This window comes from Netta rufina (genome assembly GCF_964035555.1).
Source record: "Netta rufina genome assembly, chromosome: 2".
NCBI lineage: Eukaryota > Metazoa > Chordata > Aves > Anseriformes > Anatidae > Netta > Netta rufina.
This window is the reverse complement of record NC_140124.1, coordinates 127,805,209-127,877,297: the sequence shown is the minus strand read 5'-3', so window position 1 is coordinate 127,877,297 and position 72,089 is coordinate 127,805,209. Positions and strand designations below refer to the sequence as shown.

At 36.8% G+C, this 72,089-nt stretch overlaps 1 protein-coding gene across 3 annotated transcripts; it reads left to right on the top strand.

Annotated features, from left to right (window-relative positions):
- Positions 1–21,129: 21,129 nt before the first annotated feature.
- PEX2 (peroxisomal biogenesis factor 2) lies at positions 21,130–46,302 on the top strand. 3 transcript variants are annotated; one of them, XM_084282888.1, is made up of 3 exons: positions 21,130–21,217; positions 21,493–21,607; positions 40,410–46,302. In XM_084282888.1, the coding sequence occupies exon 3, from the start codon at positions 40,412–40,414 to the stop codon at positions 41,324–41,326; it is 915 nt and encodes a 304-aa protein (XP_084139014.1). In that variant the 5' UTR covers positions 21,130–21,217; positions 21,493–21,607; positions 40,410–40,411; the 3' UTR covers positions 41,327–46,302. The 3 variants fall into 3 exon arrangements, with proteins under 3 accessions (XP_084139014.1, XP_084139012.1, XP_084139013.1); XM_084282886.1 differs by having other exon boundaries at positions 40,377–46,302; XM_084282887.1 differs by lacking the exon at positions 21,130–21,217 and having other exon boundaries at positions 21,420–21,607; positions 40,377–46,302.
- The last annotated feature ends 25,787 nt before the right edge of the window (positions 46,303–72,089 follow it).

Below are 72,089 nucleotides of genomic sequence, written 5' to 3'. Positions count from 1 at the left end.
AGAACAACAAGAACAGCTGGTCCAGAACTCTTTGCAAATTTACAAACAACTGGATGTTCTTGCAGGAGGAGGTCATACGTTCAACAAGACAAACCAGAACCATGATTTTTGGGAGACAAAGTAGATAAGAAAGCATCACTAAGGCAGCTGCTATTTGCATTCAAATGCGCATGGTGCATGCACTGTGATAGAAGAGTAATGGCCAATTACTGTCAATTGCTAGTGAATTAAAAATTACAGGGTAACAGGAGGAGGACATAGACATAGAAAATTCTTTCCTGGGTCGGTACACTGTTTTCTGTGTCAGCATACAAGAGAAATTCCGGTTACAGCTAAATGTATCCAGAATATTGAATTGCACTATGTATTTGGAAAATAAATTATATACTTAATATTGACCAAATCACTGAAAACTAGGATATCACCAGTAATCATTTTAATAACAATCTCCAGTGGCACATCCAGAACAGCAAGAATTTCCAAGTATATGTCTTTTGTTAACATCAGATAAGAAGTACTGTTCTTATCAACATCAAACAGAAAATTAAGCCCTTTAAACTTAGCAAGAACCTTCAAGCTTGCTTTCTGTCCTGTAACATCTGTTTTTCAAGCAGTATGTGTGTTAGAATGGAACTATGGCCTGCAAGAGACAAGATAACATCCAAGAAAATATCTCCTTGGTTCACACAGGAATCCCAAATACTGCCTGTTCAGATTTGGAACCATAGATGCATTCAGCTGAGGGAAGGGATAGAGAAGACCCTTTCTGCAGGAACTTGCAGTGTACTTCATCTCTGTTTCTGCAGTTTCAGGGCATAGAAAAAAATGGAACACGTGTACATTTTGTTGCAACAGATACGATACTCATCTTGAAAATGTGACAGAAGTATAATAACAGCTGCCATTTTCAAGGATATGCTTGGCATCATAACAGGAACATTCCAGGATATTCACTGATCAGGAAAGGTTTTACTTGTTTTTGCAGCATTGTCTTACTTTTTTTTTTCCCCCCTCCATTTAGGTTGAATGAGCTGGTAGCCTTCATCAGATATGCACCACAGAAACACTGAGATAGCATATGCATGAGCTATCTTGGAAACAGTGGAAATCTCCCTGAAGAAGTCCAAAATGGACAACATAAAAAATAATATTCTCAGTTGACGTTGCAGATACACAACAAGTGCTGCGTACTGTCAGGATTTTGTAGCTCTGCTAGGCACTTAACATGAACAAAATTTTTCAAAGTGATTAGTTTCCAGAGGTTATACACAGAGTTGTTTAGCAAAAAGTCATTTAAGCATTAAGGACTTACTTCCACATTGCTAACATATCATAACAGAGGAATATCAATAATGTATACACGGGAACATTTAATAGTTAAACTGTGACCGTTCCTTCTTTCCATTGTTGAACTATCACCATGCATTTTAGAATTAGTATGGAAACACTAATCTCAGTGATCCATATCAACACACACAAAGTATTTCCTAACATTTTATTTGTCCATAAGGAAATGGTAGAAGGTTCACTATGAAGAGGAGTTCAGGTGCAAAGTAACAGGTTAAGTGTACTGAGAAGGCCAATGAAAATGATTAGAGCTGGCAATATTGCTTGTAAAGGAAAACACTGCAAAATTAAAAACACAATTTCCCTGCAGAGGATTGATAGGCAATACATACAGTCACTTTGATATTAATAATAACACATAATATTTATATGGTTAATATTTTGAATTATTAAAGAATTGCTTAGAAAAGAAAAATAAAATACAAGCAGTAATAAATAAGTACAGAAAAAAAAATATGCAGCTGAATATCATGAAAAACTACTTGGCAATGAGATTTGCAAAGCAGTACAAAAGCATCCCAAGGGAAGCAGTGGAATCTCCATCATTTGGGATATTTAAAACCAAACTAGACAAAATGTTGGAAAATGTTCTATAGGGAATAGTCCTGAATTGGTAAGGAGACAGACTGGATGACCTAACAGGTCTTTTTCCATCTGTAATGTCTATTACTCTGCAATTGTCTCATGTCCTCAATCCACACATTAAGCAATCCTCACATAGCTCCAGTGCCAAATGGTTTGGTTCCAAAGCTCCCACTCTTTCTTTACTCATCATTTAAGACTAGCAGAGCAAGTCCTACTTAGCAATGAAAATGTTCGTAGAAAGATGAACAGAGAAAATAAATGATTCGGAGGCCCATGTAATGTTTCTTACACCACAGGTTCTCAGACTGCTAACGCACACCACTCATAACAGAGTACCATTAGAGTACGAACAGCTTCAAAATGGTATGCAGCTCACCTCAGTGCTTCTGCTTCTTAGTTCTACTTGCATTTGTTATGTCAGCATTTGGTAAATCCTGCTGCAACTATCCATGACTTTCAAACATTTCTATTAGGTACAAAAAAGTTTTTCAACTTTGAGAAAATGAGTAGAGTAGTCAGATCACAACCACACCTTGCTGAACACCTGTAGGATTCTTGGGTTTGGCTTTTCATTTAACTGGAGCTTAAACAAATGTGGTACTTTAAATGTTCATGCTTTATGGCTCTGTTATTCTCATGATTGTTTTATATTGTTGTTCATCAAAAGGAGCATATATTAAGAACATCTAAAGGTAAGAAATTTACTTGTATTGAATACATTTCATTTAATAACATTTAAAGCTATGAATTTTGAAGGGTTTTATTTCAATTTCCTAAATATAAATGTTTTGCATTGTATTACATATATATGTATACTTTATATAATCCAAAATACTGGATTAAGTACTATAAAATCAAATCGTAATTTTATTGTCTCTGTAGAGTAGGATAATTCAACTAAAACGTTGGGGGTGGTTTTTTTTTATTATATTTTATAGCAATGTTAACATGTTTTTTACATTGATTTCTACTTTGCTTCCTTTTACATTCACAGAGGGAAAATTAACCTGTTATAGGCAGTCAAGCTTAGGTCCTTTCCTGGCACAGCACGCAGAAGTTATCACATGGCACACATACGTCCAACTTATTACTCACATATTAGGAAGAACATCCAATTTTGAAGATAGAAATTATAACTAATATGCTAGTTATTTAAATTTTAACACTAAAGAATAAAAATATCATGCTGTATAACACTGAATTTTCCATTCTTGATTTTGCTTCACAGAAAGAAACCCAATATTTGACAGTACCTCATTGATACATCATTATAATTGCCTGTTTCATTCTAGGTAACCAGGTATAAACAGCAGAAATAATGTAGTCATATAAGATGACAGATTCATGTATATTTCTTATATATGTACGAATTAGCAGGCAAATTCAAAATATATTTCAAGTTAAAATTTAAATTCAACCTTGTTTATTCAAGCTATTTGTTCTTTATATGAAGGACATATTTTATTTTTAATGGTTTGAGATATCGTTAATGTTTAAAATGTCCTTGTTTTAATTGTGATGTCTGGAAAAGTTTTTGTGGATGTAGTGCATTGTCTTCAAAAATGCACCATCAAAAACTACCACACTACACAAAACTTTAATGGCAAAAGCCGTATTAGTGGCAAAAAAGTTGAAACAGTTAAAAGCAGAAGTGCATCTTCTCACTGAGTGGAGAAAGGTATTAAACAGTACTGAAAGCAAGCATTGGATATCATTAAGTAAACAGTAAATTAATAAGAAAAAAAAGTACTGTTTGACATCAAAACAGGGTTCACCTCACAGATCTAACTTTTTAAATTAATGAGAGTAATCCATTTAGACAACAGCATTAGCTTTAGAATAGCATTAGCTGTCCCCATCAACTGGCAAAGTTATCTTCTATAACTCTAGAAATTGGTCCCAGGGTAGTAGAAACATCAGCCGTGCCCAAAAGTGACAGGCTACTTGTTAGCTCAGCTAGACTTTACATGACACAGAGATAGAGCTGAAGAAAATACTATTATATGGAACTTAGAAAGGATATCTAGTAATTCATAAGCATCGTCAAATTTGTTTCAGATAAAGAACAATTAAGTCAAAATATTTGAGTTACATTTTAGAATCCTTTTTATAGCTCTTCATCTTGAATCATATTACAGTTAAATGTAGATGTAAGCATTAATACCTTCATGCAAATACAAGTCAAGATTTTTATTTTATTTTTTTAGAAGACATAAAACATCCAGTATCTCATATTTACATTTTGCTTTATGCATAGGTATACATGGCAGAGAACCTGCAAGACATGGCTATCAACATGGCTGACTCCAAAAAAGTGGTTCTCTGGAAACTTGCTGCCTCCTGCAGCTGACAGCTGCTTCCTGTTCAAAGGTTTGGATGGCTACCTCTAATCTCTACTGCCACTGACTTCCATTTCTTGAGAATCAAGCACCTATTCTGAAGAGCAGGAGCATTTCTCTCTCTCTAAGCACAGAAGAATGGCATAGGATTAAGGTCCTGTTCAACAGTACCAGCATTTGGTGCAAACCTCTCTTCCCTTACACATGTATCATACTCCTGACCTTCACATCTGTTGTTGCACTGTGAACTGACAGATCGTTTTGTTTGTTTTTTGTATGTGGTCATCTTTGTATCCCTATAAACAGGAAACAATGCAAAGGTTTAATTACACCATGTGAATGCCCTAATAAAATTAGACATATTTCGTCTGTAAGTGAAGGATGAAACGAGTGCTTTCTTTCCATTTGTAGCCCAGTCACTTTGCTTTCTTGTTGGAAAACAACATAATAAAGGGGCTGAAGAGATGCTGGAGTGGTCACTTCACATTTGTCAAACCTTTTCCCCACAAAAAGAGAAAATAAGTATGGCTAACAATACTAGTAGCCTACTGATCTACCAACTCCATACAAGTCAAAATATGAGATAAAGAGTCATTGAAACTGACACTAGCATCATTTTTAGCTGGTTACTCTTTTTTTTTTTTTTTTGCTGACCTGTCATACCATAGTGTTAAATCACCCCCAATTCCAATTCCAATTCCGACTCTAAAGAGTCTATCATATTCCTACAGCATTTGTTCAACAGGCATAGTGAGTACCCTCACTATAAAAATTAAATCTCACCTAAATCTGCCAAATTTCACTTAATGTCCATTGACGTGCTTAGTTTTCTACTATAAGCACGAGCCTACTATCAGCTACCTCCTTTAGGTTTTTGCAAGTTTTAATTAAAGCTTTTCTTAAGCTTCTTTTTTCTCAATCACGGTGTTGTGAGGGAGAAGATATAATCTATTTTAGCAAATATTTTGGAGAATCAGTAAACTCAAATCATATGGAGAAGGATATGGGAAAAAACATACACAGGAATAAAAAGAGAGAATAACAAGCAACCACAAAGCTGGGAAAAAAAAATACAAAGAGAATTCTGTTTACAGCAATATAAGATCATCACAACTGAGTTAACTATTTAGTCTACTATCAAAATGACAGCATCCACAGGAGCTTTGTCACTGAACTCTCTTTCAAAATCTTCAGCTGTTTGAAGCAAAACTCTATTGTGGTCACCTAGATGATTTATGCAGAACTGAAATTCTTATTTTTAGTTCATATGCAAATAAAAGACAAATTAAGCCCATACCATTAAAAAAGGATCACCTTGTTCAAAATTTTCACTTGAGTTAAAAAGTAAAAAAAAAAAAAAAAAAAAAAAAAAAAGAGTTAAAAAAAATGTTCCTCACCGTTCTACATTATTTCATCATTCTTCCTTTTTCTCTTCCCCTAATTGTCATAACAAGTGTGCGCATGTCACTTTATATGTATTGAAATAAAAACAATTATGGGGAATCCAAATGTTTGAAAAAGTAGCCCCAAGGAACTGCTGAGGAAAAAGGCAAGCTTTCTTACTTTTATTAGAAGTTTAGACTGAACTAGAGGTTAAAGGTTCTATAACATACTAACAACATGGTTTCCTTTAGGATATAGCTTTTGGAAGCTGACCAAGACAAATTTTAACTCCTTGTACAATTCTAACCCTGTTTGTTAAACAAACTTCTTTGCCTCATTCAATTCCTTCTATAAACTCAAGACTCTCAGAAAGACTGGAAGAAGTGAAATTATTTTTGTTAATTATTCTCTCAGTTAAAACATAATACTTTTCTACAGCTCCGTCCTTTTCCCCATGTGAACTGGACTTTCTCTCCTTTACAAAGCACCAACACATTTTAAAGTAATGGATAATTATTATATGAATGTTTTAGAAATTGACATTCTATACAAAACTGAATTCCATATATGTCCTATGTCCTTATGAGAGACCTAAAATAGTATCATACTTGACCAAAACAGATTTCATATGAAAGCAATAACTATACATAGGACTCCCTGAGGACTACCTTGCTGGGAAAATGCTGACATACTATGATGTTACGACGAACAAAAAGAAATATTTTCACCAAAGTATGGAACCAGGAAATTATTTTCCAGAACAAAAATAATGCTATTAAGATTTAAGAAACATGGCCTAACCAATTGTAACATAAGTAAAATGAGATAGTCTGTTCAGAGAGAAGGATGGCATTTTCTGAAGTGTTAACATTAGTCAGAATAAAGTAAGCCATTTGAGAAAAGTCTGAACAAACAGAAAGCTGGAATTCTAAACAGAAAATTCACATCTTCACCAAATTTTCATATTCCTAAGAACCAAATGCAAGTCTGAACAATATGTATTTATTTTTATCTAATGAGTACAGTTAACTGCTTATTTATGAATTAAAACAACTGTAAGATGGAACCACCAATTTAAAAATGTATAACAGATGGGATGTCAAATGCAATTTCTCCTCTGGTCTTTGCTGTTTAACAGCATTCTTTGAGGAAGATTCCTGTTAAATACTTGTATGAGACTGAAATTCACTGAAAAATCTCTCCCTTCACAGTAAGCATCTTATTCATCCCATGAGCGTTAATGTAAATATCTTACCTTTTAGGAGAAAACAGCAGAGGAAAATTTAATGTTTTGGATAACTCATGCACCACACACTGCGCAGAATGCCATAGAATCATTAAGGTCAGAAAAGACCTTCAAGATCAACTGTCACCCTACTACAAATGTCACCCCACTAAACCATGTCCTTAAGTGCCAGGTCCAACCTTTCCTTAAACACCCCCAGGGACAGTGACACCACCACTTCCCTGGGGAACCCGTTCCAATGCATGACTACTCTTTCTGAAAAATGTCTCCTAATCTCCAAACTAAAACTCCACTGGCGCAACTTGAGGCCATTCCCTCTACTCCTATCACTACTTACCTGTGAGAAAAGGCTGACCCCCAGCTGCCCACAACTTCCTTTCAGGTAGTTGCAAAGAGCAATAATGTGTCCCTGGAGCCCCCTCTTCCCCAAACTAAACAACCCCAGTTCCCTCAGCTGTTCCTCAGAGGACTTGTGTTCCAGGCCCTTCTCCAGCTTCGCCCTTCATTTTTTTCTTTCCCCCCCCCCCAATATTTCTGTAAGGAAACAAATGGTACACATCTATGTCATGTATCTATCATTCGATCTGTTTTATCTAGTAGTACTGTGCATATGTTACAGGCTTTAAATATCATGGGCTGTAACGGGGACCTGTATGGCAGGAAGTCATGAACTGCTATGTGCTGGTCCAGCCTGTCCCACAGAAGATAAAATTGATGGGGAAACAAACAAAAAAACAGAATCAGAAAAGTGCACAGCATCTCTGCTTAGCCATATCTAAGACAGAGGCAGCTGTGAGGGGCTAGAGATGCACTTGGTGGTGGTGTGACACTGTAAGCCAAAAGCAGTACGGACACAACTGAGGGACAGTGACTAAGGGCCACTCACAGTAAGGCAGGGACACCGCCAAGGTTCCTAATGTTCTCTAGCCACTAGACAGGGCATGAACACCCCTTTGGGACAGTGGCTTGCAGGATTACAGGAACCATTAACACAAAGTAGCAGACAGAATCCATTACACAAACCACCTGAATCAAAGGAGGCTTTGATGCCCATTGCCATACCAGAGGTATTCACATGGACTGAGTACAACTCACAGCAAAATGTACTTGTACTGGGAAGCAGGTGAGAATATGCTTATGGAAGTGTTTGTCTAATTGCTCATCATTTTCTTTTTCTCATCACAATCAGAGATTCATGCTGGTTCATAATCAGTTATCTCAAGTAAAATTCTGCAACTCTGGATTGTTTCATATACTATACTAGCTTAAATTTTAATCCAGTGACCTACTTCCATGAAAACTTAAAGCAACTGAATTGCCAAAAACATTAAAACTTGTGTGGTACAGAGGAGGGTGAAGAAAAAAAAACAGTGGAAATAATCTCTATCAATTTCTTGACTGATGGTAGAATAGGGAGACAGGCAGCAGGCCATTCAGCACTTGTATTCCTGTATTAAACACAAGTATCGTTTGTAATAAGACACAGCACATGATGCCTTTTGCTCAGCTGATAGAAGCAAAAGGAATCTGAGGGTACTACAAGTTTTTAAAGGGACATAAGAAAGAAATGAAAAAAAACTGCATGGTGATTTAAGGGATATCAGAGGACTGAATGTATAAGGACATAAGTGGCATTGCTTTAGATAGCCCTGAAGAGGGTTATCTGAAGGTACTACTAAACAATGCCACAGAAAGAGAGAAGTAAACCTAGATTTTACAATGTCAGAACGTAGGGGACCTAGGATACAAAAATCAATTATGAAGACATATGCTTTAATTCCATGGCACCCTAGCCACCAAGGATGGGCTGACAATGGGATACTACCCATCCCTCCTGCAGCAGCAGGTAGTCAGGTGTCCAAGACACCTGGGACCAAGTGTGCCATCGCAAGAATTTTGCCTTCTCATCCTTGTTCCAAAGAACGCTTACTTTCTGTGCAAGATCCACTTGTACACTATATCAGATTTTGCTGTAAAATGACAGAAAGTGATCTTTGATGCAAATTATGGCAGCTTCCTTTATCACTCACTTGCTAATTATTTCTTTTTAAACAATTTTGTTACTACTTCTCATTCTGCCCTTACTATTCACAAGATGGTCCCTATAAGACCTACATTTTTAAGTTTTACCAGAGAAAAAAAGAAGTATTTTACCAATAGAATATTTTAACAAACTAATTAGTAAGAATTTGAAAGCTATTAACTTACTGAAAAAGCTATTAACATATTTTCATTACACTATCTTGCAAATTAAATATTATCTATGAGACTAGAATCGTGTCTCTATTCCGAGAGGAAACCTCTCTGCTAAGGAGATTAATTTAAAATTAAAAAAAAAAAAAAAAGAAAATAATATAACTTGTGGTGGTTTCGCCCTGATGGGCAGCTAAACTCCACCACAACATCTCTCTCACTGCCCCTCCTCAAAGACAGGCAGAGAGAAAATATGATGAAAAATGATTCAAGGGTTGAGATAAGGACAAGGAGACCACTCACCACAGGCAAAATAGATTCAGCATAGAGAGATTAATGTAATTTATTGCCTATTACTAGACTAGAGCAGTGAGAAAACTGAAAGCAAGCTAAAAACACTTGCCCTTCCATCCACCCTCTTCTACCTCCTATCCCTGAGCAGCTCAGAGGAATGGGGACTGCAGTCAGTCTGTAATGCTTTGTTTCTGTAGTGGGTTTATGTGGCAAGGTTGTGGGAGCAGTGGGCAGCAGGGGTGGCTTCTGTGAGAAGAATCCTGAAGCTGCCCCATAAGAACCAGTTTCAGTAGGTTCCAAAAGGACCTGCCACTGCCCAGAGCTGAGCCAATAACTGATGTTTGCGCATCTGTGAGAACAGATTTTAGAAAGGAGAGAAAAAGAAAAAACAAAAACCAAAAAACTGCTGCACAACACAACAGCAGCTGGGAGAGTGAGGAGTGAGAAACAGCCTTGCAGACATCATTGTCAGTTCAGAAAGAGGGGGAGAAGGCACTCCAGGTGCTGGAGACAAAGTTCCTCTGTGGCTTGTGGAGAGGGCCGTGGTGGAGCAGGCTGTCTATAGAGCACCTCATTTACTTGGTCCTCCTGATCAGATGGCCTGTAGCGGACCCCACTATGTCACCTATCTCTGCCCTCCTTTTAATCCTGACCCATTAGCTCTCAGCTCCTCATTCATCCCCAGGCAGAGCTCCATGCCCTCCAGCTGCTGACTGACATAGACAGTGATGCATCCCCCTCATCCCCCCTGCCTGTCATAGAATCATAGAATGGCTTGGGTTGGAAGGGACCTCAAAGATCATTGTAGTGGGTTTACGTGGCAAGGTTTTGGTAGCAGGGGGGCCATAGGGGTGGTTTCTGTGAGAAGGATCTAGAAGCTGCCCCATGTTTGGGAAGGGCCCCATTGTTTTCCAGAGCTGAGCCAATAAGCGATGTTGTTTTGCGCCTCTGTGAGAGCATATTTAAGACAGGGAAAAAAACGCTGCGCCACACAGCAGCTGAGAGAGTGAAAGGAGTGAGGAACAGCCTTGCAGGCACCAAGGTCAGTACAGGAGGGGGAGAGGTGCTCCAGGCGCCGGAGCAGAAGTCCCCTGTGGCCTGTGGTGAGGACCATGGTGAAGCAGGATGTCCCCCTGCAGCCCATGGAGTACCACGGTGGAGCAGGGTTCCATTCTGCAGCCCGTGGAGGAGACCACAGTGGAGCAGGTGGCCCTGCACCGACGGAGGCTGCCGCCTGTGGAAGACCCCTGCCAGAGCAGATTCCAGGCCGGACCTGTAGCCCGTGGAGAGGAGACCACACAGGAGCAGGTGACCTGGCAGGAGCTGCTGCCTGTGGGGGAGCCAGGTTGGAGCAGTTTTCTCCTGAGGGATGGACCCCGTGGTACGGACCCATATCTGGAGCAGTTCTGGAAGAGCTGCTGCCTGTGGGAAGCCCACGCCGGATCAGTTCATCAAGGACTGTATCCCGTGGGTGGGACCCCACAGCACAGGGGATGAGAGTGACCGAGAAGGAGCGGCAGAGAAGAAGTGCTGTAGACGGACCGTAACCCTCATTCCCCCGTTCCCCTGCGCCGCTCAGGGGGGAGGAGGTGGAAGAGGGTGGACGGGGGGGAAGGTGCTTTTGGTTTCTTTCCTTTGTTTCTCACTTCTCTAGCTTGTTAGTAAAAGGCAATAAAACTTACTATCTCCCTATGCCAAGTCTGTTTTGCCCGTTACAATAATTACTGTGTGATTTTCTCGTCCTTATCTCAACCTTTGAGCCCTTTTTACATATTTTCTCCCCATTCCTCTTTGAGGAGGGGGAGTGAGAGAGCGGCTGTGGTGGAGCTCGGCTGCCCACTCGAGCGGAACCACAACAATCATCTAGTTCCAACGCCCCTGCAGGGATGCCACCCACTAGATCAGTTTGCCCAGGGCCCCATCCAACCTGGCGTTGAACACCTCTAGGGCATCCACAGCTTCTCTGGGCAACCTGTTCCAGTGCCTCACCACCCTCCGAGTGAAGAATTTCCTCCTAACATCTCATCTAAATCTCCCCTCTTTTAGTTTAAAACCATTCCCCCTTGTCCTGTCATTATCTGATTGAGCAAAGCGTTGCTCCCTATCCTTTTTAAGTCCCCTCTAAGTACTGAAAGGTTGCAATGAGGTCACCCTAGAGTCTTCTCTTCTGTAGGTTGAACAGCCCCAGCTCGCTCAGCCCTTCTTTGTAGGAGAGGCACTCCAACCCCTTGATCATCTTTGTAGCCCTCCTCTGGACCACTCTAACAGATCAATGTGTCCTTCTGCAGCCCATGAGGTACCACGGTGGTGCAGATCTCCATGAAGGAGACCACAGTTGTGCAGGTGAACCTGCACTGGAGGAGGCTGCAGCCTGTGGAGAACCCCCAGTGGAGCAGATTCCAGGCCAGGCCTGTAGTCCATGAAGATGGGACCACACAGGAACAGGTGACCTGGCACAAGCTGCTGCCTGTGGGGGAACCATGTTGGAGCAGTTTGGTTCTGGTGGATGAACTGGGGTACAGACCCACATTTGGAGAAGTTCTTCAAGAACTCTCTTCAAGAGCTGCTGCCTGTGAGAAGCCCATGCAGGATCAGTTTGGGAAGGATAAGTTTGGGAACCCCACATGGAGCAGGGGCAGAGAGTGACCATGACGGAACAGCAGAGATGAAGTGTTACAGACTGACCACGGAGCTCATTCCCCCATTACCCAGCACCACTCAGGAGGAGGAGGTGCAAGAGGGTGGATAGTAGGAAGGTGTTTTTGGTTTCTTTCCTTTGTTTCTGACTTCTCTAGCTTGTTAGTAAAAGGCAATAAAACTTACTAGTCTCCCTACTCTGAGTCTGTTTTGCCCATGATAATTGTTGAGCGATCTCCCTGTCTTTATCTCAACCCTTGAGCCCTTTACATCGTATTTTCTCCCCCTTTCCCTTTGAGAAGGGGGAGTGAAAGAGTGATTGTGGTGGAGCTTGGCTGCCACCTGAGTAAAACCGCCAGAGTCTCTGCCATTCCTTCACAGTCACTCTCTTCCCCTTCTCCAGTGTGGGGTCCCTCCCATGCAGCTGCTCTTTCAGAACTGCTCCAATACAGGTCAGGAACAGACAGTTATGCACAGGCAGCAGCTCCCCCCACATTCCCTGCTCCTGCGTGGGCTCCTCTCCACAGGCTGCAGCTCCAGCCTGGGGCCTGCTCCTGCGGGCGCTCTCCATGGGCCGCAGCCTCCTCCAGGCCACATCCACCTGCTCCACCGGGGGCTCCTCCATGTACTGCAGTGTGGAGATCTGCACCGTATGGGACCCATGGGCTGCAGCCTGCTTCACCATGGGCCTCCTCCACAGGCCACAGGACAACTTCAGCTCTGGTGTCTGGAGTGCCTTCTGCCTTCCTTCTGCACTGACCTTAGTGTCTGCAGGGCTGTCTCACATTCTAGACTTCTCACAGAGGCTGCCCCTGCAGACCCTCACTATGAAAACTTTGCTACATAAAGACAATACACAACTTTACAAATGTGTGTGTATTTCCCTTACAGTTATTTATAAGTGCTGTTCTTTGTACAACAAATGCTTCCAAGATGTCAGACTTTGCCCAACTAAAAAGAAACTAATATTTCAGCTCCCCAGGTGAAAAAACGTAACTAAGCTGGCAGTTAAAAAACAAAGTACATAGGAAATGTTTTGTCTTTATCAAAAGTCAGGAAATGTTTTTAAAGGAAAATCATACTCATTATTTAATGCAAGAGATTGAAATAAGGCATATGTGATGAACTATCTCAAAATAATATTTTCCCAAACCTTGCACCGTTTCTCACCTTTGGGCAAGTTGTGAATCTCTGCAAATTATATTTTGCGTATGTTCAGCAGAAAATTCATTCCAAAAGAAAAAGTCTCTAAAAAAAAAAAAAACAAAAAAAAAAAAACTATCCCTACTAAGTGTTCTACAACTTGGAGATGAAGGAGCTAATCCATTCCCTTGTTGTCTGTGTTCCAGGCTGTAACAAAGCCAAAGACAAGAAAAGACAGCAAGGGAACATCTTTTGTGCATTTTGTTCTTTCACTAATTGAGCACTGAGAGTTCACATATGACGGAAGCATAACAGAAGGAAGAAAGACCAAAGACAATTTAGGTAGATTAGATAGACAACTTCTACTGAAACAGTGATGTAAAAGGTCAGAGAAAAAAAGAAAAAAAGAAAAAAAAAAGCACAAGAAACTAGGGAGGAACTAAGATGAGACAGTTTTAGACACATATTCACATATTTACTTATGAAGGACAATGAGCAAAGTCAGAACAGACAGTAAAGCAATGATAGCAAGAAGAAAAAAGATGCCAGGAAAAGATGTTAAACAAGAGGGACATGGACAGATGTGGTCAGCTGAGAGGAAGTAACAGACAATTCTGTACCTAAATAATGTAGAAGCAGGATGTATCCTGCTCAGAAACTTGAACACAATCTGAGTCTATAATTCTCAGTTTTCAGTGGTCAGCAAAGCACATGCTTTAACAACCTGTAGAAGTCAGTGCAAATATAGATGACTGTCATTAGTTCTCTCTCAAACTAAGTAGCAGATCACAATGAACTATGTGAAAATCAATATAACTCCACATGATGAAAACTGTTTTTTGTTGTTGTTGTTGTTTTTGTTTTAGTTGGCTTCACTTAAAAACTTTGCAATTCATATTGATAAAACTACAATTTTTATTAAAATTATTAAATCAAACTATTTAATTCCATTACCAAATTCAAAGTCATTTAAGAAAAATATCCTTCACAGTAGGCCAATTTATAAAATCAATACAGCAAAAGCAATCTTTGTATTTACCAAGTTTTCCCTGTCTAGATAATCAGACAGATAAAAGTGAGACTTGTCTTGATAAACATGCATGGCCCCATTTTTTATTCATTTAAATCTTTTTTGGCATATTTCATTGTGAGGGTGATAAAATAGCATGCTTTCTTCATTAGCTGCATGCAATGCTGAAGTGAAGTTTACAAAGAAGTTTGGATTTTAATGTTTACCTTTGTATAATCATCAAATATAATGTAAACACTGTAGTATACTTGCTTTCATTAAAATCTGTACAAAGTCAGAGACACCTATGGTTTGAGAATCAAGTTAGTGTACATAATTCTGCAAAGATCTAAAGGACAAAAACTGCCAAGAACCTGAAGTGTCAATCTTAAAATGAGAAAGATACTACAAAAAGGTGCTTCCCCAAAAGAAAATGAGACACATACCTACAAACGAGACAAAGCATACCTTCCTTATCTCTAGCCACTGTTCTGAAGAATCATCTTCAGCCTCATATCAGAGCAATGTTGACTGAAAAGCACAGAAAGCAAATTTGTTGCATTAATAAGTACCATTTCAAACAGTAACTTTTCAGATTAAAACTGCATTTTACAGATATGCAAAGAACTACAAAGCTGAAAAGAAGGATTATAAGACAGAAAGGGTGCTCTTCATTTTAAGAAATATTTCTATTGCTCTCCAAGGAGATTTATTTCATCCACCATATAGCATGTGTCAAGAGTTATGCTGATCCTTCACTGGGAGCTAAGTACCCAATAGTTTTTACATTACCATGCACCACAATAGCAATCCTTGACATTGGTTATAAGTGTCAGACAGAACCTTCATTAATTGTCATCATCTCTAAGACATAAAAGAAACCCTCTCTTCTTGAATGTTATTACACAAGAAGTGTACGTTATCTATATACAGCAAGTGCAAAAATGTTTTGTACTGTAATAATAATCATTTAGAATATATGGGATAGAAAGTGTACTATTGTTAAACTGTCAGTCAAAACCCTTGTTATACAAGGATAGAACATCACATCCATCTATAACAGCCTTTTCTGTCAGTCAAACATGTTGTTCTATACAAATCTAACATCCATTTGATTTTTAAATTGGCAGAGGCTGTAAAACATTATTCTGATGTGATACCAACGTGATCTAAGTTGCTGTTGATATCAGAACACAGAGGTTTCCTCTAAAATCCAGTTCTCCTCCTCCTTTTAGGTATCTGCATAACTTAGTTGATTTTGCATGTATAATTGCATGAATATTCATATTTTTTTCTTCCATTACATCACAAAGAACATACTTGCTGATAATCTCCTCTAACTTGAAATAATCCATAACGTGAAAATTCTATCAGTTTGATGAAAACATAGTACCCTAGTTTTTTACTAACACCCTAGAAAAAACAACAAATACTACTGTTTACCATTACATAAGTTCATTCAGAACTTAGCCCATTTAATCCAGTTATGATCAACAGTGGCTTATGAAAATTGAGTTACACAGCACTGAATTCCTATAGGATTTTTCTGTGACATTAGTTGCACAATGAACTGAATGGAACGAACTATTCTCTTATAAAAGAATACAAAGTTGGACTCTGTCATCTTACTGAAAAAAAAAAACAAACAAAAATAAAAGGGACAGAAATAATTCAAATTTGATTATAAAAGAAGAAAAGAAAAGAATAAATCAAGAAAGGCTCTTGTCTTTCTTTAGCCTATTTCCATGCATAATGTCTACAACTTTTGTACTAATGTACTAATTTTTGTACCTGGGATCAACACAAGTAGAGAAAGCACATCAAATCAATCTCTCCAACAACCACTAACAAATGAAGCCATATATTTTGTTCTATCTATGAAGTGTGCAAGTAGATGTAATAAATGTACAGGTTACCAAAAGCATTATTAGGCTTTCATGTCTTTTTTTTCTTTTTTTTTAATTATTATTATTATTATTTAAGTTCGTATAGGAATCATTAGTCTAAAGTTATTTATTACCCTCACAATTATTTGAGCACATGCAGCACAGCACAATTATTTGAGCACGTGCAGCACAGCACACCTTTTTCCTTTGGTGTCTTTTAATGCAGTTGGCATACACAACAACTTTATGGAATACTTCCTAATGATCGATAGGATTCTAAAATCCTTAAGAGCTCTTGGGGCAAGTTCAAATGAATTGTTACTGAAATGGTATCACAGATCCGTTTTCCACTTGTATTGTTTTAGTAGCACCTACAGTCAAAAGTGAAGAGTACCTATGCCAGCTTTCAGACCCCTAAAGCTTGAAACTGTTAACAAAGGCACAGGACTATAAAACAGAAAGGCTAAACTGACTTTAGTTTACCTATTCGGCTAGCTTTCTACAGAACTGGGGTAAGCGACTGGATACAGTAACATCACAACATTAATGAACCAGGATTAGAAGTTATATAATCGATTCAAAATCGGACTATAACTCAAACGAATCCCAGTATCCTGCTTTTGTTCTCAACTTCAACATTTTAACTTCCCATTAAACCACCTCATATTTCTGACTTAGTTAAAATTTAACTATTATATCAAAAAAAAAAAAAATAAAAATGTCTACCTCATTCCTTCTTGTTAAAACCTTAAGATAAAATCATTATACTTAATATAAAATAATTTTAAGGCAATTGGGAGTTCATGCATGAAAATTAAACACAGGTAATTAATGCAAATAGCATTTATTGCAATATTTGTTTAGTAGCATGTCAACTGAGGCTAAAATATAAAGCAGCTTGCATTAAAAGCTTGCATATCAATTCCTTGTACAGTCTTTCCATTCTGAGAAAACTAATTTATTCAGTACAGTGCATTGTATATATTCTATTATTTAGCCTTATAACATTCCACATGGCCAATCACGTTATGCTAACTACTTCTGCTTACATGCTTTTAAATTAAAGATAGGGATAAAATAGGGCTACTCAGCCTCAATTACCATTTTAAATATTTGAATTGATATACAATGAAAGTCTTCACAAAATACACAAATTACACAATCACAGAATGGTTGAGATTGGAAGGGACCTCTTGTCCAAAGCCTGCTCAAAGCAGGGTGAACTACAGGAGGTTGCTCAGGTATGTGTCCAGTCAAGTTCTGAGCATCTCTGGGGATGAACACCCTAAATCCTGCCTGAGCAACTTGCTCCAGCGTTTAATCACACTTAAATGACAGGGAATATAATAAAACACTCACTTTGTGACAACCATTATACTGGTAAAAATAATATAAGCATTGTTATACTAGACAAAGAGAAAAAATAGCTAAATTGTTTTTGAAGATGTTGATTATTCTCCTTAGAAAACTGGTCTATTATTAGTATCCAAAATAAATATGTATTTTTCCCCCATAGAAGCTTCCTTCATGAGAGGTCTGGTGCTTGACAATAAAAAGACATAGGACACAATCCCTATCTCAGTATGTCATCAAAAAAAAAAAGTTAGGAGAAAGAACCTCAAGTACACAGAAGCACAACTAAAATCTCCGAGGGTGGGGTGGTAGGTATGCAGTTGGCAAGGGTTATAAAACAAACCTGTTCCTTCTCTTTTTCTGGATAAGCATATGTACTAAAAATGAAGTGAGCTAGATTCAACTTTCATTTTCAACTTCAACAACGTTCTATGTATACTTAATATAACACTGAGAGGAATAACTAGTTCTTCATTAAAAGAAAAGAGTAATGGAGAAATAAACTCAGGTTACTTGATATAGATATACATTGAAATTAATCTTTGAAATTCACATGATGAAGAAAAATGATATAAATGTATCACACGTTGTATACATTGGAGTCAAAATCTGAAAGTATACTTACAATACCATTCACAAGATTTTTCCATGTATTTCAAGATACTGAGACAATACCATCAATACCACTGGAAATTTGTTGTTTTCTAATAAAGACTATGAACCACGTAAAGGCAAAATAAAATTAATCAGAATAGATGCAAGATCTTTATGTTACTTCATAAACAGCAGAACTGAATCACAAAATTGAGCATATATGAAGTACCTTCACCTGACACAAGAAAAGAAAAACTTAAACTGTGGAGGTTACCACATAATCTTTTCCTCCAGAAAGTAAATATTAAGATTCATTCTTTCACCAGATTTATACCTGCAAAGACGACTACATCATAGTTAATTTTCAAACTTATGTAAACAGTGACAGAAGACAGCACACAAACATTAATAGTAACAGTCAAATCCTAATCATGATTTTGATCAATAAAAACATCTAATGTGTATAAAATATAAAATGATTTGCCTACGGTACAACCTCTTCCACCAAAAAAAGAAAAGTATAATTCCCCTGCCTTATGCATCATAAAGTAATGGAACAGAATTAGTTTTGTCAGCAGATCTACATCTCCACCAGGGCTTTTGCTAGGTTTTTTGGTTAGGCTTTTTTTTTTTTTTTTTCCTCCCCACCTCCTGAGCTGTCATTATTATGCCAGTAGAACACAGTTGGATGGACTAGTCTTATGTTTTCAAAGCAGAGAACAGACATTAATTTATGTCTACATCACTATGAAGCAAGCAGGTATTTTACATATGGGGAAATCAAAGAAAGGTGAAGTGCTTTGTCTAAAGGCACTTAGAAGAAATGAGCAACAGAGCTATAATTAAAATTCAACATCAAGATTCATATTAATCCTCTAGACCTAACTGCCTTTTTCAAAGCGCATGATTTGGAACATCAAAAATAAGAATCAATTCAGTTCTTCGCAGTGTACATGTTAATGATAAAATAAAACATTGCATTCATCTTCCTCTGCATTAGCATAAACAGTCATCCTTAGAAATCAAATTCACAAAACCATTTAGATTTTAAAAAGATATTTAAAAACAAAGTCATGTCACAGTTAAAATTTAAATTCCACATTTGATTTGGCCTCCACACCTATGTACTGAGAGACTCATAGGAAAAAAACACATACATACCAGGTATGTTAGTATACCAACTTATACTAGACTGATTTAATTAGTTTGCTTTCAACGCAAAGGTGCAGCACCTCAGCAATTATGAGATCGTTAATACAACAGAGCATAACAGCACCTTTAGAGGTCTTGTCTAACCTCTAGGCACACATATAACTCCCATTAAGGCTAATGGGAGTCACATGTGTGCATCCAAGGGAGAAGAGGCCCATTAAAACTGATACAACATATCCATTAATCTTCAGGTCACTCTTAAGGTCAAACATTATAAAAATGTTTATGAACAGTACTTACTAGGTATGCACAGTGGCTACTTTGGTTTTAGGACAGACCTGTGAGCAGTTAAGGCCATGGAAAATGTCTGCTTTAAAAGCATCACCATGTTTCAAGTAGTAGCATGGAAATTTGAGTGCTTTTCTATAGTGACAGAGGATGTTTTTCTATCTCCTGAAAGAATTAGAAGGATAGAAGTGACAGAGAGGTTAGATACAATGAAAACCCTGGACAAAGGTATGCTCTAGCTTTTCATTTCTCTTCCATCCCCCATGCTTTCCTTGTGTTTCAGTCCCTTAGTTGTGGTTTTCTGCTTCAGGAAGAACATTTAACTCCAGTGACTAAATTCCTAATCTGTGCAGTCTGCTATAAAGACACTACAAATAAGATTTTGATTACTGCATCAGCCACAAACCACTACAATTCAAGCACCACTTGCAGGGTAGAAGGAGCATTGGAAGTTTTTCGAAGAGAAAGGTAATCTTAATTTGCTACCCCTTTCATTCTGCGTATCTGATTTATTTTTTTTTTCCACCACTATGGTATAGTTTAAGTAAGCACATTCTCACATTCTTTTCCAGCTTAGAAAAAGCTAATAGTGCCTGTTTTCAGCCATTCAGTCTATAAAACTGATATAATTGGAAATGAATTTGCTATCTTCATCCACATAGAGTCCTGGAGGAGAGAGAAATTTCTCAACAGCATGGAAGCCAGATGATATCCATATGAACAGAGCAGAAGAAACAGCACGAGGAAATGTGATTGTCAGATGAGTACAGAAACAAGGATAAAATTCAGACGTGAACTATCCATTTGTTTAGTGTTTCTTTCAAGAACTCGAGGGGGGGGGGGGAAAGGTGGCTTCATTACAGGTTCTGTACTCACGAACTGTTCTGAAACTTGTCTTCCAGAACCGATGTCAAAACTTTTATTCTGCATGCAAAATTCAGTGTCCTATTACAGGGTCTCTCTTTCAACCATTGACAACAGCACTACAAGCTTGCATTCTGAAACCTTGTGTGACAATCGGAGATTGTCAGCTGTATCTGCAGTAGTGGGTCAAAACACAGGCAAGAGGCTGGAGAAGACTCTCACCTAGAAAGAATGGCTCCCAGAGAAAAACAGTAAATAAAATCAGCCCCAAAAGGATGCAGCACAGCGATCAGTCTTGAGCTACAGGTCCTCTATTGTTTTACTGCGGTATGCTATTTCACGCCACATTTCACTTTGTGATGTTTTTTAAAGAGCTGTATCAGTGCTTGTACCCTGCACATGGAAGCGTTCTTTGTTTTTAACTCAAACTTGCTGCCTAGAACCGCAACACCCAGCTTTCCAATGGGGTTTTCCTCAACCGAAAACGCATTAAGCCCAAGCTTTTTGTACAGAAATGACATCAGAAGCTCATTTCCACGCTCCTTCCGCGTTTTTCAGGTCAGCCCCTGTCTGAAAAGCAAGTCAGGCCAAAGCCCGTGACCTGCTTTTAGCACACGAGCTGAAGTGATTTATCTGCACACGCCATGCAACAGCTCCTTTCTCCCTCTTCCCCACCGCCCCCGCCCTGCCGCTCCCAGCTCCTCCTGCAGCAGCTGCCCTTCCCTTCCCGCCCCGCCCCCTCCCCTCTCCCATTGGCTCCCCGGGCTCCCGCTGAGCCTCTTGATTTGCTTTTCCGCCTGTCGATCAATGCCCCGCCGCGGACACCATCCCGGGAGACGTTCCAGTGCGTCATCTCCACGGCCGCGGGCACTTCCTGTGCAGCCGCTCTAGGCGCTCACCTGGGGTATCTATCGCCGCCGCTCTGGGCTGCGGACGTTGCCTCGGTGACCTCGGGCTGGTGCTGGTGCTGGTGGCGGTGGGGGGGAGGAGGCCGGGCCGGGGAGGCTCCGGCCGCACGGGCCTTCACGGGGAGCCTGGAGACAGAGCCCCCGTGGAAGCCCTGCGGGTTGGGCCCGGCCACGGGGGCGAGCGGGCGGGCGTTGGGCCTGATGGCATCGGGCCCTGCTTGTGGGGAAAAAACAAAACAAAAACAAAACAAAACTTGTGGTTCTCCTCTAGCGGCCTACCTGGGCTGCGCAGTGTCGTGATACCCGTCGGTGTGCTTCCTCCCGGTGCCTGCCTACCTGAGCACGCAAGGAGGCTGCAAGGCTTCCAGCTAGGCCCAAAGCGTAAGGTAAGAAAGGAGGGAGCCTTAGCACGTCGTCTGGAGAGAGGACAGGGTGATGGATTCGTTTGAATTCTTAGGCTGATGTCAGTTGAGAGAGTCAAACAATTATAGAGCTCCAGAAGTCTCTCCTATAACTGTGGTCACAATCGCAGGTAACTAGCAATAGGACCAGAGGGAATGGCCTCAAGTTGCACCAGGGGAGGTTCAGGTCGGGAATGAGGAGACATTTCTTCTCAGAAAGAGTAGTCGAGTATTGGAATGGGTTGCCCAGGGAGGTGGTGGAGTCACTGTCCCTGGGGATGTTTAAGGAAGGGTTGGACCTGGCATTTAGGGACATGGTTTACTGGGTCGTATAGGTGGTAGGGGATGGTTGGATCAGATGATTTTGGAGGTGTTTTCCAACCTTTGTGATTCTATGATATACCTTAACTCATAGATACTTGCTGTTGAGGGGATGGGTCTTTGCTACTTTCTGTTAACTCAGTTTTGTGCAGCCTGCAACTGTTTTGCAAACTAATGGTTTGTCACAAAGCAAATGGAGATTGAGTCTGATGGCCAAGTAATTTAAGCAGAGAGATGAATTCCATTTCATGACATAGTCAGTACTGAGAATGAGAGGACTGCACATGTCTTTAAATCCAGAGTTGTTGTATTATCATTTAACTGCCAATGGGAAGGAAATGTTCATCAAGGTCAAAGATAGAGTATGGTCGCTTTGTAGTAAAACCCCATTCCAGTACAATCAAACAAATGGCTAAATATTTTGCAAGTTAGTGAATTCTTGTCTCACTTGTTTAGAGCCATTATCAATATGCAGTTCAGCAGCAGTAGCTGACGAAGCATTCAATTTAAGACTATTTTTATTTATTCTATGTGAAAAGGTATTTATTGATGCTTTCTGGTACAAACATTTTTTTCTCTTTAAGAATCTGTTTAATCTCAGTAGCAGTTTTTCATTTTCTGCATGGTGTCATTATCACAAGTTTATCTAATGAAGAATTTGGTAAGAAAACAGAAGTATCATTGATGGAATGTAACATACAGTAGAAATAAACTGTTAACGAGGAGTAACCGTTCACACCTCTGAATTCTTTAAGTCTGTTGACAGGGCATGAAGTCATCCATTGCAGTTACTTGATCTTGACTTATGGGGATAACTTCACACCTACAGGATAGTTTTTATTTATATATATATATATATATATATATATAATATATATATGTGTGTGTGTATATATATATATATATGAACTCTTTAACTCTTTAAAGAGCTTTCTCTCTCTTTTTTTTTTTTTTTTTTTTTTTTTGTGGAAGTGCAATAGGCCAGTAGGGTACATAAAGTCAAGTGTTGAAGGGATTCAACACTTAGGCTTTACTACTATGGAAATAGATGATTGGAACATCTGCTGTGGTGGCTACTGCTCTTATTGGAATACTTCTTTAGAATTAAAAAATTATGTTATCCACATACTCTGTCTTTGGAGATAATATTTCAGCACTTGGTCCATATATGTCAGCATAGATACATGTTGTATATGAAATATTACACCACAAATAGGCTAGTCCAAACTAATATCCATTTCTGTAAAGGAAAAGAAAATCCTTTCAACATCTTACCATCTTATACATTAATATAATGTTTTGAAAATAACTCAGTGTATATATACATATTAAATATAGTACATTCTAAAATTACATTAATCTGGGGACAAAACAGAAGAGGCAAAACTTTAAACTAAAACTTACTTCAGTTAAGTCCTTTTAACTTCTAGTCCTGCATGGGTTTAAACTTGTGTTTTTATTTGTTGAGATCATCCTTTCCAGACCTCAGATGAAGAAAATTAAGAGTTTCACTGGAGTTTTAATGGGAATTAATGTTGATATAATTGGGTAAACAGTTAAAATTAGACACCACATTGAATTGTTAAAATTTACTTCTGTTGAAAATGTTGCAAAACTGTAAAGTAATAGAGGTCAACTTACACGTTTCTAAATACACTCCTACTAGGGCCTCTCAAAAGCAGTCATTAGAACTCTTAGGACATAAGTACAAGCACATAAAGTATCATCCTCTGAACTTAGTTTAAGAAAAGTTTAACCTCTTAGGTAATGGACCTTCAGATGCATTATAAATTCATTCTCTGATTAATAAGCTGTAAGGTAGCTTGAATGGTATGCCCCATTTCATGATGGTGGATTAGTAAGGATAAAGCAAGATACATCAAACATGAATTTAAGGATACAAACCCTTATTAAAAAGCAAAAGTAAAATTGATTCAACTTAATTTCATTATCTAAGGAGAAAAATGCATTTGCAGATAATTCTTTAAAAATGCAAACATTGCTGCCTTTAACTGATACACTATACCAGAAATCGCAATCACAGAATATACCATGTTGGAAGGTACCCACAAGGATCATCAAATCCAACTACTGGCTCTGCACAGAACTTCTCAAAAACTACGTCATATGTTTGAGAGCATTATCCAAACACTGCTTGAACTCCAGCAGGCTCAGTGCTGTGACCACTTCTTCCCTGGGCAGCCTGTCCCAGTGCCTGACTACCTCTGAGGGAAGAACCTTTTCCCAATATTCAGCCTGACCCTCCCTCCCCTGTCCCAGCTCCGTGCCGTTCCCTTGGGTCCTGTTGCTGTCCCCAGAGAGCAGAGCTCAGCACCCTTTGTGAGGGAGTTGCAGGCTGCTGTGAGGCCTCCCCTCAGTCTGCTCTTCTCTGGGCTCAACAAACCAAGGGACCTCAGCTGCTCCTTATACGTCTTGCCCTCTAGACCCTTCACCATCTTCATAGCTCTCCTTCAGGGACACTTATAGTGTCCTTCTTATACTGTAGTGCCCAAAACTCCACACTGCTCAAGGTGAGGCCATGCTAGTGCAGAACAGAAAGGAACAATCACTTTCTTCAGGATAAATACGTGTAGGTAAAATGATTTGGCTTGATAAAGTGCTCAATAACTGAAAGTGAATCTAAAAACTCTAGATAGAGCAAAATCAACTCGTTTGGTAAGATAACTTTGCTTCTGAGTGTTGCACCTTTTCTCATTCCAGATTGAATGTCTTTCAGGCAAGGAGGGTGTTATTTAAGTTTGTGAGGAAATTTTTTTGTTTGCTTGAGAGCTTTGTGTGCTTGTCTCCTTTTAGATTTTTTTTTCTTTTTTCCCCTTTTTTTCCCCTGAGACTGTAGATAACACTTCTTTTCTTTTGTTAGTGAAGGCAGTGACTCACAGAAAGCTTTTGATACTTACTGTGATTCAGGACATGTATGAAGCAAATGTTCCTGTGACCGACTAGATAAAACTCAATTAAAACTTGCAAACAGGTATTGATAGTGTATAAAGACTTCCTTAGACAACTTATAGAATAGGAAAGGTAATTTCTGTACTCTGACACTGTTAGTAATCTGAGGACCTCCATTTGTGCTTTTGACATCAAATGCTGTGGTGCAAGTCAAGAAAGACATTTGATCTTCTCTAGTGTTTAATCTTTTATAGTTTATAGTCTTTTATAGTGACAGTTCTGACAACTGCTCAAGGCTGCTACTCAGAGAATATTTGGGAAGGAAGGAGTGAAACGAATTTATGACTATTGAGTATCAATATCATATGACTACACAGTAATCAATATCAAAAAATATATTGTAGAATGAATAAAAATGTAGGTAATCAAAGGGAGGGAGTGATGTCTGAATCCAGTATGAGCATATATCTTGTTATAGTAATTCATCACATAGTATATCAGAAATAAAACACTTTTTCTCCCATTTAGAATATGTGATAATAAGAATGTATTTTACTATTCTTTTAGAAAATATTGAAGTCATTTTATAGCTTTGAGGTTCAGAGAGAGTATGAGGAAGGAGAAGAGGGAGGAGAAGAACAAATGTCTAAAGGAAAACCTGGTCAGTTAAACATAGACAAATCAAACAGCAATATCAGCTTATGAAATATATAGTGTGTTGCCTGAGCTTTTTTTTCCATGTTGGTTATAATGACCTACTTTTCTTTTTGAATCCCGTAACACTATTGCATTTGCAATCTCTGTTTATTCATTTTCACTGGGATTAGAAATCAAGATTTATTAAAAAAAAAAAAAAAAAAAAAAGAAATTGCATTAGGAGAAATGTTGCTAGCAAGCCAAGGGAGTTGGTTGAGGTTAAGCATCTTTTCTCCTCAGCACTGGTAAGGCTGGAGTACTGTCTCTAGTTCAGGACTCCTCAGTATAAGGCATTTATGGAGCTACTGGAAAGTAGTTAGTGAAGGGTTACACATGCAGTTTAGGGATTGGATAATCTCACATATGAGGAAAGGCTGAGGGCTAGGAGTGGTAACCATGGAGAGGAGTAGGCTCAGGATGAAACTGATGGTTGTACCTGCAGGGAGGGTGCAAAGAGAGCAGGTTCTTTTCAGTGGTGCCCAGTGCCAGGACAAGAGGCAATGGACACAAAGTGGAACACAGCAGGTTTTCTCTGAACATCCTTTACTGTGTAGGTGATGGAGCATAGGAACAGGTTGCCCAGAGAGGATGTGGAGTCTCTCTCCTTGAAGATCTTCAAATATTCTTGGAAACAGTCCTGGGCAACCTGCTTGAGATGACCCTGCTGAGTTGGACATCATAAGGTTACAATAAACACACTAATCCCTTTCTATTGTGCCTGTTATCACGTTTATTAAAAACTGAAAATTTAAAAAGCAGGGAGGGGGAAATAGCAATCCAGAATTCTTCTTCTTGTTGTTAGTTTACAGTAAATATGCAAACAATATTTGTCAACCCAGTAGTTGAATTTCGCAAGCATATTGTACTTTAAGAAACTCAGAGAGGGAAACCCCTTTTACTACTTTCAAATGACAGAAGAAAAAAAAATCCAGCAAACCTCAAGAGAGGTCTGTTTTTCTCAGCATTACAGTTAACTCTATCCTGTAAGTACTGTAAAGTGTATGTTGTTCCTTCACATTATGGGTGTACTTAGCTCTGTACAAATATATTTGCTTTATGTATATGTGTAGCATATGCTAAGCTCATCAGAAACAAAAAATGAAAAGGGTATTTTTGCAGTTGTATGTAATGTGTGCTGTTAGCTGAAGTTCATTTGGCCAATTAAAATTGTTCTTTCCTTAGAACATGTTAATGTGTATTTCCTCCCCACAGGGGCTGGTTTCCAAATGTGAACTTTCCAGGCGGAAGGTCTAAGTTCACAAATTTATAACAAATAGAGGGTGAATTTAATATTTCAGTGTAAATTATGGTAACTCTCTTATGACAAAGCCACTGTATTGCTGCTGCACTTAATGATGACAGCCCCTAAAATTTGTTACGTATTTTGGAGTACAGTGGATTACTTCAGTATGGTATTTTAAAGCAAGCTGCTTATTCTGCTTTGGTTTTGTTTTGGTGTGTTGTTGTTTGTTTGTTTTAGTGTAATAGAATAGATACTTTTTTCACATAGACCAGTGCAGGGGGAAGAGAATAGATGTGGTACTGCATCTCTAGAACTAGTATGTTGTAAACACCAGCTAGTCCATAGCACTCCCTATACTCTTTCAGGAGTAAAGTTAAAAACAGTGAATTAGAGGGGGAAAAAAAAAGTGTGTTCTACTAAAAGGCTGCAGACTCATGAGTCAGATGAGTCAAACTGGAAGACTGTCCTACTACTTTTTCAGGTGACTTAAATGGCTCTTGCAACCATGTGTTTGTACTATGTCTACAAGCATTGTCAGTGCATATCTAAACTTTGCAAACATCTTCAGGAGAGGGAGAACAAAAAGGGTACTGTCTCTTTGCATGTGGCTCTCTCAGAGACAGTGGTAGGACTTGTTTGCTTGAAGGTAAAAAGCAAGACAATTTGAAAGTCTAAAATTAATTCAGAAAAAGAAACTAAATATGGATTTTTCAGAGGAAGAAAGGGTAAAGATAATGAGGAAGAAATAAAATTTGAGAAGGAGGAAAAAGAGAACAAATATATAATACAGGAAAAGAGAGAAATAATGGCAATGGAGCAACTCTTAATTCATGGATTGACTCTGACTGGGTCTGAGCACTTCCTCTTTTCCCTGCAGCAAAGGACCTGTGGAGATATCTAGCCTTTAGATGCAAGTTCATATTCATTGAATTTGTATTAGTATCTGCCTGGGAAAAATACAACTAAAAATGCTGTCTCTGCCCCTGCTTATCTCCACTGTCTGCTAATATTGGCAGTGGAGTTGGAAAAGAAAGAAAATAAATTAAGTTCAAATTCTAAGAAAGCTTGAAAAATATGTTCAAAAACAATATTATTCAAAACCAATGTTACTAATTCTATAAGCAGAAGAGCAGGCAGGAGATATCACAGGAGGGGGCTGGCATGAAGATAGGAAACTTTTCTGGAAAGGAAGTTAATGTAGGGCTATGACTCTGTGGGGCATAACTAAATCATGAATGTGGATTAGTGCTGGAATTGCAGAAGGACTAAGAAGCTGTCAGAGGTGTACAGCTCAGGTTGCATGGTAAGGAAGTTACTGTTCCTTTTCAAATCTGCTACTTGTAATATGTGTGCGCACCCCTGCTAGTAGAATCTGAAATGCTAGTGAAGGTACAGGATTGAAGAGTGTGTAAGATCTGGGGACAGTGAGCACGTCTGATTTGCTAAGCATTCTTATTAGTCCCTGTATGCCAAACATTTCAAACTAAAATCATTACCAAAGAGTTAAGAGTTGAGAGAAATCATATCGTATTCCTTATTTAAGTAGAGTTGCCTCTCACCTGCAAGTCTGCCTGAGTCCTACAGCTGACTTATACAGGTAATTCTTTGTGTTCTTTTAATTTTCAAAAGACAACAAAAAAAGTTCCAGTGTGCAGATTTACACTGTTTTAGTGCTGTCCTTGCACACTCAATGTATTAGGCTTGAAGACTAAAAGAGCAGTTCAGCTGATTAAATAAAAGGCTTGGTTTTCTATCTCCCTGTGGATTGGTGGCAGATGCAAGAGTATGTCAAAGGCTTGTGAGTGTTTATTTCTTGGCCTGGTGTGGGGCACACTGATGTTGCATGGGTCTTACATGATGCTGGGCTGACTGGTTTGTGTACCAAAACTGGAGAAAAATAAATTGAAACAATTGAAACAGGATTGTTTTCTGCCTCATCAACATACTAAAACAGTTCAGCAGAGAGTGTTGGAGCTAGTCTGCTTAAGAAAATGGGAGAGGGATGGGAGCAATACCAGGTTGGATTAAGATGGGAAGGAGTAACTAGCTTTCGGAAATTCCATCAGCTTATATTTCTGCAGAACTGGAGCCTAAAAAAATGAGATATATGCTGATGTACAATACCATTCTTTATCTTTTCAGTAGTTGAGAGTTCTTGACTATAGTTAGATCCAATTATTATTGTTACACCATATAATGCAAGACCAAAACTTAAAACTGATGGTGAACAGGCATAGCTTCATATTGATGAAGGGCCTTGGCTTTAATGTGCTGTAAATATATACAGTCTGTTTGGTTTTACATATAGTACTTCTTTTGGTACAGATGTGGACAAAGGTTAATCATGAGTTAGCTATGCGTTTAGGACAGATTTTACCTTTCTCATCTAATAAGTATTTCTAATAAAAGGTTAAAGGACATCAAGTACTGCACCGCAGGAACATAGATCAGCACTTGCATACTAATGAATATTCATGACTGTGCAGTTGGTATGCATATGTGTTTCAAAAGAAAGATGGAATAAAATCTGAGCAATGACTGTGTTTGCAAATGGTGAAGCTAAGGTATGTATAATGCAAGATTTCAGTGTTCTGTCATCTGTGGTAAATTATATTTAATTCTATTTCAGTATGTAGAACAGGCATTGCTTCTGAGTCTCTTCTATATATCTTAGTCTTCATCCTGGGATTTCCAGAACTGTCTGGTGATCCATTCATACAGATCAGACAGAAGCAGAACAGAAATACAGCAGAGCTGTGAAATGGGAATTTAAGCAAGATTCCTTTTTTGTTTTGTTTTGTTTTGTTTTTTTTTTAGTAGTATGGAAGAAAGGCATGGAGGCCACAGAACCAATGCATAAAATTAGCATTGGCACTGTGCATGACAAATAAGGCTATGTGAGATACAGAGTCCTTAAAACAGATATTACATGTTAGTACACAGAAGGCCAACTTCTTTGGTAAGTAACAGTAACCAGCAAATGAGTAGTAGTTATGGCTATTACTGCCCACAGTGTGCCAACAACCACTCATTCAGGTTCTTCGAACCGTTCTGAAAAGGAGCTGCATACCTTTGCCGTAGTGTGATGTTTTACCTACTTAGCACGAAGGATGGCACATGTAAGCTTTGCATTCTTTTCACTTTTACATGTGAAATGCCTTGTAGACTTCTGCTTATCAATCCATATATCAGAACATGGTATTCTCATCATAACCAAAATCTATTCAAACACAAGGATATTTGCCTCATCCGCTGATGTGATTGTCAATGGTTGAGACCTACGTTTGTAGCGTAAGGTATCCCTTGTGATCATACCTCCTGATACTGGTTTAGTCGAAGATGTCTTTTCTACTTAACTCTCATAGTCTCAACTCTGTCAGAGTGCTTCAACCAAACCCTCCACCATTTTGATTTAACTACAGTAAATACAAGGTATGTCTTCAGACAGTTCTCATTACCTGCTATTTTTTTCAATTGAAAAATGTCAATATCATTTATTAGGCATATATTTTGGCTCTCCATCTTAGTGTTTGAGATGTGTGTTTTTTTTTTTTTTTTAGCAGTTCAGCAGGGAATGGAAATTTACTTGTAAAATTGATGCATCCCTGTAGAGATGTTTGCAATCTAACATGCTATGGAAAAGGATGACGAGAACATAAAATGGGGGAAGAAGAGGAAATGGAATATGAGGTAAAGAAGAATAAGGATTGCATGTAATTTATTACATGCTTCTTATTTATTATAATAAATTAAAATTAGAGCCATATCCAGAAATTTGGAAGGATGATGCTATCTATGCCTATTATACTGCAGGGAATGCAAATATATGATCAGTGTTTCTTCCCTTCAGTTTAACATCATAATGTTTACAAAGTAATACTTTAAATATAAATTATGATGGAATTAGACTCTCAGATTTAGGTGTTTGTTTTTTTTTTTTGTTTGTTTGTTTTACCTAATAATATGTCTTTTAAGAGTGCTGACTCATCACAGATTTTTCTGAAGTCAATGGGAGCTTTTAGCACTCAGTGTATCTTTAACTCTGTCCAATAAAGGAATTCTGTCTCAGTTGCTAGAATTCATTGACAGAATGTGTTGCATTGATGCAGGATTTTCAGTTTCCATCAAATACTGACAGAAATGACGGATGAACAGCTTCTAACAGTGCAGCACTTTTGTACTGCTCTTCATTACTGTTTTATCAATTCTGGCTCTTGTGAGCTGGTTTTGATTTTGTAACTTGAAGCCCTAATATTTTGACTTTGCCAGGTTGTTTATGGAAGATAAGTCAATGAGCTATTGTTGTTTTCTTTGCTGTCTCGAGGCATTCATCAGTTGTTAATCTCTTCTATCACATTGTATGAAATCTAGGTTTGCTGAGTTGAAGTTGGAAAGGCAACCTATGATTCGAATGTATTTTTGTCTTGCATTTACACTGAATGCCAGAAGACCAAATGTTGTGGTTTAACACTGGTAGGCAGCTAAGCAACACGCACGTTCTCTCTCTCCACAGCAGGACAGGGGCAGGGGAGAATATGAGATGGATGATAGAGAAGCAGTGTAATGAAAGGAGAAAAGAAAAAGAAGAATAGGCCCTGCATGGAAGCAAAAGGAGAAAAAAAATACTCTCAACTTCCCATCAGCCAGTGAAGTTCATCCATTTCCTGGGAAGCAGGGCCTCAGTATACATGGTAGTTGATCCAGAAAACCTTCATAAGGAGTGTCCCCCCATCTCTTTCTCCCCCACAGCTGTCGCTGCTGAGCGATGATGTCACAGTGTGGGATATCCCTTTGGTCAGTCTAGGTCAGCTGCCCTGGCCATGTCCACACCCCACCTCTTGCCCACCTTCAGCCTACTGGCTTTTGCAGGGGAGTTGGAGAAACAGGCTTGAAGCTGTGCCAGCACTGCTCAGCAGTAGCCAAACATCAATGTGATACCAACACTGTTCTATCTACAAGTGCAAAGCACAGACAGCACTGTATGGGCTGCTGTGGGGAACGTTAACTCCGTTCCAGCCAGACTCAGTACAGTCGCATTCTGGAATTTGTTACTAGTTGCTCACTCAGCCTCTTTAATAAAAATATTGATTTCATCTATGGGATTCATTCAGTGTATTCCTTTTTTTTTTTTTCAACTTCTAAAAATAGTCCTGTTTCACAGGAATATCAGAAATAAATGATATCTTCTGTAAGTGCAGTGTATTAATGATATTTCAATTAGTGCTAGTAGCTATTTCAAATGGTTAAAGAGTCACTTTGTTCTTTACAAAATGATAGGTGTTTAGCAGAAGCATATCAAAATCCAGACAGTAATACAACATCAATCTTCTGTAAGGTTATTTTAGGTAATGATGAAGTGATGTTATTTTTACAGTGATTAAGAGACAACGCAGTTGGGGCTTCCAATTAGTCTTTGATCTGAGAATATTTCTCTCTACAGTTGAAGAGCAAGAAAGAGATGAGAATTAATGATAAAACGTGGTTTTCAGCATCTGTGGTCTAGGTTTTGTATTTTAGTATGAGGGTAGATGTAAAGGAAGATTTTGTAAGTAAATGCATACCTATAGTTTGACTTCTCATCTCTAACATCTATTGATTTCAAATTGACATCTAAAACATCTACTATTGAAATAAGTGAACAGTTAAACAGAATATTTCTTCACTAAACATCAAAAAAAACACTTTGCACTAAAAAAAAATCACAGCATTCTTGTGACTGAATCACAGAATCTTGAGTCCCAGGCCCATTCAACACAAGTTTTTCAGCAGACTTAACGCAGCATTAGAAAGAGGACCTCTGTGACCATCTATCTGGGAGATTTAAGCTTTTATTCATCCTAATATTTCAGTTCTGCACTCATCTTCCACATATCTGTCAGATTATCAGCGATAGCCTAATGCAGTATAAATATGGAAGAGGTCAGGACACTTTTTTTTTTTTTTTTTTTTTTACTTCTCCTGATGCCTCATTTAAGATGTCTTTTCAAAAATTTGATGAGTAAAGAAAGAAGGTTCAAGTAACTATTCACTGTTCTATAAAGCTAATCTGGAAAGCAGAATTACAGGAAGAGAGTGAAGTCTTGCTGACTTAGTAAGATAAAGTTCATTTGTATGCAAAGATACTATTTTATCTTAAAAAATTTTAGCACTTATGAAAAACCTACAAGTAAACACACAAAATCAAAGAGTTTTCTGAGCAAAAATAATACTGATTATTAGGGACGAATGTAAAGGAGTAGCATAAGAATGTGATGATAAATCAGTGACTCCAAATAATAAAATAAGTGTCCATTTACAAAGCACGAGAATAGAACCAATGAAAGGGTCCAAAAATCTAAGCAAGAGGCAGCATAAAGGGTCAATTACCTAGATCTCTTATTTAATAAGAAAGGAGGACAAGTAACAGGCTTTCAGATACTGATTTTTAGTTTATAAGAGATATGTTGTGACCTGCTACTTCAGAAAATTAATTTTAGACAGAAAAAAAGAGTGGAACTGAAGCACAGAAGAATAGCCTACGGAATCTTAATATAGATGTGCTCAAGAGACAAATTCTAATAAAATTCTTCTTAAAATGACTGTGGAATTAGGCACTGCTGATTTTATTTATTTATTTGCTTAACATTCTAGAGAGTTAAAATAACCAGAAAAGTGCCAGAGTTTGTCTGTGTCTGTTTGTGTTTGTCTCTTCATTCTTTTGTTGAGAGTTATCGAAGTTGTTACTTTCAGTTCCAAATTAAGGTTTAGTAGCAAATATTTTAGCAATTAATTTGTACCTTGAAGTACTCAGAAGAGAAATTGTAAAACAGACAGTATGTTTTGACCCATACATGTTTTTAAAAAATCTTTATATTTATCTCTTAGAAAGGATGGCAAGCTTAGTAAGGGAGAAACTTTAGGTACGATACTACTTCATTTTAATAAAGACTTTTTCCTCACATAGGCAAGCTGGTGAAAGATAATACCAATATTGTCCCCATTAGGTGGTGATATTATCAGCATCAAGTTGAGAAATTGCCTTTATAGGGTAATTATCTATAGTATCCTGTCTAAATGCAAAGGCATTAATGAGATGGATGATTGAAGAGAACACACTTACAAAAGTTACTGATGCTGTTAAGTGGAAGAGAGGTTGAAAATTTTTTTTTGTTGTTGTTATTTTGTTGTTGTTGTTTGTTTGTTTTAACATAAGGTCTGAATCCAACACACTCTTGATGAATGAGAATCTCTCTGAAATCAATGAGATGAAATGCAATGCGTTTCATGCAATGCAAGCATAAAGCACTACGTATAAAAGGAAAAGCATATATAAATACAAATCAGGAAATAATTACTCAGTAAAATGACAGAAAAGGATCTGAAGATATTGTAGACTTCTGTTTAAACTAACTATGACACTGAAAAAAAAAAAAAAAAGTTTTATTCTGGAGGATAACAACATATTGTAGGAAATAGCATATTGTCCAGTTTGGCAAGTCTTCTGTATACTGTTGGTCTTCTCAGCATCCCCACCATTTTTTTTATCTTGAGAAAATGCAGACAAACTAGAAATTCTTCTGTGATGTTGTTATTCTTTTCTCCGGTGGAATGAAAACCATCTTTATTTATAGCAAGAATGATTTATATTGAGTATGAGAAACAGTTTTTTGTGTAATTAAAACACTCTAACAGTGGTAAAACGCTGTAACAGACTACCTAGAGAAGTTCTGGAATCTGCTGTTTTGGTAGTTAAAAAACTTTCTCTAGGTATTTCTCAGCCTACATTCATGCTGAGTTAGGATTGGGTGGTCCCTTGTGGTCTCTCCCTCATCAGACTGTTTTATCTGCGTAGAAGAGACTGTGTAAAATAGTTAAATCATGAACTCATTGAGGTGAACAAGGGTGCTACTTCTTGCGTGCTAAATGCAGTTTTATGTTAGTGTTGCAAGGTAATGTTTGGTTTTGATTTAATAAAACATATTTTTATTTGGCCTCCAAAACAGCGTTTTGCCAAATCATACTAAAAAATACTTTGGCACTTCTGTTTATAATATGTTAGTCTAATGCTCCTGCTAGAAAAGCAGGGAATGAGATTGCAGTAGCACTGAGACAGTAGAAACCCCTTGATTACTCATCCACAGTGGAATAGCCCCATGGAAAAAAATGGCACTCTGGAGATTACTTGGATTTGTGTATTTCTGCAGGCAAAGTTTACAGACCTGTAAATTTAAATGTAGAATTTTTGTAGGCAGAACTCATTGACAAATATGCCTGATGGTAATACATCTCATACTGATAGTCCCAGAACAGGTCAATAATAATGCTTATATTGATAGCAGGAGATGCTACTTGGTATTATAGCTAAAATCTATGTTATCCCCTTAATCATAATTACATTAATATTGGCAGGCTGTTGACAATACTCACATTACTATTGATAGATTTCTGTCAATAACATGTTTCCAAATAAAATATATTCATTCATAATTTGTACAATGCTCAATAACAGCACTAACATATACCAGGAGAAACTCCTATTTCACTCGTGATAGACATTTTTTGTAGTTGTAGTGCAGTGTGCTGTATAAGTAGGATTGTTGATGTGCTTAGTTGGAAGAAAAAAAAAAAAAGACAAAGTGTAGGTTATTTAAGACAGAAAAGTTCCTTGGGGACGGACAGACAAATTTTTAGTTTTTGTATGCAATATCTGTGAAGTTGTAAAATCAAGGAAAAACATTCATGTAGTAGTCTTTAGAGTTTTGTCTTAAAGAGTATTTATGTATCAAGCTAATCATACACAGAGCTTATTGTTTATTTTCATCAGATTTTTTGACTGTTCAATTCTGATCATAGATTATATAACCGTGCATGATAACCAATGTGTGATGGCATCCTTAACTGAGCATTGATATTTTTCTTTTTCATTGCTGTGTCAACAATTCAGAATTCTTAAGTTCTTCTTATTTTAAATAATGTAAATGTAAAGTAGACCAAATCTTAGGAAAAAAAAAAAAAAGGGGCAGTAAGAGCATGACAAACAGAATTTAACTGGAGGTAAGACCACATTCTCTTTATGGTCTGGTAAGGTCTGGTAAGCTCAGCACAATATAAAATGTAATATTAGTATAAAAAGGTATAACTATTGACACTCAAAGTCTGTGTTTCTTGTATCTGGTTTTAGGACAGAGAGCAGATTTCTCACTTATTCCTACTGTAAGACCACTATGTTATGAAAGCAGTACAAACTAAAAAATCTAATAAAGTTCTGAAAGATTTTCATATGGAGGAAGTAAAGAGGGAAAAAAAATATCTTACTATCACTTGAAAAACAGCCATCACAGACCAAAAAAAAAAATTATATATTTTATATATATATTTTATATATATATATAATATATATACATAAAATGGAAATTCCCTACAAAATAAGGTAAGTTCAGAATTCAGGTCTCTTCTGTTGAACAAACAGTTGCCGTTACCTAGGGCTTTTGAAGACATTTTTTGCAGGTGAATACGTGTTTCAGATTTTCCCTTTAAATGTATTTATTTGGAAAGTAAATAGGTAATGTGTATCTCAGGTGGAAAATCTACCCTGTAAATGCAGTAAAACCTTAAATCAGTTCTGAAATAAGTATAGTTTATAGCAGAGTGCTTCAGCATGTTTGTAACGGTAAGTACACTAAAATGTGCTTAAACATTAAAATCAAAGCTATATGGATATAATGTTTAAATAACTTGCAGGGTCTTCTGGTTAACAGCCATGACCTATGGCAAACTTTAGGTATGCTTTGCAGTAATCAAAAAACCTGGCAATAATGTTCAGTTTTATTACTTTGAGAATTCTTACCTAACTGTTGGAGAAATAAATGCTTTTTATGCATAGTAATATTATAAGCATAATTTAAAGGAATTTTAGAGGAATATATATATAACTTGTATTATGTTAATATATATTAACTTGTATTAGCTAAGACATTTCTGTCTTAGCCTTCCTTTTTCATATAGTTGACGTAAAATTTACTTTGAAGTTGAATCAAAATGTTAGTTGACAATTCAGGAAGAAACACTAAATATGCCACAGTTAAACAGTATATATAGTATTGGTTTCAATTTTAGGAAAGGAGTTTTCATGGGTTTGGGATGATTTTGGAAATTTGACAAACAGTGGTTGGACTCATTGGTTCAAAAGTGGTTTCCGTTTTCTGTAAACAAAATTCCATCCTACACTGACAGGCTCACTGAAATTACTTCCTTCAAATAAAGCTCTGTAAAGGGTCAGGGGCATGAAAAATATGTGTATTTCTAGTCACAAAACATAAAGTTATGTTATATGATGAGCCATGCACAAATTTATTGGAAGGTTGAGGTCCAAGGTCAGGGGAAAAGATCTTGATGACATCCATTACATTCTTCTATGAAAACAGGGGATAAATTCAATGTTAGAACAAGTAAATCAGGACATTGTTTGACCAAGTTTTAAGAATCTCTAGTGATGGAGATTTCACAGTCCCTCTAGACAAACTTGTTCCGGTGTTTAACCACTCTCCTGAAGACAATTTTTTTCCTTATGTGTGGTTGGAATTTCTCATGTTGCAACACATGACCAGTTGCCACTTTTTCTTTCACTGTGCATATCGCAGAAAGGTTTGACTTAATCTTCTCTGTAACCTTTAGGAACTGGGAGATTACAATTACATTGCATTTACCCATCTTATCTTCAAGTTAAACAATCTGAGTTCCTTCATGCTCTCCTCATATATCACATGTTGGGGCTCCCTGACGATATTAGTGTCTGGACTCTTTTGGGTTTGTTGACATTTGTCTTGTAGTGGTGATAGTAAGAAGTCAAAACTAGATGCCTGGTGTAGACCCAGTAATGCCAAGTAGAGAGGGATGAACATATCCTTTGGTCTGTGCCATTCTAATGCAGTCCAATAGGCACTATTGCCTCAAGGGTGCACTCATGATTTCTGTTCACCTTGCTTCCTACCAGAATTCCCAAGTCCTTTTTTGCAATGCAGCCATCCAATCAGTCAGTCCCGAGCCTATAGTGACCAAGATTTCTCATGTATTTTATGATCTGTTTTGGTCCTGTGTATTTGACACGTTTTCCTTCAACTTCAAGAGGTTCCTGTTGACCCATATCTTACTTGCTGAGGTTTCTTTAAAGAATCTAGCCATACTGGAGGAAAAAAAAAAAGAAAAATCTGCAGAGTTAGCCTACTTACCTTACACAAAATCTACAAGAACAGGATCTCAGCCCCTGGGATGGTGCTGGAAGACAGCTGGAAAAAATGATTGTGTTGAAAGCTGATCTACTAAGGCTTTTTTTCTGTGGGTGTGGAAGTTTGATGAGATGGCCGTTAAAATAGAATTAGGGTTTTGAAGGGAGATTATATGTATTGAAAGCTGTACAGAATGCTTATGAGAGGGTAATCAAAATGGGTGGGTGAGAGTGAAATGAGTAGGCGTCACTGAGATGTTACTAGAAATGAAGAAGGCACTAGATTAGGGGTGGATATTATGAGGCTGGAGTGAGGTTCCAGAGCAGGTTGTCAGAGGCTGGGGTTCCTAAAATTGTAGTGGGGTGAGAAATGAGGACTGGGAACATGGATATTCATTGGAGCTGCTGTTAATGAAGAGATACAGAGAGATACAGTAGGGCCCATATTGATCTTGTGATCACAAAGTGGAGGAGATAAGTTATTGGGTAGTGTTTTCCAGACAAACTTCCCGTGCCTCAGTGCTTACTACAGAAAAGGTGGAAGTGCAAGTGAGACAGGCTTGGTATGCCCTTGTTCACTGGCTTGTCAGGCTGGTGGGTGTCAACCTGGTGGGAACCTCAGTTTGTCTAGAGAAGGTGGCTTTATGCTACCTTTACTCATATTTTACTTGTTAATGAGGAAGGAAGAGTTAAAAGAAACAAAGTGGAGTTACTCCATGCCCTATTCTTGTAGCCAGTCATGGTTAATTAGAAATTAGCATTGCGTAGCATACAATAAGAATGAAATCATATTTCCTATGAGCTTTGCACAGTATTTTCCTTACAGACATGACCAATTACAGGTCATACTTCTGTAGGTACAGAAAACAGTACACATGGTACAAATAAATAATATTTCATACTGGGCTTTAAAACTTTTGGTGCACAGTGTTTCAGGGTGGCATTATTGGTTTGGAGGACTTTTTTAGTATTCTTAATATCATTAAAAGACATTTAGATGTAGAGCTTAGGGATATGGTTTAGTGGGGACTGTTAGTGTTAGGTCAGAGGTTGGACTCGATGATCTTGAGGTCTCTTCCAACCTAGAAATTCTGTGATTCTGTGATTAGCAACCATTCATATCTGGGGTCCTATCTAGCACCTTATATTCAAAGTGATTTTGTGTTAGAGCAGGCTTTCCTCATATAAATTGCAAGCATTTTTTCTGTACCTTCTCCAAAAGGCTGTCCCTCATCTGTTATACAGTCTGATTCAGAAATTGAAATATGTTGTCCACTACCTGAAATATGCCCCTTTCCATAAATCCCTTTCTTGTCTGTTTTCTGAATAAGAATAATAATAATAATAATAAATTAAAAAAAAATCAAAAAATCAGCTAACACACAGTTTTTGCATTGTGGAAATGTTATCCATATTTTGCTCTTACAATTTATTCCATTTACTTTCTTAGAGAATTTCAGATATGATGACATTTAAGCTGAACAATTTTTTGAAATGTTTTTTTTCTCTGTAATGCTCAAACAAGAAGAGTATATGTTTGTTGAGGTTTCTAGTAGGCATTAGTCTTGCTAGGATCTTGCTAGGAAATTTAATATTTAAGGAGTATAAGTAGTACAATTCTGCACCTGTCTAAGACTCTGGAAAATATATTCTGGCTTTAGTGATGTGCTGTATGATAATTGATGGCTGAATATTTCTTTAATCACCTATAATGATTCTTCCCTAAACTAAGCTGCCTTTATTTAGCAGGTTTTATCATTCTTGCCTTAATTTTCTTCTATATTTTTCTGTATGTAATCTATACATTTTTTTTATATTGATAAGATTTTTACTTTCAGCTGCAACTACTGTATTATAATTGGAACAGTATTTTCTATCCACCCCACTGTTCTCTTCTGGATTTTTTTCTGCTTATTTTCCCTGTTTTTCCATAAACAATCTTACAGTTTTACAAGGTTTTTCCATTTTAGGATCCAGTTGAGTGTAACAGTTGTGCCCAGGATTGTGGTTTTTTGTTTGTTTGTTTTTGTTTTGTTTTGTTTTAATTTACACAATGTGAATATGAAATGAGAATAGTGAAATGTGAAATATGTGAAGTTTTTTGAATATTTGAAACAGGTTACATACTTCTATCTAACCAAGTAAAAGTGTTACTATTTTTGAAAAATAGTCTAATACAAGCTCTTTTGAGAGGCAATTTTATACTGTCAATGTAAAGCTTGCTGAAGGGACTCATAGTAATTCCTGATAACATAACAATATCTAAAGAAGCATTTGTTATTTATTGTTTATTGCTGGTATATTACAATTTTGTTATCTGTAATAAGAATGAAAATAGGAAATGCTCTGTTACACTAAAATCTATTTGTGTTTATTCCTAGAAAGTTGTGTGTTTTTTTTTTTTTTTTCTGAAGAAATGTCCTCCAGCGTTGGAAATGAAAAGAGTGTGAATCCTGTGCTTAGAATAAGTCAACTCGATGCTCTTGAACTAAACAAAGCCTTGGAACAACTAGTGTGGTCCCAGTTTACCAGCTGTTTTCATGGATTTAAACCAGGAGTGCTGTCTCATATTGAACCAGAATTAAAAGCATTTCTATGGCTTTTACTGTGGAGATTCACTATCTATTCTAAGAATGCAACTGTGGGACAGGCTATTCTGAATATTCAGTACAAGAATAATTTATCTCAGACAGAAAAATACCAGCCTCTGAGCAAACACCAGAAGTTATGGTATCTTATTTTCACTGTTGGTGGAAGATGGTTGGAAGAAAGATGTTATGATTTATTTAGCAATCGTCAACTACAGTCCTTCTGTAAAATCAAGTATTACCTTAACTTTGGAGCTGGACTTCTTAAACTGTGTGGACTTGTAAATTTTCTGATTTTTCTTCAGAAAGGAACATTTGCAACGCTTACAGAACGCATTCTAGGAATTAGGTCAGTTTTTTGCAAGCCACAAAGTGTTCGTCAGGTAGGATTTGAATACATGAACAGGGAGCTCTTATGGCATGGTTTCGCTGAATTTCTGATCTACCTGCTACCCCTCATTAATGTACAGAAACTGAAACTCAAAATTTCTTCGTGGTGTTTGCCTATGGCAAGTCTTCCTAATAGTGAAAACACATTAGCAGTTCACTGCAAGGAGTGTTCACTGTGTGGGGAGTGGCCTACCATGCCGCATACCATAGGCTGTTTGCATGTTTTTTGTTACTATTGTATTAAAAGTAACTATTTATTTGATATGTATTTCACATGTCCTAAGTGTGGCTCGGAGGTACACAGTCTTCAACCATTGAAATATAAAATTGAAATGACAGAATTTCATGCCTGATAGGCTTTTAGCCACTTTGTAGATTTTTTCAACCTTGTAAAAGCTTCTTCTGTTACCAACATAACTAGTAGATTTTATGTGAAAGTCATCCTAGTTACACCTAAAGAATAGTTTAGTTTTGAATATTTAAAATCTGAATTCTCAGTGTGATGCTCCACTGAAGGAAGGAAAGGTGTAAGACGAAGTCTTATCTCAGCAGATTATTAATAGTTGTCATCAGATTCAGCCACCATAACAGGACATATGGTCTATTTGTAAGAGAAGAATAACCTTTTAAGTGATCTGTCTGGTCAACAGACAAAAAGTTAACTTGTGCCTGCAGGAGATATAACCATCTCCTGATCAAAATACACCTTCTAGTTCTTCATCAGATGACAAAACTCATTTTCTCACCCACCAATGTGTCTGGGATCTTCAGTGATGTATGTATGACCACCTCCCGTTTCTTTCCTATGAAGCTGAGGGACACAAACCCACTGGGATGCAGAAGCTACCTGAGGCAACATGCATTATTCTAAATCAGATACTTTGGAGAATACAGTTTGCTCTCAAGATGCTGTCTTTGGGACTTGCCACTCTTTATTTGGAGTGGTGATGGTGGGTTCCAAACCTCACTAACGGAGAAAACCTCTGTGAGGTTCCAAACCTCACTCACTCACTACCACAGAGAAAAGAGATCAAACCAGATATGTGTGTGTAAATGTACTAAAAATTGTGTAATTGTTCTTGTTTTGGGCTATTACAATTTGTTTTTCTCTTTCAGCTTTGTGATGTTTTTATTCCCTTGAAATCCCTTGAAGTCCCTTGAAGACTTCATTCATGTAGTCTTTGACTTGGTTTTATAGGGTATATTATTTTTTTCAAAATTGCATTATTTTTCTTTAACAGAAAGTCTTACCCATAAGTGTCTCGTTAACACACAAACACATTTTATTGTGCTCTGGCTCTTAAATCAAATTTGCAAAATCTTACACAGTTCAACCAATTAAATCACTTTATGATGACTAGGTTCTTGATTGGCTATCATCAATAATCAGTCCCCAAAATAGTATAGTAACAACTGCTGCATACCTTTGATCTCCTTTTACAAAATGGTTTATTACATTCTTCAGTGTCTGATTAAAACAACCCACCAGTCTATTTGTTTGAAGATCTTAAATTCTGTTTTTTGATCTTTAGAGTGACACATAATGCTTTCATCTGATGCAATTAAAGTTAGTAAGATCGTAAGTATCTTTGGGCAGCCCAAAAATTCATTAATTTTGCTACTATTCTCTGAGTCAACAGAGACTTCAGAGCAACTGCTTCCAGATACTGTGTACTGTAATATATAATTTGTCAGTGTGTATCAGCAGTCTGCCAAATTTCTGCAATTCGCAGTTGCTATTTGAACCATGAGGTACCAATATGTCCTTATTAGAAGTATCAAAGCTAGTAAGTCTGTTGGAGAATATCCACTAGCTAGTGCTGAAGTGATGATTCTGTATCAGTTATCACTGCACGTTATTTAATAGATCTTCCCAAAGAAATGTAATAGCAGCCTCAACTTGAAAGTGGTCTCCGGAAAGGATTATCAGTATTCTGGCTACCTCTCCCCTCAACTGTCCTTATTAATTAAAATATATACACATCCAAAATCCAGTGTTCATAGGTTATAATCATAGCAGACCTTTGTTTTCTGTGGACTCTTCAATCTTTCTGAAGTCACAGTGCAGTATTGTGTCAAAAGTGCCCAGATTTTCTATATTGGACTCCTTTAGGTGTTATGTTCTTCTTAGTTAAGAGTTGACTTCTTTCCTGTTCAGTAATGTTGCCTTTTCCTGAATATTTAAATAATGTTTTCTTCCTTATTTGCTCTACCTCTGTCCATTCTGCGCTTTGACTTACTTAACTAAGCTGTACAAGTTTCCAAAGGTTTGTTTTATCTCTTGCAGCTTCACACAGGTGCAAATCCTAGTACCAAGTATAGTCTATTTTTCATCGCTGTTACAGAATCAGTACTATACCCATTTCTAGAAGTTTTGTACTTATGTTGTACAGAACTATACCACTGCTAGCTCTGGTATACTGCTGTTGGCTGCCCTGTTTTTCTTATGGAGTGGAATCTTTGATAATTAACTGATGATGGATTATAATACCAAAGCACTGGCCTACTTCTGTAGTATCTGATCATCAGCGTGTTAGCTTTGTAGCCTGCAGCACTGATAACGTTTGTAGTCTGTCTCTTATGGTATGGATAAGGTAATACAAACTGTCTTAAATTCTTTTTCTTACAAGGCCAACAGATTTGACGTCCAGTTTGGTATCTTCAACATTGTTCTGAAGTGTTTCTTCTGTACTGGTTGCTGAGGATCCAAAGTCTATTAAGAATAACTCAAAATATTTTCAGATTCTTAGCTGCTTTTCCAGGGATTAATAAGGCTACTTCTGTTTTTCATATTTGAAGATTCTTAGATTTGGTTTTAGTGTATAGGTAGATACCTGCCAGAAAACTGTTGGTTCTTGGCTCCCTCTAGAACTGTCCTTGCAGAATCCAGAACCTTACTTTTAGTCCTTGGCTCCAAATGCATACATTTCAGAACCTCATGAGTTCAGAATATTGCAGAGGAATAATTTTAATTTCACTAATGGGAACTTAATATTTTCTATGAAAGCTACAGATGTATTTAGTCAATTGTTTTCATAATCCTTATTGAAGATAGGAGAACACTTAAATCTACTTTAAAAATAAGAGACTGATTAGTAATCATAATAAAGGTAACCTTCAACATGAATAAAATGGAGAGCTGTGATACAGGAGAATGTTACCTTAACCATATTCACTTTCTATTGTATATTTGTAAATTTCATATGTGCTACTTAAACTGTTTTTTGAAATATGTATAATTAGTCCGGTGTTCAGCTAGTTGGCTGTCTCAAAAAGACTTAAGGTATTTAGTGCATGTCATGCACTGTAGGGTATTTTTGTTTGCATTTGGAGATGCAAATATTCTATACAAAGTAGTGACAGTGTGTGTCCAAACTTCAGAGTGGCTTTAGTTCTTATATTTTCAATGCGAGTAAGCAAGTACCAAACATCTCTTAGAATTAGAAGGTTTGGGAAGAGGATGGTTCATTTTGTTGTTGGTTCTTGGTGTTCGTTTTGGTTTGGTTTTGTTCTTTAACTGACATCTTCCTCTCTGCCCTGCTCCCTGCCCCCAACTGTCACCATTTGGTGAAACCTTTGGTCTGTTGTAGCCAGAACTCTGATTGCTGAGACCAGAATTTCAAGTTGCATATTCAAAAATCATTTGCTTTTAGGGTAGCATTTTATGATGACAAACTCAATGCTCAGCAGCTTCCTTATAACTTAGTGTTTGGTTTTTTTTTGTTTTTTTTTTTTTTTTTTACTGCAGTTCTGTTTTGTGTGTCTTGTGATGTGTAAGCTGCGGAAAAGTTTTAACTGAAGAGATGACAGAAAAAATAATAATTTGTAGACTAATCAAAGGATAATTAATGTTATATACTAATTGCATGGATAACTTGTCCTCATAAGCATTGTATTTTCAGGAAAAAGTAATGCAGTGATGGACCAAGATAATTTACTGATGCTTCCTGCAAGAGAAAGAAGAAAACTTTATTTTGGAATGTTAATCTTTTCAATCATCTTCTCTAAACTAAAGGCTTTTAGTGTTCACCTACCATGAGAATGTACTTCTGAACAGTTATATATGCAACAGTGAAAAGGATCAATGCCTAGAATTTAAGAAAGCTAAATAACCAGAACTCTTACCAAGCTTACCGAGTCTTGGATGTGAGTTACAAGCCTGTATTAACAGTTTTATTTGTTTTTATCTGTTGTAGGTCTTGTGTGCTACATGAACATTTTCAATATATCAGAAATAAAAAAAATAAAAAAGTGAAGACTAATTACTTTAATAAACATGTTAGAAAATACTTAATGTGCTTTGATTTGAATGAGAAATACCAGTTGTCATAAGGTATGTTTTTGGGGGTATTTAGAAGAAAGGAGGTGGAGAATGCTGATTCCTTGCTTCCACAAATCACAACTCTGTGTACTCTGTATGCTGTAAAAGAGATCTCAAATTTAAGTAATATGTAAGACTTAAAATCAGAGGTTCCAGTATTCTGTAAAAGAGATGACAGGGATAGAATCCCATTTCTGCATCATCTGAAACCATCTATTTATCTTTCCATACATGTGAGATGTTGTAGAGGGCAGTGATCTAGACAAAATGGTGGAAAGGCAGTAAAAACATTGGAAGAAATATATTTCCTAAATATGGTCCAAACTGAAGAATGTCCTTATTTGAGGATATAACTGCTATTGATGTCTGGGATGCATCATTCTTATGAAAACCAAGTTGGCTTTTTTTCTTTTTTTTTAAGAGAGATAGTTATCATCCCTATTTGATGGTTTGACTGTTACACTATTTCATACTTAATATTTATGAGACCAAAATGCCAAGAGGGAAAACAGTTTATAGTTACAGTTCATTTAAAAATAATTTCTACAATTTTAGGTTGCAAATCAAAATTTTTAACTGATTTTTTTTTAACAACTTTCCTTTCGCGTAGACTAATTGTATTTTCTACTTCACTGTGTGCTTGTTAGGAAGCTGTCTTGGCTTGCACTAAGAAGAAAATACTGTGACGTGGCTACACATACAGGATAGAGTCATTTGCTTGGTGCCATGTTAGGCAGTAAAGCTCATGGTGTCCTGGTTTCAGTTAGGACAGAGTTAATTTTCTTCCTAGTAGCTGGTAGAATGCTATGTTTTGGCTTAGGATGACAAGAGTGCTGATAACACGCCGATGTTTTAATTGTTGCAGAGCAGTGCTTACACCAAGCCAAGGACGTCTCAGCTTCTCACTCTGTCCTGCCAACGGGCAGGCTGGGGGTGCAGCAGGAGCTGGGAGGGGACAGGCCCAGGACAGGTGACCCAAACTGGCCAGAGGGGTATTCCATACCATCTGACATGCTAAACAATATATAGGGGTGGCTTGCTGGGGTGAGGGGGCCGGACTGCTCAGGGTTAGGCTGGGCATCAGTCAGCGGGTGGTGAGCAATTGCATTGTGCATCACTTGTTTTGTACACAGTAGTAGTAGTAGTACTATTATTATTATTACTGTTATTGTTATTTTCCTGCTTAATAAACTGTCTTTATTTCAACTCACAGGCTTCACTTTCAATTTCTCTCCCCCGTCGCAGAGAGGGAGGGAGGAGGGTGAGTGAACAGCTGTGTGGTGTTTAGCTGCCGGCCAGGTTAAACCACGACACGTGGTCACTTACTTCTAGTAATAAAATTATTGTAGTCTGAGCACAGCACTTGCAACCAACATACCAAGGATCAGTTTTAAAATGGTGCTTCATACCTTATTCATTTCGGGGTAGAACTGATTAAGTAGATCACAACCATCTTCCTTCACCCTCCCAAAAGGTTTTTTCATGTTGTCGCTACCAAAGCATTCACTTAAAATTCTTACTGCAGTCCTAGTAGCATTCCAAGGGAGCCCACTTCCGTGGCAGGATCTAGCATAAGCCTGGCAATGTCACCAAGTAGATGGCATTCAAACAGAAGATATTTGTGAGGGGATTCCAGTCCAGGACCAGAGGACTACACAAACATGCATAGTGAGTGATACAGGGCATCTGCCAGGGCCAGGCAGTGATCTGTTTCATTCTCTGGAACCCACCTTGGTTTTTGTACCTCTGCTTAAGGTTGTGCATGGTTGTGCGTGATGCAACAACATTTGGCATTCTGGATGTCAGTATCCAATCTGTTACTGGAGATCTCCATCTTACAACATGAATTGAACATCTGACTGAATATGCAACGAGACCCATTATTCTGAAAAAAAATCCATGACCCTTTTTAAAAAGGCATTAGAAGCAGTGTTCGTGACACAGAAACAGAAGCTGATTAAGCTTTTATGAAAATGCTTTTGAATTGATGAAAAATTGTCAGTCTCTGTACTCAATTAGGTAAGAGTTTCTTATATTAGTGACCACCACAGCCAGTCATATCTACAAAACAGTCTCTGTAATTAGCAAAAGCCTATGTGATGTGGACAAAATATTTATTGATAATTCCTAATTCCAGGCTCCTTTGATAAAGGCTTATGCCTAAGACTGGATCCTGTGGGTTTCCCCACATAATAAAGTCAATTGGTTCAAAGCATTTTTCAAAGATAGATTCAGAAAGTCGATAATTACCATCACTTCGGAGTAGTATTCATGATGCTAATGAACAATCTCTGATTTGTTCAATATTATCCCAAAAGATCAGAACAGGGACAGACTAGAGGCAGCGAGGGGTATAGGACATAGGAATCAGAGCTATATAGAGCAGTGGCTTCAGGATAAATGACATGAGGATATCAAAGAGGGCCTTTTCCATGCACAAGCTTTTGCAGTCACTGCTGTTCATTCCATATACATAATGGTCCCATGCAGTGAGTAATATTTCTCCTACAAAACCAATCTTTGAATAGCCAGAGCATGCTGCAAACACAAGGATGAGATGGACAATTAGCCAAGTGGCAAAGCTTCTATTACATACACTGTGGAAAACAGTAAGTTAAGTCATGCTCAGGCCAGCTGTCTCCAGGTTTGCTAGCAGAAGGCATAGATGGACCTGCAGCATGCCTTTTCAATTGCACTCTTTTCACAATCCCTGTCACTGATATCAGCAACGGCAGGCAGTGTGTAATGATTTGAAAGGTAAAGCACAAAGGAATGAAGGTTACTTATTGTGCCATTACTCAGTGCCACTAAGACTCATCTTCATAAAAATATAAATAGATCCAAGAAAGTGTGCTACATTAGCAATACTTGAAAACCAATATAGATGTCAGACAAGTGAAGAATTCTAAAGAAAATAGCACTTGAAGTTTTTCACTTGTATAGCAAATATAGCTTTTGCTAAAGAAATGCAAAGTGTTTTCATCATTAAAAATATGTTTCTGTACATTTCTAATCACTCCAGTTATTCCTGGAAATATTTGGCAGGATCAAAAAAGAAATCACATTCAAGCAGTGACATCTTTTACTGAAATTATTTCAAGCTACCAAAAAATAAAAATAAAATAAAATAAAATAAAAAAATAAAATAAAATCTGTTAATTTATCAAAAATAGAGCCACTAATGGTAGATATACAACAGTCTGGACACATTTGACAGTAAAAAGTATTTTTTTGCATTTTTCACAATGATCAGTTCTAATCCCCCAGGTATGAGTTTAATTCTTGCTTAAAAGAGACCTAGTGATTTTTGGTTTTGTTATTATTTATTTTTTAGAACTGATCTGTACTTTATCTTTTATCATTCTCAGAACAGTTTATTCAGAATTGCAATTTTCTCCCATAGTCAAGACGTTACTCACAGAAAGAAGAAAGTGAGACTCTGAAAGTCAACATATCTTACATGCAAACCCAGTAAGTACAAGAGAAGGGGCATGCAAAGAAGAGCAGGTACTTGATTGACAATGATTAAGAGAGAAAGCTGGTTTTGAAAATTTGAAATGTGAGCAAGATTGCTCACAAGCAAATTTTCTTCTGCATTTCAGATCTAATTCTTGAAGCAGAAGAATTTTTACTTGAAGAAATTATTCTTCTTAAAGGTATGTTAACAGACAACAGTGTTATTACAGTCCCTGTTATTTTTTCTTTTAGAGGATGGATGGAAATTTTAATTCTATTACAGAAGTAAAAGCTCTCTTTTGGCATTTTATAAGCAGATGATATTCTGCTAGTGACTGTCATTTTAGTAATATGTTGGTCTAAATTCTGAATTCTATTATTTCACATCTACAGCAACTGAAAGTATATTTTTTTATAAACAGCAAACTTCACCTCATAAAAATTCATTACATAAGGGCATAAACAAGTACTTTTCCTTCCCGTCATTGGCAGTAAGTGATTCATCAGTTTTCCACAGAAAACCAATTTCATTGCAGATGTTCTGTAATTTCCAGACTCCCTGAATTGTAGAATCATGTCATTCAATCCTAGTGCAAGAAATGCAGGATTTTTTTTTTTTATTTGTTTATTTTTTAAAGAAAGAAAAGAAGAGAAGGGGAAAAAAAGGCTGTGCTTAGTCTTTTTAATAGGATTGAATATCATTTGCTGTCTCATCAGTTTTGTGAAATAACCGTAAAGTAATCAGCTTGCCATTCTTTCCATTGCTATACAGGCTATCAACTTACCTACTATGCTTATTCCATAGCAAGTAAGTTAATAACTTGCAGGAGAGAAAAGTCTTTCTTTGAGGTTAAACAAAATGTACCTGTCTTACAAAGCTGTCTTTCTTTCCTCCCTCCCTACTTCTGTCCTTTCCTCCTTCACTTCTTTCTTAAACCTCTAGTCTAGGAGTCTAGTAATGTATTAAATAAAGCAATAGAATACTTCAAAAGACAGAATTAATTAATTACTGCTTCAATTCTGGTTTATCTCAGAAATAAAGGATGACCCTGAAAACTACTCTTTGCAAAATCATACCATTCAGTGTAGAATCATAGAATCATGAACATCCTCAGTTGGAAGGTGCTTACAAGGATCACTGAGTCCAACTCCTCGCTCTGTACTGGACCACCCCAAAACCAAATCATGTGTCTGAGTGCATTATCCAAACACTTCTTGAACTCCATCAGGCTCAGTGCTGTGGCCACTGCCCTAGGCAGCCTGTTCCAGTGCCCAAGCACCCTCTTGGTGTAGAACATTTTCCCAACACCCAGCCTGACCCTCCCCTGTCCAAGTTCCATGCCGTTCCCTCGGGTCCTGTTGCTGTCCCCAGAGAGCAGAGCTCAGCGCCTGCCCCTCCACTCCCCTTGTGAAGGAGCTGCAGGCCGCCATGAGGCCTCCCCTCAGCCTGCTCTGCTCTGGGCTGAACAAACCAAGGGAACTCAGCTGTTCCTTATACGTCTTGCCCTCTAGACCTTTCACCATCTTCATAGCCCTCCTTTGGGGACACTGTAATAGTTTTATGTCCTTCTTATGTCCTTGGCCACTGTGGTACCCAAAATCACACACAGTACTCAAGGTGAGGCTGCACCAACACAGAATTTAATTCTATTCTGTGTGGCATACAGGATCCAGCCTACTGTGTTTCCATAACATTAAATTATGTTGACACCAAATTCAGTTCTGATAGCCGGAGGAGAGTAAGGAGGTAAAGGAAAGAATATGTTCAGGTGAAAATGAAAATGGGGTGGGAAAGTCTGAAACAGAGAAACCAGGCAGGCAGACAGTAGGAAGTAAAAATAATTATTTTCCAGTAAGGAGAATGAATTTCACCATTAAGTCCAATAAAGGGTAGATTCAGGGCGTGTTCAACCTGATCTTGAACACCTCCAGGTCTGGAGTATCTATAACTTCTCTGGGCAACCTGTTCCGGTGCCTCGCCACCCTCTGAGTGAAGAACTTCCTCCTAATTTCCAATCTAAATCTCCCCTCTTAGTTTAAACCATTCTCCCTTGTTCTGTCATTGCCTGAGCAAAAAGCTGCAATAAGCTCACCCTGGAGCCTTTTCTTCTTCAGGATGAACATCCCCACCTCTCTCACCCTTTCTTTATAGGAGAGGTGTTCCAGCTTTCTGATCAACTTCATAGCCCTCCACTGGACCTGCTGTAAGAGATCCACATTGTTCTTGTGCTGGGTGTCCCACACCTGGATGAAACACTCCAAGTGGAGCCTCACAAGGGCAGAGTATAGGGGGACAATCATCTCCCTCAACCTGCTGACCATGCCTCTATTGATGCAGCCCAGGATGCAGTTGACCTTCTGGGTTGCACGCATGCATTGTTGGCTCATGTCAAGCTTTTTGTCTACCAGACGCCTAAAGTTTTACTCTGCAGGCCTTCATTCAACAAGTTCTCCATCCAGTCTATACTCATATATGGGATTGCACTGACCCAGGTGCAGCACCTTGCACTTTGACTTGTTGAGCCTCATTAGGTTCATGTGGGCCCACTTTTCAAGCTTGTCCAGATCAACTTGGATGACATCCCTTCCTTTGTTGTATCGACTGCACCACTCAAGTTGGTGTCATCTGGGAACTTGCTGAGGGTGCACTCAATCCCATTGTCACTGATAAAGATTATCAATTATTAAACAGTACCTGGTCACTGGCCTCCACCCAGACACAGAGCCATTGACCACCGCTTGTTCTGGTAGTCTTGATATGTCTTTCAAAGCTCTTTAGTTTTATATGGAATCAGGTCCTTACCAAAGGAAAGAAAAACAAACAACAACAACAGATATAAATTAATTGTCTGTCTTCATCAGTGAAAGCCATTATTACTTTAAATGTGGTACTACAGAATTATGTAAGCCTTCACAGCTATTTCCCATTTTGTTTTCTCCATAGCTACTGTTCTTAACACAGCATGAAAGAACACTTCTCCAAACATTGTAAATCACAGAACTAATTACAGAGCAAGATCCAATCTTGTATCAGTATTCACAAAAATAATATATAATTTGATATTGAAAATATTGGTGAAAGTCCTAAGAGAGAAATCTAATTTTCAAAAGACTGAGAAAACAGCAAAATACTGATCCAGCTGAGTCTTGTTGACCTGAGCAGATTTCAGCAGATATAACAGTTACACTATGTCTATGCTAGCAAACTGAACCTATCAGGACCTTGCATTTTCTGTTGCTGTGGGCAGGTGGCACAGCACAGTCACCATCTATGCTGGTTAATTCACCATTTTTCCCCATTATAACTTTACACATATAAATAGAAACAACCACAGACCTTTCTTTTTTAAGTCATTTCAAATATATTTGGCAAGGTATACACTTCACATGTATTGTAACTATGCTCACAGGTTTTGCACTGTAACTGGTCTCAATAATAGAGAAAAGTAGACAGATGATACATGCTGCCTTCTTATACTAACCCCCATAGAAATGGACTTACTTAGAACTTAGGGAGTCATAAAAGGAACATCAGCTTCAACTTTGGTATCTCTGATCCTGCAAAAGAAACTGAAAATACGCTCTGCTTTCTTATTGCTTCTCCTGTTCACCTTTTTTCCAAGGCAGAATCCCTGTGTGGTTTCCCTGTGCCTGTACGAATAAGCAGAAGAGTTGTCCATGTTTCCAAGATAAAATCCATACGACTTGCTAAGAACAATGCTACAGAAATCATCTGCCCATCCCTACCCAACCTGAAACCCTGGTTAGTACAGGAACATAAGTTCTGGCCTGCTCAAGACCTAGACTGATCTTAAGTGTGACCAGCTCCTATGTTCATTCTTTCCAACCTTATTTCTGGCTCCAAACCACACAGAACCAAGACATTGACTATCTGTTGAAAAGTGGCATACCTTCTAGAGGACAGTGCACTTGAGCTACCTGTATTTGTCCTTTTCAGGCTATAACAATAAAAGTTTGAGTACATACTAAAGCTCTAATCATAGTCTGTTACTCCTTCAGAAAGCTCAAAAATTTGTCCTGTATGCCTATGTAAAACTATATGAGGGTGAGGAGGGAGCAGAAATAGGCACAGTACTCCAGGTGCTCTCACCAGTGATAAAGATCACCTCCCTTGGCCTTTTGGTGATACTTTGCCTAATGCATACAATAATAATTTTAGTCTTCTTAGCAGCAAGGACACATTGCTGATTCATGTTCAACTTCATGTCCTCCAGAACTCCTAGAATTCCTAGAACTTTCTGTAGAACTGCTTTCCAACTAGGTAGTTGGCAACATGTATTGGTGCCTGGGGTTGTTCTCCCTGAGTTGCAGAACTTTGCACTTTCCCTTTCCAAACTTCATGATGTTCCTGCCAGCCTACCTGTCCAACCTATCAAGATTCCTTTGGATGGCTGTGCAGCCCTCTGGTGAGTCTGTTTTTTGTCATCTGTGCATTTACTGAAGGTACACTCTACCTTATTGTCCAGATCATTAATGAAGATGTTAAACAGGATGGGACCCAGTATTGAACCTTGGGGTACTCTGCTAATTATTGACCTCCAACTAGACCTTGTGCCACTGACCACCACACTCTGGGCCTGGCTGTTCAGCCAGTTTTTAATCAACCTCACTGTCTGCTCATCCAGACCGTATTTCAAGAACTTCGAAAGGGAGATCTTAGGACCTTATGAAGGACGGTGCCAAAGGCCTTACTGAAGTCCAGGAAGACAACATCCAGTGTTCCCCCATCATTCTTCATGTGCCTGGAAGTGTTTTCCAGGATTAGCTGTGCCATCACTTCCCAGGGATCGAGGTGAGCCTGACCAGCCTGTAGTTCCCTGGGTCCTCCTTCTTGTCCTTCTTGAATATAGGAGTGACAGTTGCTTTCATCCAGTCTTCAGGCACTTCGCTCAGTTGCCACAATCAAGCAAAGATATAGAGTGGCCTCACAATCACATCTGCTAGCTCTGTCAGCACTCGCGTTTCTGTCCCATCTGAGCCCACAGACTTGTGAAAGACTAGTTTGCTTAAGTAATCCTTAACATGATCCTCTTCCACCAAGGGAACATCTTAATTCCTCTAGCCTTCCAGTCTGGTCTCTGGGGCCTGAGGGCCAGTCTTGCTGGTAAAGACCAAGGCAAAGAAGGCATTCAGTACTTCTTTTAAAGCCCTTCTGCCTAAATGCCTTTGGCATCCCTGGCCAGATTCAATTCTGTCTGGGCTTTAGCTTTCTTGATCTCTGATACTTGGACAATGTCTCTGTATTCCTCTCAGCTTAGCTCACTTCCAGATTGATAGCTTAGATACATATAGAAAGGATGAACATTGATGTTGGCATTAAGTCTGCATTCCTTGTGTATGCATTGAGATAAAGCAATGAAGTAAGTGCCAACCAAAACAAAGAGAACTGGTCAGTCTTAAATTAGTGTGGTAAAGACTGAGAAATTGCATACTATCAGTAATGAGGAATGGATTTCTTCTTATGAGTGTATATATATACATGTGTACCTACATGTAAGGTGGTTTATTAACTGTAATTTTTAGGATCTACTGTTGTAACATCATAAACTTTCCTGTTCATCTGAAAGCAGTGCAGCAGTCTTCCAGGGTGCCAGACATTGTAAGATCAAACACCTAAGGAGAAGAATTTGCACAGTTTTCTAAGAATGAGCTGTGGCAGGACATAAAAATATGGTTCAGGAGAAAGAAGCAATAGACAAATGAACAGAAATAAAAAGAAGAGGAAGTAATTTGAGACAAAAGCTTAAGGATGACTTGAAAAAAGGGAAGGCACTTGGCAACTGGGGACAAGAGTTACCTCATGCAGCCCGGTGGAGTTGAGGAAAGCAGCACATAAAATTAAATAAGTTGATTCTTACTGAGGTATTGAAAACTCCTATTGAATTAAGTTTTTCCTTTAAGATGCCTTGCTGGAGCTTTCTGTCTGAAAAACAATCAGCCTGCTAACTGCAGACTCCAACTGAATATGTGGGAAGAGATTTTTCTTTCTGTGATATAGCTTGCACTGACATGTAGAATGAAGGCTTAATGCTATACTTTATCATTAGTCCAATGAAATTGCAGATATCAACTCTTTTAATAAATTAAAGTTATACCACATGGAGAAAAGGATTAAACCACATACAGAATTAAGACTATCTTCATTCTTCTCTGGTTTCAGATCCATTGAAATTAAAAGGACTAGTTTCAGAAAGTTGCTAGGAGACCATAATCACATGTGTCAGAATAATACATTTTTATTTAAAACAGGAAATGTTGATTAATGAACATACTTAACAGATAATGAATAAAGGTATTGAAAGCATCTATGTTCTATCAAAGTTCAGGTGAAACATTTAATTTATATGTTGAAAAGCCAATGTGAATTGAAAGTTTTCAAGGTAAAGCAAACTAACACATGCAGGACACAATGAAGGACTGAAGGACACAATGGTTTCATAAGTACTTGATTAGAAACCCCTAGATAGAGTACTGAGAAGCACAAGAAAATGTTTCCAGTTTGCAAGGCCAATAAGACTAAAAACAAAGGATGAGAAAGGTTTAGGAGTCTCATGTAAGCATTTTGTTGAAAGTAAGATGAGTCAATTACATTTTAGACAATGAATGGATTTAAAGGTAAGATACTGGAGAAGATGATGTATACGCAGCATAATCAAATTAGAGAAGACTAAGCAATAATTGACGGTATGAAAACTTCATCCTAAATGAAAAAAAATAACATATTGAACCCTGAACAGAAGGCTCCTAAGATTTCTTAAACCAAATCCAACAATTGTATCTATAGCTCTGTTGATTTAATTTATGCTATGACAATTTAAACAGGTATTTTACACTGAAAATTCTAGCATGATACTTTGCATGTAAGATTTATGATCCTTATGTTCTTGGAATCTGAAGTCCAACAATGTTCTGTGCTCTAAAACCACAAGGTATTTACTCCCTTTCTTGCTTTTACATGTAAGAGATGATATATAATAGAAAACTCACTGTGGTTACCACCTCAGACTCATGTGCACAGTATGGATTGTGTTCTTAGTGATTCACATTAGAGTCTTGACAAGGAAACAAGTAAACAAGACCCATACAAACCAAGCAAAAATAATTTTAGTGCTACAAACAATTATTTTTTTTTCAAACAAGCTAACACCTGAGAAGACAGGAAATGAGATACTGGCCCAATGTCTGGCTTCTGACCATTCCTCATACTGGTTAAAAAGTTTATCATAGATACAGATCTTGAAAAGTATATTAGGGAAAAACATACTTACTAACAGAATGGGAATCACAAACCCCTCTTGAAATAATGGTACTTTGAATTAAGCTGACAATTTCAGTGTGGGATCATCATCATAAAAGCAACAAGATAATATATTTCTTTTGTGATTTTGCTTGGTAAATAGTAAAGCCAGACATTTCTTTTTACCAAGCCATAATTAGTTAATTCTAACTTAAATATTTCTAATAAAATATTATATTCATAAGTTTAACTCTAAGTGAAGCAAAAATTGTTTCTAATTAAAAAAAAAAAAAAAGTATTTTCATACAATGAGAAAATGGTCATGCTTAAAGCAATTATAATGCAGGAATTTATTCCATTGCTGGAATAATGACAGCTACTTACACAGGCAGTGCATAACTTGTAATAGTGTTTCACTTAAAAGTAAAATAGATTACTGTTATTTTAGTAGTTGGCACGTATTTGAAAAAGCAAATTGTAAAACTGATAGTTTTCCACTATTCAGTAAAATAATAAATTTTTAAAAATAATTTTTAAAAGTTTTGGTAACTAGTAACTGAGAACAGCAAGTGTGTTTTTTGTGTAAGGAAAAGACACAGCCCAAACTCAGAAAAAGTTTGTATTTCCAAAGTTTACTTTTAGTTCCTGCTGAAAGAATTTCCATTAACAGTTCCTTGTTACTTTTGGTCTGAAGAAACCTTTCCTGGTAAATTAGAAAGTACTGGCACTACAGATAATAAAAAATAAAACAAAAATAAAAATGAATAAGCAAAAATAATACCATTTATTATTACTTGATATAAATTACAGACTTAGATGAAATATATTTGTTTGAACATTGATAGCATTATTATTTAGTCAACTTTATATGACATGATATAATTCTGGAATTTATTTTTTTATTTGCATTCTAATTTAATTTAACAGCATGTCTTGAATCCTTATATTACTTAACAAATTTTAATTAACCAGAAGTGCAACATGTGTAATCACCCAAGAATTAGCAAAATTAATTTATTTATTTTGTGTAAATAAAAAAAAAGGTATTGCACTGTGTAAATAAGTGTACTCTTTTTCTTTTTATGCCTTCAATGAATTACTTGTTGAATCATAAAACAGAGTTTGCTGTTCTTAGGAATCTTCAGAAAGCTAAATTTCATAGCCATTATATGGGGAAAGCAAACCAACCAAAAACAAACAACAACAACAAAAACTTAATTTATGAGTGTTTGAATATTTCAAATATATGTCAAAGATGTTCAATGTATACCAAAGATAAATTTTGGAGTATACATACAAAGACAGTTTGACTTTAAGATTTGGTAGGTGAGTACAGAGATTTGTTGTTGTGCAGTTCTTCCTCCACACAATGAATTTACTTTGAGTTTTTATTTCCATTTGCATCAAAATACCCACAGATGCATTCTCACTGAACAGTTAAGAGCTGCATTTCCTTCATTTCAGCTGAGCAGTAAGACAGTATAATAAAGTAAATGTGGCTTTGTCTATTATTTCCCTCTCACCTTCAAAGCTGTTGATAGTGTTCAACAGTTATCTTGAACAGAGTTTAATTTTATCCTCCAAACACTACATGAATTTCACACATAAAACAGGTGTATAAATTTATGCTTGTAAGACAGAAAGTGTGGAACAAGGAATATCTACATGGTCTTACACAGTATGCAATACTATCAGTAATTTTACACAGATCACCACAAGAAGAGTGGAGTTATAAAGGTATACAGACCAGTTCTAAGTCCTGTCTAAATATTTGCTGTGATACTGCTACTTGTAGTTATATAACTACCTAATCAGAACAGAAGAGAAAATGAAACAGAAGGAATATAAGAAAGATTGTCAATTCAGACTACAATTTATGCTTAGAGACGGTATTCTGTCAGTTTCCCTAGAACTGATTTCAGCTGATGGGCTAGAAGTGAAAGTGCAGCATCAAAGCAGAGGTAGGATTACCTCTATTAATCAAAACCTTTAGACAAAATTTACAGATTTGCAAATTTATTCAGAACTATTGTTTGCTTTGTCCATCTGTACCATCAGAACAGACAGAACTACTAACCCAATAGCTCATCTAAACTGTTCCTGAAGAAAACTGCAGTAATTGAGCAATTATTTTTTTTGTTCAAATGTTCTAAATGTTCTTTAAGGATCTGGGCTGGCAATTCAAGGAAGTTGATCAGGACTGGAAAACAAAGGGACTGGTATGTTCAATCTCCAATTTTATGCAGTTGACAATGTTCTTGAAAAAATGGATTTTGAAATTACTTTCATGAAACATTTTATCTATATTTTTGTTTTCCCAATACAACAGAACTTTCAAAACTGAAAGTAGACAAATGCAGGTATTAGGTAAGCTTCTAGACATTGTGCAAAAGTTCTGTAAAGTTGTGTAAAGCTTCTGGAAAAGTGTGGACAATATAAAAGATTCAAGTATAAGTAGAAGAAAAATCGAACTTTACATTCAACTGTTTTACTTGATCTTACCATTGTCTGCTACTTTCTCATGAACATTTAATTTATGGTCAAAATCATATGTAGCACATATTAAAAAGTTTTCTATCTTCAAAATTATTTTTTCCTCTTTCTTAAACAATTTATCCAATGAAATAGTACTTACTGAAAAGAGATTTCATAATTTAGGAAAACAGGAATAAAGTTTCATTATGTCCGGCTTTTACTTCATTATTCTCAAAAAAAAAAAAAAAAAAAAAAAAAAAAAAAAAGCAGAGATACATGACAGGATCTTTGCAAAATCTCATTCCAAAAAAAAAAAAAAAAAAATTGTATACAGAGCACTTTCCAGGCTTTCATAAAAAACAATGATATAATGATAAATGATGGTAAATATGGTTTAAACTTTAAGATAAAATGCATTTTGAAAACTTGCTGCCTGCCATCATCCTTCTCACTTGTCTCCCCTCTTCTGTTTCCCAACCATATTAAGATGGAGAGGAGTGCTCAGGTTTTATTCCAATAAAATTTGTTTTGAGTTTACAAGAGGATTTGGGAAGTAACCCTGAATCTCACAATGTCGTTACAAGCTATAGCTAAATGCCCACCATAGTGCTTCAGTTGTAACAGCTACATTGTCTCAAGCTATCAGGTAGGAGATGATGTGTTTTTCAGCACTAGAGGAAAAACATCTCTGTTCCTTCTTTCTCTGCCTGAAACTAAGTATTTAAGACCAAAACAATAAGACTGGATTATTTACTAATCCCAAATAAATTCTTCAAGACTTTAAGTGACATTGTTTCATGTTCTACCAATATTTAGGAAAGAAAACCAATGAAACTTAAACATTCATTAAATTTCTAAACAAACTGCAAAGCAACAGTGAAGAGAGAGAAACAATAAACCTCAGTTTGTATCTATCTGTATTACAAATAAGTGTTTTACACTAAAACAAAACCAAACAAAACCAAACAAAAAAATTTTGAAGGACTTGAGTGACCAGAATGCACGCTTTTAAAGAAAATATTTATACATGTCATATCTAACAAAATACGCAATTGAGAGAGTAGTTTTTTATTGTTTTGTTTTATTTGTTTTTATATATATATATATATGTATTATGTATTTTTATGTTGGAGAACTAAAGGACTTTCTAAAAGAGTCAAAAACTGTCAAAAGTGAAGATTCTGGGAAGTCCTTTACAGTGGGGGACCCAAAGCAAGATGCATGGAATCTATGGTCACTTTTGAAAATTTTTGCAATCTCATTTAAAATTTTTAATCTAATTTCCTGTGCTTATTTACGGAATAGTACAAGCTAACCCCATATCTGAACTGCAGACATCCTGTGAGTTTATGTTATCAGTTATAAAAACGTATGCTGCCCCAATTTCACAAGTCCTTAATTGCTCATCTCCTCCCACAGAAACCATTAGCATGTGATACATGATATGTATTTCTTAAAATATAACATGGAATGCAATGTGTCAGACTATTCAGAAACGATGCATATTTTGGTGACTCAGAACAATGCACAGCAGTATAAGAAGATTAATAAAATTAAGAGTTCATATTCATTCTCAGTTCCAGTTGGTCTTATTTAAATTCTGGGCTGTCCTAAGGTTAAAAATAAGCCTTTCTAGTTTTAAGCTTTTAAATTGTAGCTTTAATCCTTTGTCTCATTTAAATTTGATAGACTGTATTCAAAGCAGATGGACTATAAATATTCATGAATCTTATATTTATTTATATAGAGAAATGCTACCCTTTGCTAACCAAAGGGGTCAGCAAAATGCAATTTCATAACTTTCCAGTGATTATTGAAATGTTTTCCACATGATGACAAAAAATGTTGCTTAAGATTTATTTTAATATTTGAACTCAGTATTTCCTCAGAGCAAAGTACTGATAGGACATATTTGTAAGGAGTCCCTCAGACTGGGATTTGTATTCCATTTGATGCAGAAAACAAATGTGTTGCATATATCTAAGGAAGGGAGAAATATGATCTGAACAATTAAAAACATCATAATCTTACCTCATTAAGATTTTAGAGCAACTATATAAATTAGAAGTGAAATAAAACTGTAGGTATGTTCAGCAAAAACAGATTGTGCCAGGGTAATGCTGTACATTTCTTGGCTAAAGTAACAGGTTTTCCAGACAAAGAAAATGAATTAGCTAAAATATATCTGGACATAAGGTTTATAACAAAATAATTCCCATAGCAAGGTTTTTAGGTTAGTGAAGATAGAGATTAGTACAATTATTACAATATAGGTAGGAAACTGCTAAGGTAACATATTAGTATGAAATACAATATTGTTTACAATGATAACGAGTTAAGATATATTATTACACAGAAGAGGTTCAGACTATCAGAAGGAGCAAAATGGAAAATGAAACATAGGAGTAGAAGAGATGGGATGACATACAACAGTAGGAAGTGTGAAGTTTAGTACTAATAGTGACACTTCAGTGGTTATAGACTGGAAATATTAAAAAAGAAAAAAAAAATAGTACTGTTAACTAGTCACATCAAATTTGTGAACCAGTGATCTGAAGAGGCTATCAAAACAACAGATGTAATCTCAGGATGTGGCAATTAAAGTATTTGGAGAATTGACAGGAAAACAATAATACCATTGTGGAAGGCTTAGTGAGATCTCACCTGAAGTTTCTGCTAGCTGTTTACCAGAAAGATGTAGAGAAGCATAAAGGACCTTACATATCTGTCTACAGAAGACAAAGGGTATGCTTAAATGCACCTATTATGTGCAAATCTCTCACTTTCCTCAGCCCAAGTACTGTGCTTAAAATTCTAATAAATTAGCAAAGTACTTCATTTGAGATGATCCAGTATGACTCTGGTATACGTTTGTTCTTTTTGAATACCTTACCTAAACAAAAGAATTTAGAATGTGTAGGAAGAAAAAGTGGTGCTCACAAAGTGTCTTAATCCAATGAATGTTTCAGAACACATAAAATGAAGCTAATATTCCAAGCTGACTGGAGTTGATGAATTTGTCCTGTCTGTGTAGTGCCTTCTTTTTGTAGTATTCAGACACTAGTACATATAATGTAAATGCCTAGAACTTAGGAGAATTGAAAACTATGATTCTCAGTGGTAGTTTCCAGTATATTCTGCAGCCTAGTCGTTTGGAAAATGCAGGGACCAGAGACAGAGACATAGTCAGAATTTTTAGAGGATAAAATGTGGCAAGTTGTTTAATCATCACACTCATTTATAGTAAAACCTGATTCACAGATGCACTGAATGAAAACTAAGTTGTTAGAGGAAAGGATTTCCTTCCAGAAGAAGAAGAAAAATGGGTTGGTCTATCATTGTAACTTACATCAAAGTGGAAAATGTAAAGCTGCAGGTAGAAGGTAGAGCCACCTACATTCAGATCAACCATAGCAAACTATATCCTCATTTTCCTAAGAACATCTCAACAAAGTATCTGAATGATGCTCAGCCAGCATTTTGAATTTGATGGTGAATAACATAAACATAGTTTGTATATTTACACAAAATTGTTTAGATAAAATAATATACAGGAATATTTAGAAAATAATTTATGTTTCAGACTTCGTCAGTGGAATTTCAATTTAACACAATCTAATGAGTGTTAACAGTCCCAACAAACATCTGAGATCACTAGCATAAAATGTTTTATTTTAGAACATGCTTTTATCTGGAAATATATCAAAACCAAATAATCCCGAGGCCAAAAGTTTTTATACTATGGAGAATTTTCTCCCATGAATCCATGAGAGACTTACCTTGATAGCTCCTATTAACACAAGAGGGAGTTGCAAACCAATCCCCTATGCATTATTTGAAGAATTTATCTCAAAGCATGGCCCAAAGCAAATTTTTATGATAGCTTGGTACCCTTGGGAACAGGGATTTATAATGGCAACAACCGAAAAAGACCCTAATCTATAGTTTAGTGATGGGAATTAAAGTACTGTTATACATTTTTGGTTATTATGCTGCTGAACTTGAACTCCAAATTGTTTCCTTCTTGAAGAAATATTTGAAGTAGTTTTATAGAAATAACTATTATAATAATAATATATTTAAAGTTCCTAAAGTATTTTAATACTATCTCAGATTTCAACCTTTATTTCCATTCCTCAATCATATGGCACATCTTGCCTTATTGTAATGTAACATCTTGCCTTATTAACAGGTTATATAAAACCCTTGAAAACCACTATGTAAAGCAACAAACACTCTTGTATATATACCTATAAAATCATGTTTTCCTAATATCTATACAGTTAATCTATTACTGGCAATTTTTGCTGCGATAAAGAATCCGACTTGTTCTTTGAGTAATCATCTATGTTTTAAAAACTTCCAAAAGGAAATAAGAAAAAGACTCTTAAGCTAAATGGCATGAGTAATGCTCTGCAAATTATCTTGTCAATGCAGCACAACATTTAAAAAACAAGGATGATAAAAGCATCTAAATTAGAACTCTACATATGGATTTTTAGAATCTTTTGACATGGTAAATGTTGCAGTTTTGTAATTTTAGAATTTCTGCTACATTTTTAAAAATAGTAACAAAACGTTATCTCGTAATGGGAAGTTCATACTCATATTAGGTTTTTCATGGTTATGTTTTTAGATCTTCCAAAGAGAAAAAGATGTTTTCTTAAAATAAATAATGGCAAAATATTTTGTTTTCCAAGTGGGTGTTTCTATTTACAAAGACAGGTTTTGCAGAACCTTGAAAAATGGACAGATTTTGATCTCGTGTAATTCTCCTTGATTTCATGTATAATAAGTTTATAATATAGTTTATAGCTTGAAAAATTACTTTGAAATTGTTTTTGGTCAAAAACACAGAATCAGCGAATGACTGAGGTTTGAAGGGACCTCTGGAGTTCCAAGCCCTCTGCTCAAGATGTTTCACCCACAGAAGGTTGCCCAGGACCACGTCCAGACAGCTTCTGAATGGACAGTTTCCCAAGGAGGGACACTCCACAACCTCTCTGGGCAATCTGTTCCAGTGCTTGGTCACACTTACAGTAAAGAAGCGTTTCCTGATATTCAGAGAGAACTGCCTTTATTTCAGTTTGTGCCCATTGCCTCTTGTCATGGTACTGGACACCACTGGAAAAGGTCTGGCTCCATCCTTTTTGCACTCCTAGTGGAGTAGAGACACTGATAAGTAGTAGGTAGAGACACTGTTAAGATGCTTTCTTAACCTCCTCTTCTCCAGGCTGAAGAGCTGTCTCAGCATTTCCTCATATGAGACATGCTCCAGTTTCTTCATGGATCTACATTGTATTCTCTCCAGTATGTACATGTCTCTCTTATACTGGGGGCCCCACAAGTGGACAACTCCAGGTGGGCTCACCAGTGCTAAGTAGAAGGGAAGGATGATTCTAGGAATTCTCTCTGAGCAGCAAAGAGAAACAAAGGTAGAGATATAGAGTGATGGCAGAGGTACAGAGGGTTGGCAGGAGCTGTCCTGAAGCAAGCTGGCTATAAAATGCCATTTTCTGCACACAAGACAGATTTATATGCAACAAATTTTCCACACACTCACTGTGAAGGCAATATGATGGTTAAAGGATGAGCAGTGGAAAAGTATCTGCCCATACTTATTAGAAATTATATAAGTAATTTCCAGGAAACAAGAAATAGGTTGCAGAAATTAAGAATCTATAAAATTATTTTAAAATGATTATCTACAACAACAGGTAATGTTATCCACAAAGACAGTGGGAAGAGACTTAACAGAGAAAGATATAGTGGAAAGACTAACTTATTTAGCAGTCAACCCATTAACTATTGTCACTTCATATTATTTAGAGTTATATATGCGTATGTGTAAATGTCATATTATTGTTGATTATCTCTATGTGAAGTGTAGAGTATGGTAGAAAACTTTATATCATCAGCTATTAGGGGATGAGGAACTAAAAGTTGAGATAAGAAGAATTGTACTTCCTTGCATGAGTGAAATTTGTACAGCACTCAGACGGAAGTTGTGTTGCAAATAACATCCTAGTAGAACTTAGGTTTATTATTATTGTTATTTATTTATTATTATTATTATTATTATTATTATTATTATTATTATTATTAATTATCAATAATAAATAATATATTATATTTATTATATGTTATATTATATTAATATTGTATATATAATAGTAAATAATAATAATAATAATAATAATAATAATAATAATAATAATAATACTGTATACATTCCTTTTAAAAATATATTGGGATTAATCCAAGACTGGTCAAACCATTCCATTTATTATTCAGTTGTAACAACGATGACTTTGTGCTATTTAGCTGGAATCCACAAGATTTATCTGGAAATCAGAAAAAACAGGATCAAGTTGGTAGAAACTAAATGTAAATTTTATAAGAGCTGGACACCTAAAAATATCATGAATAATTATGCTATATCCATGCATTGCTCAATTCACTTCTACTTGTATACATATTGATACAGCTGACCTGCTATAAGCTGCCAGTCATTATTGCTCTTAGGTGATTTTAACCTGGTTTACTTATCTGAACAAGAAGGTTGATTTTGAACAATGAATTTTTGGAAAAAAACAAACGAACAAACAAACAAACAAAAACCCTATTGATATATTTGGTTTCGTTTGTTAAGTTACTTACTGACTTTTTTATCAATCAGCTCCTGATATACAAGCTCTAATTCATCTAATATATGCATAAAATGCCACATATGTTCATCTTATATACAATCTTATACACAGATACCTGCATATCTAAGATCGCTTCCCTATTTCTTATAGTATTAGATTACAAAACTAAATCGTTCTAACAAGAGACTAACAGATCCCGGGGCCTTTTTAAAAATGATAACCATACTTTTTTTCTTTTTTTTTTTTTTCTTTTAATGCAGTTGACAGTCAGATCAATGATTCAAAATGTTTTGTCTGAATGAAAATGATTAGTCTTTTTATCTTTAAAAGTGTTTGCACCTTTGAAATATGCCATACACCTCCTTATTTTTTGAATTATTGCATTTACCTGAAAGAGTATATAACAATTTCATTTGTTTGTCTTATGAAGTACTATACTGCATGAGTAGAAAAATCCCAGTGACCCTGAATATTCTCAAGACTATTTCATATTATGGCCATGTTCTGATTTCATTTACTCTGTCTTCCACCCAGAGAAGGTGCCCACCAAGGGATTAAATTGAGAAAGAAACCTCCATCACTCCAATGAAAAGCAATGTTAATATATATCCCATGTTTTTTTGGCAAGAGAAAGCAAACAGTTTGTTATCTGTTTTGAATATCTGCATTAAAGTGTTACATACAAGATAGTCTGTCATGACTTCTGTTCAAAATAAGCATTTCTGAATTATTTTAAACTTAGTTCCATTATTTCTTATACCAGTAGAATTCCAGCTTATTTATTAAAACCTTAGGGCCCATCATATGATAGGTTGCGATCAATAAAAGTTGTGCCAACTCATGTTATTCTGCATTTCAAGTCATATTGCTACAGCTCAGTCTGTAGGAGACTACAAAGCACTACCTTGTTTGCAGTGTTCTTTTCGACCTGCTTTGAACTGACTCAGGAATTGTTTCACATAACTATAGCAATGAAACAAACAAACAAACAAACAAACAACATATCTAACAAAAGACATATCCAACAAAAGAAATTTCCTTTTCTATCAAAAGACAAAAACAGGCTAACAAAGCAATGCACCAACTGTTACTGCATTGCTTCAGATAAATTATGCAAACCAAATAAATTACCTTCTGGTAAGAAACTTGCATGAGCTCTCAGTCATATCAGCTTGCTGCCAAACCTGACTAATTTAAGCAAAAAAAAACAACCAAACAATCAATCCACAAACTATATTTGACATTGTCAGATCATCTCCGATGCTACAGGGTTCATCTACATTAGTTTGGTGTATGTATTTTAAGTAACAGTCTAGATTTTATTTATAAGATATTTTTTTTTTCTACATTGAGTAAGTTAGGGGAGAGAGGGCCTTTTTGAAGGAAAAGATATAAGAAACAGAATGAAGAACAATGTGGTAAGTTTTATGGTAGAAACTCACAAGGGACTGATGAAGCCAAGATAAGTACTGTCCGTAGTACAGTACAGTACAGAAGCCAATTCTATGACTCTTCAGGGATCAGCTGTTTAAAGCTGGTTTTGTTAATCTAATATATATTTACATATATCCAGAGACAGGAAAGGATTTCTGTTGCCATTTGGTTTTTGACAACTGGTCTGCTATTTAGTTCTCATACATTCCTTCATTAGTGTCTTGGACTTTGCAGGAAAAGAAGACAAGACACTAGGAATGTGGTTTAACTAGGCCGTGACTTCATAAATAACACATCTGGGAACCATCTGGCAATGACTCGTCCAGTGCAGGTCATACTTCCTTAGTAATCCATACCACGTGGTGGCAAACTGCCATCAGCCCTCCACCCTGCTAACATGGCCTTAGCATTACTCCTGAGATCCATGGACCTCCTTCCCCCAGAAGAAGACTGAAAACAGAAAAAGGAGGCTGCCTCATAAGTCTAATGTAGCCCCAACCTTTTCTCCAGTCTTTTGTTCCCTTCTCAATTCTAATTACACTTTCTAATAAAGTGGAATCCTTAATGGAGTCCACTCCATTGGACATTTGCTATAGTAAGGTATCAAATTTTCTACCCTAACCAGATTCTCACATTGTTAATAGTTACTTCTATTAGAGTAGCAAACATCATAAAATCTTTCAAGACAGAAAATTTGAACAGAACATACTATTAAATTTAATAGTATGAACAATTAGCTGATATTTTTTTTCTTTTCAGATAATTTATAAGTCAGTTAAATTGCTCCTGTGACCACCTAAACCTTCTGGTGTGGTGTCCTGAAATCTTAGTCATTCAGTGTAATATGAGCTGCCTGTACTTATGACCTCTCATTCTAATCTCAAATCTGCCATTATTTTATCTCCATTGGTTTTATCATGATTTATCTCGATCCATTCACATGGCTTCTCCCTCATCCTGAATGAATCAGAGCTATCTTCTGACCCCATGCTATGCCTCTTCAGTTGGGCTAATACCCACCCAAATGCTAACAGAACAACTTCCAGAAAAGCTAGCTTCTTGATGGAAGCCAAATGCAAATGGTTAGCCAGACAATATATTTACAGTCTGACACTTCATTCTGAAAAATAGGCTGAACATTAATATTACTGAAACTGTCCCATCCCTACTCATGTTTTGTTTCAAGTATTACCACTCACAGGCAGAGCCTTTTGGGTTTCCAGTCCCATGTCTTCTTTAGATGCTATCATTTTTATTTCACATGAAGAAGAACCAGTTTACTATAATGCCGGTAATATATATTCTTTGACATTAACATAAAGTTAAATATTCTTTCCAAATTAACTGCCTTTGATGGGAAGCAACAGTGGCAAAGCATCAATTGACATCTTTGTCATGTCTGAATAGTCTGAATAAGAACATATAACATTCTAATACATAAATTTACCTCATCACCCTCATCATTTTAATAATATTCTCTGAATAACAGGAACTATAAGATGCAAAGACAGTTTTTCCTCTTGTTTTTATTTTTTATTTTTTCATACTCTCTGTGTTGTAAATACTCAAGCCAAGTCTCTACCACAATTGTATTTTACCTGTTCTTGAGAAACTGCAGCTATCCTACCCTCAGACCTATTTAATATTGGAATAGCCACTTTATGGGCACCAGCAAATTCTCCATCTCCTTCCCTCTTAGACTGACTTGAAAAACATAAACTTTACATTTCACTATTTTTCACTATTATTTGCAAATTGAATTAGTGCCACTTAAGTTTAGGGGAAACTTCATTTTTTCCATAACTTATGAATCTACCTTAAATTGTTGCTATGGCTGATTCTAGTCTTACTCTTCAATTTAAATAATATATATATGTAAAAGAAAAAAAAAAAAAAGTCATGACCTCTCCAATACTAAGTCCTCAGTTTGGTTTGCTTCTGCAACTGGCCACTACTTGCAACACAACTGATAAGAAAGTATCCATTTCAAAGCAATTTCCCAGAATATTAAAGATACCATATCTGTAGTTAATCTTTTTGAATACTGCAGTAATCTTAATGATTTTCACAATACTAACAGTTTTAGTGAGTATTTAATCTAATCTCCAACTGAACTAGCTTAAGGTAACAGTGAATAGAGAGGAAGACTTACTATTTTTCGTTTGCTGGCAGTATCCCAAACCTACTGATCAAAAGAATATGAGGGTAGCAAACTTTTTTCCTCTTATGAACACTTGCACTAAATAAAAATTATCTATGGTGGCTCATTTTATATAACCTTAAGCTTCAGCCAGTCCACATACATCAATATATATTCATAGTGTACTGAACAACCTATGCATCCTTTGGTTTGATCAGCAAAAAAATCCTGGAGCTTTCACTAAAAGGTTGAATTAGACAGAGATCTAATGCTAACATGCTAAATTATCAGTATATGAACCCCGAGGTTAAAAAAAAAGGGGGGGGAGAAGGAAAGGGAAGGGAAGGGAAGGGAAGGGAAGGGAAGGGAAGGGAAGGGAAGGGAAGGGAAGGGAAGGGAAGGGAAGGGAAGGGAAGGGAAGGGAAGGGAAGGGAAGGGAAGGGAAGGGAAGGGAAGGGAAGGGAAGGGAAGGGAAGGGAAGGGAAGGGAAGGGAAGGGAAGGGAAGGGAAGGGAAGGGAAGGGAAGGGAAGGGAAGGGAAGGGAAGGGAAGGGAAGGGAAGGGAAGGGAAAAAAATGGGTAGTACTGGCCCCTGGGAAATGGTAATCTGGGGCATGCCAAAGTTTCTGTTGCAGATTCTCCCGCTAGACAGCTTTCCATCCTGTGCAACGTTGTCCAGGTGATCCTGCTTGGCCGAGGGGTTGGACTAGATGATCTTCAGAGGTCCCTTCCAACCTTGGTCATTCTATGATTCTGTGATTCTGTGAAATGAAGAAATGAGGGTAGGCCTCACTTCATGGGCTCTCAAACAGTGTCTTGCTTGTATGAACGACAGATATCAGCACACCTCTAATTCTTTGGACACTCAGAAGTAGAAAAACAAGATAAATGTTTCTGCCTTCTCAAAGTAGCTTCTTCTTAACACCAGATGGTAATCATAGGCAGGTACCAAGAGAAAGAGACCTATGGAGACATATATATATATATATATATATATATATATATGTATATATATATATATATATATATATACAGGACCTCCTCCAGAGAAACTGCTTGCTGGATGAAGAGGACCCAAGAAGCTGAACCTTCTACTTCACCAGTTAGCTATAGCACCATCATCCTGTCTTCTCCAAGTTTGAGAAAAAGTTGAATGGCAATAGTGAAGGTGGCTTGCGAAGATATTTACATGAAGGGCAAAGTCTCTGCTGGCCCAGAGAGTTTCCTCAGCAACTGAGGGTGTGGATTGTGTTGTTCTAATGGTCAGTGCACAAGCTGGTTGCTACAATTAAAAATAATAATAATAATAATCTCTAGTCTTTGGGTTCGGAAATTTTCTCTTGAAAGAATCAAGAGCTTCATATAATCATATAATTCCCTAATTGCTACTGAGAGAACGTGCTTTGAGTTGCAAACTGATGAGAGGAGCAATAATTAAGAGGGTATACCAAGTACATCTGCCTTAAGCAAAAGTAATTTGCAATACTGAATTAATGTATTCTTTATCAGTGATATTTGGTGCCACATTTGCTTCTGTTATTGTTTTGGGCATATTTATTTATTCTGACTGATTCTGTTTCCCTTGAGTGTGTTATTTCCCCAATCTCACTTTCTTTCTTTTTTCTTTTTTCTTTTTTCTTTTTTTTTTTCCCTGAATAAATGCAAAATTAAATATGCCAGGAGAATGGCTTTCTGCGATACCCTGCACAAAATCAAAAGATGTTTTTTTATTGTTATTTACCAGAAAGTCATAAAAAAGATACATATATTTTGACAGTCGTCTGTTCTCTGAGATGCAAAATATTTTTAATCAATTTTATTTTAAAAAAGGTATCAATTTCTTCCTATTTTTATCTATTTAAAGCTTCTGCTCCACTATTATTTTAATACTTTAATATTTTTAATACTTATCTCATTATTTCAACAGATGTACCTATTATTAAGTCAATTTATTAGATTAGAAGGTAGCACTTCATGAAAACACCTTCCCAAAGATCTTCCTACCTCGCAGACTGGCAAAGGTTAAATCTACAATGAGATTTGGGTGTTAAAATCTCATTGTAAAATCTACTACTGTAACATTTTTGGTATCCTACTTTCATCTCCATTTTCCCAGTGTGAGGCACAAGAGAGCTGGTTTCTTAGCAGTTGACTTAAAGCAACTAAAAGTGAGTGGACCATCCTCTGATTCAGCTAAGGATATACGCATGATGCCTACACCATGTCCCTCACAGGGACTTAACTCAGTGTGAATTTAGATTGCAATTGCTTCCTTCTATTCTGGAATCACATCTGGAAACCCCTTCCTGAATGAGGCACCTATGCCAAGTTAATAATTTCCTGAAAAATAAAAATCTGTAGGGAGGTTTTATTTCCATTAAACCCAGCTGCCTAGTGGTTAAAGCATCTGACTACAAAAACTAGATGAAGGGATGTAGGTGATCTATGCTTAATTATGTCCCCCCATGCCCTACTAAGACTGTTGGGCTATTACACTAGCCATGAAGATATAATATATTTTGGAGATAAAATTCTTAGTTGCTTTTAAAACATTTTTGTATAAACTACTTGCATATTCACTTGGAGCAAGAAGTAGGAGCTGGATTTCCCTTGTGAGTGATTTAACCACCAGGCATTCTAACTCTCTCTCTCTCTCCCCTAATGAATATTTCATATTTTATTCTGTGGAACAACATATTATGCAATCATTCAATTAAGCACTGTCTCATAATGCATATGCACAAGGTGTTATTCATGAATAACACCACTGAAGCTGAGAGGCTTGTTTTGTAAAATAAAAAATGCTGTTCTTCATTATTAAGCACTACATCTTTATCGTTTAGCTGTTGAAAGCAGAGCTTATGTTTGGAAACAGAGCATTGAGCAGGTATTATTAAAAATACCACTAAACCCTAGTCAACTTCCAAACCAGCATGGAAAGATCTGGACAAATGATCCTTCTCCATCACCTGAGGTATCCACAGAATGAAGCACCTATTCTAAAGGATCTTGTGAACACAAAGACAGCTTCAAAGGGAAGGAAGACAGGAAATAGTCCACAAAGCAGAAGTACCAAATATTTGGCTATAGAAGCAGGCATCTTTTAAATGGAAGAGAGAAATAACAAAAGACAAAAAATGAATGAGGAAAAGGGGAACAAAGAAGAACAGAAATTTCAGGGCTGAGAGACTAACTACTTAGAAATACTTTTTCTCTCTTTCTCTTTCTCTTCCTCTTCCTCTTCCTCTTCCTCTTCCTCTTTCCTTCTCCTTCTCCTTCTCCTTCTCCTTCTCCTTCTCCTTCTCCTTCTCCTTCTCCTTCTCCTTCTCCTTCTCCTTCTCCTTCTCCTTCTCCTTCTCCTTCTCCTTCTCCTTCTCCTTCTC

Excerpts from the sequence above, each read along its gene's own strand:
- PEX2 (XM_084282888.1), top strand. The coding sequence starts at position 40,412 with ATGTCCTCCAGCGTTGGAAATGAAAAGAGTGTGAATCCTGTGCTTAGA.